Here is a 59126-nt window from a genome sequence, read left to right on the forward strand (position 1 = left end):
ACACAAATACTTCTACTGAATACTGTCAATCAGTGGAACCTCATCAAACACTTGAGTTCATATATATATATATATATATGTATATGGATGTGTATATATATATATGTGCTCAAAAGCCTTCCCCAGCAAAGAGCCTGACTGCTCTGTAAATCTGCTGCCAAACATAGTACCTGCTTTGTCTATAAACTGATTACATGCTCCTTATGTCCCCAATCAGTAATCTAGCTGGGAAAAAGCTGGCGGAGATTCGGTACGTTTACTGATGCCAATAAGCGGTTCACGATGCTGGCAGCCAAGGCAAATGTTTCAGGGTAAAACTGGAACTGCGAGCTTATTTCTGCCATCCAGAGAACAACTTTCTTCTAACACGACAGAGAGATGTCTGTGCCCTGAGGGGAAGAAAAAGTTAGAAGGAAAATCCAGTTAGTGCTTTGATGATTTTGTTAACATATCTCCAAAGCAATACACAGATCATTCTAAAAGTGCTCTAATTAACATTTCAGATGTCTGGAGGCTTGAAAGGAAGAAAGTTGTTGGCTGTGTCTACAGAGCAAGGGCAAATTGTGGAGCAGTTTAAAGTACTCGTCTGTGTTGCCCACCCTGTCAGGCTCTAGCTGTGCTTACAAGGGCCTGGTACGGGAATTTACTGGAGCTTTGACTGGGGTAGCATCCATCTGCACAGTGTGTGTGAACCACGGAACCCAGCTCTTACAAACGAGGTGCTGAGGGCGCTCATGATTTCCCCTCCTGAGAAGACTGAGGCCTCCGGTGCAAACTGTGTTCGCCGAACACCTTGAACTCGAGCGTCCTGACTCACCTGGTGACACTCAGCTGGGGGAACAGCCCTGTCCTGTCGTTACTGGTGTGTTCCCAGCCTGCGATACACTGGTGGTGAGATCAGAAATGCTTCTGGAAACCCCAGGTCAACCCTGTCCACATTCCTGCTCCAGCTTACAACCTTCTAGCAGAAATACAGAGTGATTGCCTGCTGCAGCCCTCAGCTTGTTTCTGTGCTTGATGTTCCCTGCTGCTTATTCCTGACCTTGCTCTGGCATCCCAGGCCTCAGGGTCCAGGCAAAGGCAGCGTGGGGAGGAGCAGAACTGGAACAACGCCCCGTGACCTGCCGCTGAAGGACCTGGGTGTGCAGAAATACCTGGGAAGGGAGCGGAAGACAGAGCAGGGACGGGAAAAAGATTAAATGGATTTCCTGCCACAGGCTGGGGCTGCAGCCCTGTCAGACCCACTGAGCCCTGTCAGACCCACTGAGCCCTGTCAGAACCCCCAGAGCTCCCTGTTAGCCCCACGGAGCCTCGCCAGGGCTAGAACCGGAGTCCCCCCGGAGCTCCGTAAACCCACTCCGGAGCGCAGTCGCGGAGCCCCGGAACCCCCGGGCGGCGCCATCGAGCCGCAGTGACACCGGACGGGAGCCGCTGCACCGCCCGCCGTTCCCATGGCAACGCCCCGTCGTCCGCCCCTGACATTGGCTGGGGCCTGGAACCTATGGCTGCGAGGGGCAGACCGGGCTCCTCCCTTCCCCGTCAGCCATTGGGTCCTCGGCCTCCGCAGAGCGCGGCGATTGGCTGCGGCCCGGGGCGGCTCGGGGCGGGCGCAGGCGCGGTGCTGTTATTGTTCCGTTGTGCCGCCCGGCGGGTGTCTTGCGCCCGGTGTTGCTCTCGCCCGCGCCGCCGCCATGCCGGTGAGCTTCGCCGCGCCGGGTCCGCGTCCGCCGCGGGGGTGGCGGCTGCCGCCGGGCTCGGGGAGCGCGGTGTGAGCAGCCGAGGAGGCGGCGGCCCGGCCCTGGTGCCGCCCGGTTCCTGCGTTCTTTGGCCCGTCGCTGACAGGAGCCGCGGCGCCCGGCGTGGGGGGGTTCGCCAGCTCGGAGGCCCCGCGGCCTCTGTTCCCGTTCTTGTCTCGGCGTGAGAGCCGCCTACGCCGGGGGATGGGGAATGGCGGGTGGTGTGTGCCGTCCTGTCAGGCTGAGCGGAGCTGCGGGTGGGGCAGGACGGAGGTTGGCCCGGCCTCCCGGGGGGTCCGCGCTGCTCACGGGCCTCCTCGGGCTGGTCCGCCGGCACAGGGCCCTGGCCGGGGAGCTGGGGGCTCAGGGCCGAGGTCTGGCCCGGGCAGTGGTTCGGCCGGTGCGTTCCCCGGGAGGCCGTGGGTGCCACGGGCGTGTGGCTCCTGGTGACTCACTGGTTCTGTAGCTGATCTCGGGAACTCCCGTACCTGCGGTGGTAGAACTGGCCTGTAGGATCTGTCCTCCACCAAGATGAGGCTCGTGAGCTCTGTAGTTTCTCCAGAGCATCCACCAAGGCCTGATGGGAATCTGGGCAGAGGGCAGCGGGTGGGAGAGGCTCTTGGAACCCGGGTTTGTTTCTCGCTGACATCCCAAAAAGCTGCTTTAGGAGCAGACAAATGCTGGGCCACAGCCCTTCCCACCAAGGGTGGTGCCTTAAACCTCACTAGATAAGCGTGGTTTAGATTTATTTAGTCAGGAGAAGCATGCAACATCAATCAGTGGTGCTTCCAAATTTGTATTTAACTACTTTGTGGAATAAAAGGTCTGGGAGGTTTTATGATACGGCGTTTGAATTCTCTAAATTATTAAATTTAAAACTCGGCCATTATAGTAACTGAAATGAATTCCCGTCAGCCAGTGCTCACTGGCATCTGCTCGTGTCATCTGTAAGGTCTGAGACTTGTGTGCACCCGTGGGAGAGCGTGGTCAGTGTCAGTGGAAAGGAACAGCACAAATCCTTCCTCCAGCAAACTACAGGAAACTGTTTCTTGAGGACATTAGTAGATCAGATTGAATATGAACTTCTCAAGAAGTTTTACTCAGTTTCCATGCTAGCAAACAGAAGATCGCATTGATTGAAGAAGCACATGTTATTTTCTCAGCTTTTTATTATAAAACAGTTCCGGCTTAAAGTCCGCAAGTTCATGATCCTGTGGAGATGTATGCATCTATTTTAATTGATTCAACAGCATTTGTGTATAAACACATGGGAACGTTACACAGGTTGTAAGACTGCTGGTTTTTTTGTTTTTGCTTTTTGAATAATTATAGATCAACAAGGCTGAGAAGCCGGACAAGCCAGAGAGCTGTGACAATGTCAAGGTTGTCGTTCGGTGCCGGCCTCTTAATGAACGAGAGAAAGCTACGGGCTACAAAATGGCAGTCAACGTGGATGAAATGAGAGGAACTATAACTGTGCATAAAACAGACTCATCCAATGAGCCCCCCAAGACGTTTACATTTGACACAGTGTTTGGACCAGAGAGTAAACAGCTGGATGTCTATAATTTAACTGCAAGACCTATTATCGATTCTGTCCTGGAAGGATACAATGGTAAATCCCTTGTTATTTTAATTCAAGGATCACCTCTCCTATTTTTTGCATTGTCAGAGTTCCTGCTGATCATATTTAAGGGAGTTTCACCTCTGGGGGCTATAGCCCTGTGTTGTTCCTGTTGTGGCCTCTAGCTTAAAGTAGCCTGAAGGAACTTGCTGTTCGGAGTGCTGGGTAGTTGTACCTACCACAACATTAACAGTGGGGGATTGGTGATGACCCAGCCAAGGTCAGTTGCTTGTATGGTTTTATTCTGTTTGCAAAAGACACACGCTTTATCTCATTATCAGAATTCTCAGCATCTCTTCACTATACAATTGCAGTAACCAAGCAGCTGCCCCGGTCCTACAGTGACTAGGTACGCATACCAGACTTGTGCATATAACTGCTGCATTTTCTCCTCTAAACTTTGCTGTTTTAAACTAAGATGACTAGTTAAACACATCTGCCCTGCCCCACAGATAATCTGCTGCTTCCTACAGCTGGGGAGAATGTTACTGTGATTTGTGCGTGTGTCTGTTATGCATGTAAATGTATTATGTAAAGGCAAGCAGATGCTATTAAGGGAACAAATTACTGCTTTCCATAACAGTATGCTGTAAACAACAGATTAGAAAGTTTTTAAAGGTTTGTAAAATGCCTCATTACACTCTTGTGCTAACACACCCAGGTTTCAGCTGATTATAATTCAGCTTTTTCTAAACTGTAATGTCAGTGGCTTGACAACCAAATCTTGGGTTTTCAGCAGTGCTAGGCTATACTTCAGAACTAATACGCTTCTGGAGTAGCAGAGTCTGGGATCTCAGTGAAGTTTCTGGATCTCTTCCTGTGCAGACTGATTTTCTAGTCCAAATTGTAGCTGCCTCTGCAGGTTCAGAACTGGGCTTGTGCTGTGGCCTGGGTTGTAGAAGCCTCACACTGTTTCTGTTTCTGGCAATAGTTGGTTTGGCAGTTGGTATATAATGATCTTCCTCTAATTGACTGTGTTATTAATTGGGCTTGCCTTAATTATTTGTGTGTGAGACCTTGGTATACTAGCATTCCATACTTTAATCACTCTGCACAGTATAAACAAGCTTTTTCTTGGATATCATGCAGGCTTGGTGGAACAGTGGCTCAGCCCTGTTCGCTGTGGTTGTCCAGCATTTCTGTTGCTCCCAGCCTAGAGTGGATGGAAAAATTAAACCCCATGACAAATAGAGCTGTTTATTGCTATCAGGCTAAGAAGGGATGAAGTAAAACTGCAGTTAGCAACTTCTGAGAGCTGGCTCATATATCTTCTTATCCTTTAGGTACTATTTTTGCATATGGGCAGACTGGAACAGGCAAAACCTTCACTATGGAAGGGGTCCGAGCAGTTCCTGAGCTTAGAGGCATCATTCCCAATTCCTTTGCCCATATATTTGGTCACATTGCCAAAGCAGAGGGGGATACAAGGTAAACAGCTTCTCTTCACTGCTTCTGTCCTTTGTGTGTCTGTCTGTAATGGGAGCCTGACCTGGACCATGGCAACTGAAATGGTACCTCTGGCCCCAGCTCAAAGGCTCCTGCTTAGGCAGTTCCTGATGGAGTAACAGGATCGTGTTGGTCTATCACTGCTTTTTCTTTGCACTCTGTGGTTGTGTTTGTTGGACTTCAACAAACATCTTGCTAAGAAAGCTACTCAACTCTTGGTCTTCAGGTTTTTAGTTCGTGTGTCTTACCTGGAAATTTACAATGAAGAAGTGCGGGACCTGCTAGGAAAAGACCAGACACAGCGATTAGAGGTGAGCCTGCTGTTCTGAGCGGGATGTTTGCTTGGAGTTGGTGAGCAGTATTGTATGCAGTTCTACCCTGAAGGCCCTCAGCAGCCTTCCTAGGAATTGTAGACTGAGCTTTGCAGTCACTGTTGGCCACCAGGGAAAGCAGTGGAATATTGCCCTACATGAGTATTTATTCCTTAGCTGTTCCGATTCTGAGTATTGGAGTGTTTTACGTGCAGCCCAAAACCTTGGAGGAGTAAATCACTGTACTACTAGAGTACTGCTGAAATTTGCTATCGGGGTCTCCTAAGGATGCTCAGTCTGAACTGTTTCTCTCTTAGGTTAAAGAGAGACCTGACGTGGGAGTTTATATCAAAGACCTTTCAGCTTATGTTGTGAACAATGCAGACGATATGGACAGAATCATGACTCTGGGCCACAAGAACCGTACGTAGCCTTGCTATGGGCAGGTTTATAGCTCAGACAGAGCAAAGGTCTGGTTGTGAGGCCACAGTAGGAGATCCTAGTCCTGCTGCTGGGAAGGTTGTTCAGCTGAGCAGAACAAAAAGCGTAACTCCTCCCAAAGCCCGTTTGCTGGGGCAGGTAGAGGAGGCCGTGCCTCCCACATCGGCCAGTAGGGGAAACTCTGAAGGGGAAGATGTGAAGAAGGCAGCCAGCATTGTCAGGACTACTAGTGTGTGTCTTGGTCTTCTTCCCTCTTCCGTTCCGACCACAGCAATTAGCCTTGTGCTGTGGGTGTGAGGTGGTGAGTGTTTTCTGGAAGACTTCTTAGTTAAGATCAGATCCTTTTATGACCTGAAGTTCAGACTATGGTTGGTCTTGGCATGGATCGCTGTGTTCTTATTTCTCAAAATGCAGCTGCTTTCAAGGGTCAGCTGTGAATGAGGCTACTGATCTTTGTAGCCCTAAAGAAACAGGTGAGAACTGCTGTTTGCGGGATGGGAGTCTGTGGTTGGCTTAGAGCTATAACAGGCTGTAACCCGTCTAGTCTGGATTGGAGATGTGCTGCAATCTCCCTGTCCAAGAATGCAACTTGCTGCTGAGTCTGAACATCCTCCTTCCATCTTCTGAAAAACAGGCTTGGGTAAAGAGCTGGCAATAAGTCTCCTTTGGGAGCAGGAAGGGCGTTACAAGAGCATGCAATTCCTTCTGAAGTCAACATTGCTTTTTCTCTCTACTAAAAGGTTCTGTTGGTGCCACAAACATGAACGAGCACAGCTCTCGTTCGCACGCCATCTTCACTATCACCATTGAGTGCAGCGAGAAGGGGGTGGATGGAAACATGCACGTGCGCATGGGCAAGCTGCACCTTGTGGATCTTGCTGTAAGTAGGACCAGGCGGGTCTGCCGTAGCATGTGGTGGGTGTCGCTGCTCATGTGTGCCCGGATGAAGGTACAGTGAGGGAGTATCCTAATTCACAGCTAGAGCCCAGGCTTCTGTTGGACATTTGATTTCTGTGAAGTATTACCCTGGGGCTTTAAAGCACAGTTGTACCAGAAAGAGCCTTTAGTGTGGCTAGAGCCTGTCCCAGTAAAAGGGCTCTCTTGCTTCTATTAATTAATCATTAAATGCATAAAGTGCATTGGAAAGAGCCTTCTGGACAGCAGAACTGGGCCTTTGCAAGAGGTTTGTGGTTTTTGGGTTTTTTTTAGATGGTTGTGACCAGGTGGTTCATGACTTGCAGGTTCCCTCCCTCTGTCACTCACTTTGAACTGATAAAATTGTGCTGCTAAAACATGTCTTTAGCCCCAATTTTACACTGGAGTATCTTTCCCTGAAGAAGATGCAGGAAAAGGAAGACAGAAGGCATTCAATGTCTGTATGTAAACTTTATTTACATGATGTATGTTCAGTTTGCTTTATGAAACTCTAGTTGCTGTGTTGCTTTTTTCCTTTCACCTGCTGATAGGAGAGGCTGGAGATGCTGCTCGGCAGCTCTAGCTGAGGTGCCTCCTACCTGCTGACTGGCTTCTCGTGAAATTTTTGTTCATGGGGACAAAAGCTCCATTTTCCCATCTGCATTACTTTGAGCACTCCAGAGTTGAAAGCTTCAGTTAAGGCTTGTTTGACTTGTTTCTCACAATGAGGTACTTGACCAGGTTCTCTAACAATGGCTGAGGAGGTTAGTGATGTGGTTGCTAGCAAGACTTTGGGTGTAGTTGATCCTATTTGGAGGAAGGAGATGTATTAGAGGATCTGTTGTAACTCCTGCTTCTGCCTCCTGCTCCCTTTCTAGGGTTCTGAAAGACAAGCGAAAACTGGAGCCACGGGGCAGCGACTAAAGGAAGCCACCAAGATCAACCTCTCTCTTTCCACGCTGGGGAACGTTATCTCTGCGCTGGTGGATGGCAAGAGCACCCATGTGCCCTACCGTAACTCCAAACTGACACGGCTCCTGCAGGATTCTCTGGGGGGCAATTCCAAAACCATGATGGTAAGCTGAGAGATGCTCAAGCTGCGTTTTTGCAGGGCTACCACACTGACTTTGCCAGGAGAACACCCTGGCATTTACCTCTTTATTTCAGGGCTGTTTGCAGCTTAGAGAACTTTTTAGGTGTGTTTTTTTTCCTATATTTTCCCTTTGCCTCTGTGCAAATGAGGTTCAGAACGCTGCAGATGTGCACAAGACCAAATAGAAGGTGTGCTTGGGTAGCCAAAAGCAGCTTTGGTGTAGAAGCAGCAAGAAAGCTTGGGAAGAGGAGCAGTGCGAGGTTGGGAGAGCTGGGGATGGGTCCCTGAAACTACTGACACTGTCCTCCAGTGACTCTGTCTTCTGTGTGTTGCAGTGTGCAAACATTGGACCAGCAGACTACAACTACGATGAGACTATCAGCACCCTCAGGTACGCAAACCGAGCCAAGAACATAAAGAACAAGGCCAGGATTAATGAAGATCCCAAGGATGCTCTGCTCCGCCAGTTTCAAAAAGAGATTGAAGAGCTTAAGAAAAAACTGGAAGAAGGTGAGATTCCCCTTCCTCAGAGTGTTTCTCTCTATGCCAATGCTGCTTCTGTTTGAAGATGTTTGGTTTGCCCTGCTGTGTTCCAGGAGGTGTCCCCTGCAAGGTGACACTTGGCACCAGGGGGAGTGCTGGGCTCTGGGCTGAGCTGGGTTTGTCTGAGCCAGGCTGGAGAGCAGGAGGGCTCTGGGCAGGGCTGAGGAGAGTGGGAATTAAAATGCACAGGAGGGATGCTTCTTTTTTTTGGGGAGGGGAGAAAAATGAACCAAATTTGGGAGCTAGAACTGGGGCTGATTCTAAACTATGTGTAGGAAAACGAGAAACTTCTTTAAGCTGTGTAACTTCAGGGCCTTGTGATACTATTAGTCCATCAAGAGGGAAGGACCCTGCCAGAGGAACGCTCGCTGAAGAGCAACCTTGGCACAATGTGTCTGTCCAGGGAGACTGTCCTGGCACAGAAACAGCTGTAGTAGTAACTCCATCATGGTTTGCTGGTTGAAGTCTGCCCTGTTCAGGAGAAACCAGAAACGATGAGTAACCCTTTCTTCGAGGGTTAGGAGCTGGGAGTAGCTGTTTCACCCCTGCTGGGCTGAGAGCGGCTCCTTAAATTTTAGACTCTAAGCTACAGAACAGCCTTGTGTTTGCTAACATCACTGGGAGGGCTGGATGTTAAGTATTGGATTCTATGGTTTGGTTTCCAAACTCAGCCTGAAACATCTGAGCATTGCGTCCGCAATGACAGCAGCGATAAACATTTGTGAAACTGGACGTGTTTCTCAGCTAGCTGCCATCTAGCTTCATGTATACAGGGGTTTGATTAAGTAGCAAGTCCGCCTGAACTCTGTTCATCTGACCATTTTCAAGGTATGGGGAGATCCCGTTAGGAAAAGTTTGTAGCTTACTGATTCAGCAGTGCAGGGATGCTTTATTTCCCACGAAAAGCACCCACTTGAACTTTAATGTATACACGCACTTGCTTCACAGCATTTAATTGCTTATCTTTATTTTCTGTGAGTTTCCTGAGCCATGGCAAGCTGTGTGTTGGCCCAGCCATTAGTGACTTATGCAGGTGCTCTTAAGCTGGTCTTGGACTCTGCTGGGTTTGGACAAATGCTGCTCTCACAGTTAAAAACTGATATGAGGTGAAGGAAAATGCATCAAAAAGCACTCTTCTCTTCCTAGGGGAAGAGATATCTGGTTCTGAGACCAGCGATTCTGAAGAGGAGGATGAAGACGATGATGGGGAGATTGGAGAGGATGGAGAGAAGCGGAAGAGACGGCGGGGTAAGGCAGTAGAGATCCCTGTCAGTGCCACCAACCTCCTCTTATCCAGCAGCTGGTGTCAGAAACCGTGGCCAGAGCTGGGTGGGGAACAGTGGAGGTGTAGAGCTGCCCTACTGCCGCTGCAATTATCATGCCTCTCCTAGAAACGAAGCTACTTGGTGCTGTCTCCGTAGATGGACGGCTCTGAACCCGTGTAGTATCTGCTTCCACTCGGGTAGCTGTGCTTGTGGTGACATCCTCTTTTGCGGTGGCTCCCCGGGTGCCGCAGGGTGGCTGTGTGTGGCTTGTGACAGGTGGTGTGGAACTTCCCCTGCTCGCAGAGGTGGGAGGAAGAAGGCACCAAAGATCAGTGGTAGGCAGATGTGGTTTTTATAACCATGGGAATGGTTGGAGGGGAATTTTGGCTGTGGTTTAGGCAAAGGATTCATCTGTCTTATGGATGCTCAGTAACTGAGTCTTCTGGTGTCCTATTTTATGTTGATAAAGGAAAAACTTGACCTTTGGGTGTGTTTGTGCTAGCTGAAAAGTTGAATGGGAGCATGGGATGCTGTGGCTTCCAGGGAGCTTGTTATGCCCCTGGAACCTCTGGGATTTCTTCATGGGGAGCAGGGAAGTCAAGCCCAGTGCTACACTTCAACTTCCAGCTTCTCTAGTAAACTAACTGTGACATTCAAACTGCCTTCCTGTCCTGAAGCACCCACATCGGTCTAAAAATTCCTGTTAAAGCATTCTTACTTTAGATGCACTCTTTGTTATCTGTCCAAGTAGAGTGCCTTTGGTGATAGTTTTAACAACTTTTACTTAATTTCTTACCTTTTGGTAATTTCTAGAAGCAAAAAGGTTGACCGCTGTCTCCATCAAGAACTAAGTCCTACCCACCTCTCCTCCCAAGGGGAGACCACCTTCAAAATGCTGCTTGAAAGGGGCAGAGGGTGAATAACTGCCTTACTCAGTTTCCAAACAAGCTACTCTAGTTTAAACTTTCCAAAGTAAGGGTGCAGCTCAGCAGAACACACAGCAACTGTCCCTGCGTAAGCTGATTCCGCCTTCTAGAGGGAAAAGTGCACATTGCTGTGTACATAAGACTGGAAAGGACTCCTGGTCACTGAATCCTCTGCTACTGCAGATATCCACAGCCTTCTCCACTACAATCCGGTTCTCTGTGCTGTTGTCGCTTGAAACAGAAGCTGCCTTGGCATGTGTTTTAAGCTGTAGGCTGGTTAAGATGGGTTTTAACTGAAGTGTCTTTCTGAGCATGCTATTTTGTGCTGGGAAATGGTGGCTTTGCAAGCTGAGTCTGGGAGGGATCCTGGCAAATGCTTCTTGATGGGAACCTGGGCCTTTTTCAACTAGGTTGCTGAGCCTTTTGGGTTTCTTTCCTTTAGAACTAACTTCCCATCTGCATGTTTCTCCGTCTCTGGGTTTTTCTGTGGGACGCATTTCTGTTTTCCAGGCAGTAGCAGCAGCAGTAGTTCAGACTCCACATGCTCTGTCATAGAGAAACCTCTGGATAAGTCCTTCACTAGTGAGTGGGAGCTCTTAAGTCCTTTAAGCTTTGGCCTTTCCATAATTGCACACTCCATTTTGCAATGCCGCACTCTTCCCTGCTGTGTCTGTTGGAAAAATAAACCTGAACTTTAAACTCTGCTACAGCATGCCTTTCCTTTGCTGCTTCCATGCTTGAAACAGTTGTTCAGCGTGCACATTGTTAGCCAGATACGTGAGAGTAAGAAGCAATTTGTTGTGCTGCTTGAACAAGATTGAAAGACAATTGAGAAATAATAGGTTAAAAAAAAGTTTGCAACTTGTGTTAAACTCTCCCTCTAAAATATCTGGGAAAAGTCCAAGCTAACTTTTCACTGGGAGTTGCTACAGTATGAATTTATAACAGGGACAGCTAGACAGGTGAAATGGATTGTGCTATGGCATATTGGACTCTACCCTTTCAAAAACAGTTTTGTAGAAAATGAATGACGCGTTCAGTGATTAAGCAGCACAGGGTTTATACCTGCAAAAAACCCACTTGGTTGATTTGCTTTATTTTTTCAGATAATTAAAAAAAAATCCTAGGTGTTGGTCGGGGTTTAACTGCCCACAACACGGAGTTCTCGGTCAGTGTGGGACTTAGTTCAGAGGAACAGGGGATGTAGGTTTGGCTCTAGCAGTGCGGGCAGCCTGGTCTGCTCTGCGTCAGCCTTCAAAAACCCTCCAGTCAGCTAGTGATGACTGAAGAAACAAATCACATCTCAGGAGATTGCTTGTAGGGACTTCACCCACTGTTGTGGTTATCCTGTATAGATGCAGTCCGCTCCTTCCCGCCTGGAGGGAGGCTGGAAAGTATTGCTATGCAGTTAAGCTTTAATCACATTTGTGCTAGTTATGTTAGTGGAAAGCACCAGCTCAGAGAATGCGTGGAGGCAGGTTAAGAAGGGTGACAACCTAAGGGAGACCTTTGGTGGGTCATGCAATGGTAGGCTTGAAATCTGCTTGCTTCAAACTTGCTCTTTCAAAGCTTGCTTGAAACCTGAGCTCTTGATTTGGATGAGGACAGTTAATAGCAGACCGCTGGCGTGGCGGCGGCCGGGTCGGCCTGTCTGCTGCGCTTTGGAGACAGCTCTGCTGTGGGAGCTGCCCTGGGCTCGGTGCTGACGAGGAGTGTGGCCTGGTGGCCTGGGCTATTAACTGTCCTCGACTGTGGCCCTTTTGCATGTGGTGTCACATTGTCCCTTTCCTGTCCTGCCTTTTTTGCTGCACTTGCTTGAATAACCAAAACTGGCGATATACCTCTATGGAAGCATCAGTTACTGCAAATTAACTTACTAATACCCTGTGTAGTTATAACAAATGGCGAAATCTTTTGCTGAGACTCCCTGTGCGCAACTGTCAGGTATCTTGCAAAGAATTGGCTTGGAAAACTGGTTAAAATTTAGAACAAGCCTTCTGTATGCCAACATTTTACAGGTAACGTAACAGAATTGGCTACCTTGGGGTTGGGGAAAGCATTAAGTCTCTTCTTGAATAAGAAATGTACTGTCTTTAATTGTTTCTTTGGGCATGATCTTTGCGGCAGGCTCATAATGTCACATTTAGATTCTGCATTGCGTTGAGTGGGCAGGAGAAAGTAAGAGTGAGCTGAAGATTATCCTGGATGTGCCAAGCACTGAAGTACAGAAACTTTATCTGCTTTAGCATAAAGTCATGATGCATTAATGTTTGCTCCAATGGAGTGGGTTTTAGTGATGATTATCCTGTGCTTTCTACTCTAGCAACATACATAAAATTAATGCTTGTTCTGATGCTGATGATCTTCGCCCAAAATGATCAAAGCAATAATATATTTTCTTTCCTCCTCTTTTTATGCATATGCTGCCTCTCCGCGATTTACTTTCTACTTCCTCTTAACGCAAGATCAAGCAGGTTGGTGATTGATTTCTACCTCCTTGTAATACAATTGCAGAGCTTGTCAAAGGGTCTTACAGCTTGGTTTAGTCCACCTTTTTCTCTAAACTGAGTATATATAGGGCTGTGTACTGAGAGTAGGAAGCCTTTATCTGGCTTATCTCTTCTTCTATGATGATCTCTGTATAGCACTTTCAGAAAGCTGCTTACTCAAAGACTAAAGAGTTTTTTTTTACCGCAGATCCAGAAATAAGTGCTTATTATCTGATGCCAAAGTTTAGCAAATGGAAACTAAGACATTGTTTGCTGTAGTGCTTACCTTGCACAAAGCTAATTCTCTTGTGTTTGTGACCGTGCATACAGATACACACATGTGTGCATGCAGGCTTACAAATACACTGCACTTTGTCTGCTAGAGGTCATATATATCTGAATGCCATGAAGATTGGAGGGAAGCCTTTTACTGAACAAGTTCTTGAGCACATTCTGATCATGTGTACTGTGTCACTGAAAACAGTCCCTTGACAGTCAGTGGCTTCTGGTAGTTTCTAGGCATCTGGATTCTATTTTTTTTTAATGTCTGGAGAAGGGCAAATCAAGAAGCTGAAGGATTTACTTGCAGTGAATAAAGGGAGAATCAGGACTTGTGGGATGTCTCTGCTCACCCGCCTCAGGCACTCTTGGAATTACAACGAAAGTTGACTCAAGTCTTGCAGACTGACTTCTAAGAACAGCAGCCTTACTTTTTGTTTCAAAGTCACAGGCATTTGGGACTAACCCTTCAGACCGATTGGTTCAGCGAGTTGCTCTGGCCACTTCCTTTGTAACCCTCTGTGAAAGTACCTGCTTTGCTGTAGTAGTTACACTGCGAAGGCACAGTGGATAAGTCACAGCAAACATCAATACTTTCACATCTGTGGGTAGTCACTGCTACGTAGGTTGAATACCATCAAAAAGTTTCCTTGGCTGCCTGTTTTGTGTTTTTTTTTTTCATAGGGCTGTTCTGAATTTCCCTAGTCCCTGTATTTTTATAGCAGTGCATTCTTAAAATACCTGTGTGCTGACTTTGTGATGGGTAAGCCCATAAAGAGGGCAGTGAATGAGGGCTGTGGTGGGGAGGGTGATCTGAAATTTGGATGGATAACTCTCGGTAGTTTAGCTCTTGTAGCTGTAGGTCAAGGCAGTTTTGTTTACCTTCATTTGGCCTGATCTACCAAGTTAGACCATCTGAGTTTACAGCTCAGACCTCTCTTTAGGCAGTGCTCCTTCTCCAAGTGCTCTGTACGTGTGCTCTGTTTTGGGGGCATTATGGCGCAGCGTTGTTGTAGAGCGTTCCTTCTCTAGGAGCTGGAGCCAGCGGGTCAATGTTAAAATGGGATTGGAAGGACTTGAGTTGTGCATAGCTTGGAGCTGACATCTAATTGCATTAATTTTTGTTAAATGCAAGTATTGAATCTGAACTTGGAAAAAATGCTGTGATACACAGGATGTCTTATTGTTCTGTGAATTAATTTGTTTTCACTGTCTCTTCAAAGGCAAAAAGAAAGTTTCCCCTGACAAGATGGTAGAGATGCAAGCAAAGATAGAAGAGGAGAGAAAAGCTCTTGAAACGAAGCTTGATATGGAAGAAGAAGAAAGAAATAAAGCCAGAGCTGAACTGGAGAAGAGAGAAAAAGACTTGCTTAAAGCCCAGTGAGTGCCCTGCTCTGAGCAGTTTGTGTGGTCGTGTGGGTTTTTCCTTCCTTAATTTATAACTCAGGTGTGGATATTGATATCTGGAGAAGCATGGTGAGGTGTGTGTCAAACTATAAACTGAACATCAGCTCTTGCTATTATCAAAGCAAAAGAGGAGCTTAATCTGCTTTCAGAGTTTAGAGGACACGGAAAAGACAAACTTTATCCTTTTGCCACTTGTTTCTCCTATAGCCTAGAAACATAAAGGAATGATCCAAACCGTGGGGACCTGTGAAGAGCAGCAGTACTGCCTGCTCAGTGGGCAGCAGCAGTGCAACAAGCCAGGATTTCCACAGCCTGCTGTCACAGCATGTCACTTTGGGTGTAGGGCTTCTCCACTCTGGAGCTCAAAAGCTGCCGAGGTTGCGCTGGCCGCTGCAGACAGGCCAGTCCTGCTGTCAGACGGCTCCAGCATCAGCCGGCGTCCCTGCTTTGCATCGCAGCCGCCTTGATCTCTGCTCGCTCGCTTCCCTCCTGTTTCTGCAGCTGCCTCTGGGCACCGCTGTGCACCCCGGCCCTGGGCAGCCGTGACACCACTGGTGTCCTCAGCCCCTTGCGGAGGGGTGGTGCAGCAGAGACACTTGTCACAAACAAAACCAGGTCAGCGGGGGAAGCGATGAGAGCTGGAGCTCAGGGAACTCCCTGCAGACACTTGCACTGCCTCACCCCCTCTTAAACCTGTGTCAGCAAGACAAGTTTTTCCAGCCCTGTGAATGCTGTCTGGGCTGTAAAACTGAGCTGGACCTGCTGCCTTGTGAGCACTGTGGGACTGGAAGTTTACACTTACCTGTCTCTCTAGACAAGAGCACCAGTCCCTGTTGGAGAAACTGTCCGCACTGGAGAAGAAAGTGATTGTAGGAGGAGTGGACTTGCTGGCAAAAGCAGAGGAGCAAGAGAAGCTTCTCGAAGAATCAAATATGGAACTGGAAGAAAGAAGGAAGAGAGCAGAACAGCTTCGCAAGGAGCTCGAGGAGAAGGAGGTGGGGTTGTGTGCAGTAGCTGTCTGAAAGCAGCGATGGCAGGACACCCGTGTGTGCCTTGGCACTGCGCATGGGTGGGATGTGGCTCCACTCTGAGGGTGCAGCAGCGGCTCGTGGCTCTGGAGCCACGCGTTGGCACCGCGGGCGCTGTGCGTGTGAGCCAGCCTGGCAAAGCCAGGTCTTCATGCCCTTGGCAAATGCTTTGTTTTGTCCAGGTAGTTTCTCCTCTTGTTAATACTATTGCAGATTTTTTTATATTATATTAATGTGTGGATGTTTGTGCTGAATGCTGCACACAGCAAGAACGCTTGGACATTGAGGAGAAGTACACCAGCCTCCAGGAAGAAGCACAGGGGAAAACCAAGAAGCTGAAGAAAGTTTGGACCATGCTTATGGCTGCAAAATCAGAGGTTAGTGTCTGAAGTTGTCAGCTAGTGGTGCTGTGAGTGGCTGTACCTGCGAAGGGTAAGCAGTTGGCTCTGTAACACTGGGAAAAGTGCCAGGAATGTCTTTCTGTGCTGTTTAGCTCACATTATTCAAAAAGATCTAATTAAGTCTGGTGTCAGAGCTTCACAGAGGTGTGTTGTAGAGCTGTTCTCTAAGCCTGGCTGAGGGGCTTTGTGCGAGACTCTGAGATGTTCAGAACTTCAAGAAAAAACGCTGGTGATTTCTGAAACAGAATAAAAGTTGCTTGCTGGCAGCCCAGTCTCCTGCTTTGCTGCAGCCCAAATGCTCCTCTGCTCTTTGCTGTCTGTCCTTTCTGCCGCTTGCCCTCGTTGTCACTTCCTCAGTCACACTGGATCAATGCATCTCTTGGACGATATTTGAAGTTCCTGTTTCACGAAAATTGCATTTTTGTCTTTGAGATCAGAGATTTTCCTTGAAGTCTGCCAGGGATGTAATTTGTCTGCACCTCTTCCTCTGCTCTTGGCTGGTGCAGAGCTTGGACTGGCAGAGGGCCAGTTTCATTTTTATGAAACTGAGAACTTAATGCTATTGTCAGCCATCTCTGAGCTGGAACGTTTCAAAGGGTTTATACTTCAGAGATAAATATTCTAGTACTTATAACCAGAGTTTAGTTTTGTTTCACAAAAACTTTGTATAGGCAGAAGACACTTAGTCTGTTCCCATGTCGTAAGCTCTGCCTCTCAAATGCCTGCTCTGTCTTCAGATGGCAGATCTGCAACAAGAGCATCAGAGGGAGATTGAGGGACTACTGGAGAATATTCGGCAGCTGAGCAGGGAGCTTCGCCTCCAGATGCTGATCATAGACAACTTCATTCCTCAGGACTACCAGGTACGGACACAGGGCTGCGCTGTGCACACCCAGCTCTCCGCTGGCACTCTGTCCAACAAGCGGAATGAGTTGGCTTCTGTTTGTGGGGTGTTGGCATTGAGCTGACGGACACTTGCCTGCCAGGCTGGAGCCCAAATGAGTCGGCGTGTGTTGCTGTTGCTCAGCTGAGCAGCTGCAGTTCGGTTGCATTCATGTGTTTGTGCCGTTGTCTGGATTGTTAGAAACAGGTGATGCTAAAGCAGGAAAAGTCGCTTTTGTCAGGTGAATTCTTGTAACTTGACAGGCTTGTGCTGGAGTTCAGTTGGAAGAAGTTCAGAGTTAGCGGGTGCGTGTGGCTCCAGAACCAGCCCAGTGATGTGAATGACGAATGCAGAACGGCTTGGTTATGTTTCTACAGGGTTTTGATGACCCTGGCTACAATTCCGTGGTAATGGAATCTGGCTTAGGGAAGCGGTTTATAATGTGTCAGGGGTTATAAGCAGAGGTATAAACTGACCTCAGTTCTCTTGCAGCGTATTTTCCTAATGATTTTTTAAAAAATCATGTTCACCATGTACTTAATTGGTATATTCACTGTGTGCCCATGCTCTGGGTCTGTTCTAAACCTCTTTTTTTCCACTATGTAGTTGTAGTTGCTAGTGTCCGATATATTATTAATACAAAGTAGTAAGACTGAACTTGGAACTCTTGTTTTCTTTGCGACCCCCAATGTTCAGAAAAATCATTATGAGCTTAAATATGACCCAAGCTATTAAATAGAAAACATAAAAGCTATTTCCCTTAATCTTTTTTTTTAGCCTTTAGGGATGTAGGTTCTGGAAACTGCGTCTGGAGCGTAGATTGTGCAAGTCTATAACAATTACTGTTCTGATTTGTTTCTAGGAAATGATTGAAAACTATGTTCACTGGAACGAAGACATTGGCGAATGGCAACTGGTAAGTGGAGCTGACTGGCTTGTGTACGTTACTGTTAGCACCAGCTTCTGAGGAGCTTAATTGACCTCAGAAGTGAGTTGATAAAGCTGTGGTCAGTTTTACTGTGCACAGTAGATTTTACTGACAACCTTTTCTTTCTTTAAGAAATGCGTTGCCTATACGGGAAACAATATGAGGAAACAGACGCCTGTCCTGGATAAAAAAGAAAAAGATGTGAGTGACTCTTTGCAAACGTGTGTTGAGCTGCACGGGTCTGAGTTCTGCGTGTTCCTACCGCTGCTTATTTATAGGGAAACTGTGCTGTTTCAGTTTTCTCTTGAAGAGATGAGTCCCTCTAGTGTTATAAAAGCACCGCTGATCAGTGTATAAAGTGATTCTGATATTTTGTGGTTTTTTCCTGGGTTTTTTAGCCCTTCGAAGTGGACCTTTCCCACGTTTACTTGGCTTACACTGAGGAAAGCTTGAGGCAATCTCTGATGAAGCTGGAGAGGCCGAGGACTTCGAAAGGAAGGTCCAGGCCCAAGACGGGTAGAAGGTGAAGAACTTTGGAGTATCTGTATGTAACGGGGGCTTTATTCAGGGGAAGCCTTAAGTTTGTGCATGCAAACTTACCCCAAGTCTTTTGCTTAATGAGAAAACACTAAAATTTTACATGGTGAAACGTTTACTAGTGCCAAGTGAAATCTCTTTGCTACGGTAAAATCTTGTCCAGAAAGGCTTGTGTGGGCATTTTTCTGCTGCCCTTTTGCTGCGTTCCCCATCTCGCAGCTTCTTGCTTTATTTTGCTGTGTCTGTGGTGGTTTAACATCTGACACGCTGACAGCGCATGTACTGCGTGTGCTGCTGGGGAAGGCCGCTGCGGGGGTTTGCTTGGTTGCTTTTGGAGAGCAACATTGTGTAGTTTTGACTTGAAATGTGGCTGGTCCCTGTCTTTCCTAGACAGCATAATGATGTGTGTGGTGTTATTTTCCCCTTTCCTTTCTGCTCTCCAAACAGAAAACGCTCGGCAAAGCCAGGAGCTGTCATTGACTCTCTGCTGCAGTAGGTGTGACCTGTTCAGAATTGCCGTAAAAATCAGTGAGTGTGTAAGATTTGGCCAGAATGTGGGATTTGGGAGATGACACATAAAATGGCTATAAAATCCATGCCTTGCTGGGATGGATCTTCATTTAAAAAAAAAAAGTATTTTTCCTTAGTTGCCCGTATATTGTATGTTATATTAACATAATATTAAACTGGTATATATGATGGTTGTGAAATTCCACGTGTTAAATGTGTTGTGCAGGGAAGCTATTGTTGGCAATCCTTGTTGAAATGTATAGAAAATAAGGGTTCTAGATGTGTTTAAGCGCTAGGCATGTTAGCTCAAAACGGTTGATGAAACCCTAGAATTTAAGGCTGGTGAATCTGATGTGTGCCCTGCTTTGCACATAACCGGCAGCTTTCACTGTTGTCCTCTGTTGCGCTGATCCGTGCTTGAATGTGGTCACTGCAAACCTCTGAATTAAGAGCATCCAACCCTTTTATTTCACTATTCCTCCCTGTGGCTGCAAACCTGATGGGTTTGTGTGTCAGATCCACAGTCCTTTTCCCTTCCCTCGCTGTCCGGCTGTACCAGGGAAGTACTTGGCTTGGGGAAACGTGAACTGGAAGCACCTGAGTCGGGCGGGAGGGACCGTGCTCTGCGTAAGCGCAACAGAAAACAAGTGTGTCCAGGGAGCGCTTTCATTTGTGTCTGTTGCGTGTGATCTGCTGGCACTGTGCACAGTGAGGCCTTTGATGCAAAGGCGGCTGTGTTGCAGCGTTGCTTTGGCTGCTGCTTATGCTTCTGAGCTGGTATTTTTTTAAATGTATGAGTTGTTTTGTAATCTGAACAGCAGAGATGATTTAAGGGCGATGCTGTAATGACTTGGTGTCACTGTGAGCATTGTGGCTCTGTTTTCTCGTCCCTGCCTACCAGGGCACTGGACCGGTGCTCCAAGCTGAGGATGAACTGGACACTGTATTGAAACAGGTGTGAACTGCCCAGTTTTCCCAGAACAGAAACAACAGTTTCCCCCGAAACAGTCGGTGCTGTTGGTGTTGCTGTGCAGACTCTGTATCTCGGGTCTCTGGCTTATGCTCGGAGAGCAAAAAATTCTGGTCTCTCATAATAACCATTTATTTGTGGTGGCTGCTAGTTTGCTTTGATATTTATGCTGCTAATAGACACATATCACTTTAATATGTTGCTTTTGTGTCACAGAAAATGTCTCCTTTGGATTGCGTGTGCTTTATAACTCGTCAGCTGCAGGCACCTGAACAGCTCCCGTGCCAGGGCCTTGGTAATCGGCTGTAACTCCCGTGTCATCTTCATGTTAACTACAGGTTTACAGTTACTACTGGGAGAAGCGGAGTCCGTAAGCCTGGCGGGACAGACAGCCCCTTCGGTGCCCTCGGTTCTCGCTGGTAGCCATGTTTGCAATTACCACGGTGTTCTTGTGAAGCACTTAGAGTAGTTAGAAGTCGATAACCCTGTCTTACTGTCGTGATGCTGAACTGGACGTACCTTGTGACTCTGACAGGATCTGTAACAGTTAAAACTGGTCTTGTATGGCCACGTTTTCTCTGGAGATACATTCTGTGCTATTTGAAAGGAGCTGTAAGCTTTTCCCTGTGTTTTTAAATGTGTTTTTCAGGATCATGACCTAGAAGAACATACCGCCCTCTATTAGGGTGGGCAGGGAGGCCACACAAGATCTGGCTTTGTCACCTGAGGCCAGAGAAGGCACAGATAGCAACACTCCAGCCCAGCAGTTCAAGGTGTTAGGGAACAAACTTCCCTGCCAAGGGGTGAATACTCAGAATGTTTGTTGTGCGTAGTTGGTTTTACTCTTGCAGAGCCGACCTGACTTGGAATGTGCTTGGATACAGTCGGATTATCTTGTGGTTTGTATTTGTCAAACAAGACAGACCGGAAATGGTTTAAATGCTGTTTTATCTTAGGCCTGCTGTCAGTTCTTGGTCCAAGCAAGGCCTGTCCTAGTTCTCAGACCAGGGATAACTGTTGTTTCCCTTTTGTGTTCTGTTGTGCTGAGATTTGTTGAATGATCTGTTTTTAAGGGAGTTTCTCCTGAACTGTGTTATCAGAAAGACCACTGGGAAATCTTTTACCTGGCAGACAACAGTGGCTCAAAGATCCCACTGTGAGCCATGGCACCGCATTTAAAAGTGATGAAAACTCAGCTGTAAAGGCACATGCTTTATGATTTAATGTTACAGTCCTGTTGCTGAAAACAATAGTACTCTACAAATTTAAGTGAGCCCTGGAGTGGAGGAAACACTGAATTGCCTGCACACCTTTGTGGTTGGCAGGTTGGAGAAACTGGCTGTAACCATCTGTTAGAGGGGCTTGGAGAACAATTCCCTGCTCTTACAAGAGGAGATGGTTTGCAGTGGCACAGTGGTCTCAGCTTGGCTTGCCTTTAAACGCTGTTTTGTCCAAGTTCTGTTTTACAGCCGGGGCTCTGCCTTGCAGGTTCCTTTACTATATGGGCCCTCTCTGTAGCCCTGGACAACACGTCGAATGGGCCCGTAACATGTTTCAGTGAGGAAGAGGGTTGGTTTTGTGGGTTTTTTTAAGAGCTTAATACAGCCATTCTCATCCCAGGTCAGTACGAGCTCTAAAGTATTTATCAAAAATCATATTACTGTACTATAGATCTTGTGTGTGCTCATCTGTGCATCTTGCTACAGGAAGATTCCCCTCATTCCAGAACATGGACCTTAACATTGAGGTTTTTGACACTTTATGTTGTTTAATGTTGTGTAAATGAATTGTTTTATATTTAACTTGTTCCTGATCCTTTCTTTAAGAGGAGGGGAAATGGTCCTTAGTGCCTTTCACTGACTACACTGTCTGCACGTGTCCAGCTTTCACCTTTCTCCACAGTTCTGCTTAGCTGGTCCTGTATATAAGAAACTGCTAGTCTGTCTGTGGTTGGTCTTCCTATTTATTGGTTTTTTAGCTCTGTTTATTTCTGATTAATCTTTGTTTCACGATTAAACTTTATTCATTACACTGTGTATATCAGTATTGTGTCCCTGGAGCATGTTCATACCATGAAATAAAATTCTTGATTCCTAGTTCCACCTCCGTGCATGGTTTTCAGCTTTATACGTAGTGTGTAACTCGGCTGAGTCAGAAGATCATCGGGAAGGGCAGCGAGATGCTGGGGGTCAGTGGGCTGAGGGTGGGGTGCGGATGATGAGCTGCACCCTGAGCAGCTCCCTGTTCAGGCCCAGCCTTGCTGGGCTTGGCCTGAGCGGCCCTTGGGGAGCAGGGCAGCCCAGCTGAGCCAGGGCGCTGCCGCAGCAGCTTCTCATCCTCCAAAATCATCGCTGCTGCTTGTTCTGCCTCTTTTTGCGTCTGAGCGCTGCACCGGTGCCACAGCCGGGGAGAACTCGGCTTCTCACCTTGTTCTGCCCTTCAGCATCCTTGTGCTGTCACACCCCCTGCTCATGCAGATAGGATGAACCTACCTGCAGCAACTGGAAATGTTCAGCTCTGTTTTCTTTGCTGCATGAACCGTATTGGTCTGCAGGGCATTTCTTCCTCTGGAAGACACTTCAGCCTCCGTGCACAACAGGTAACAGGGATTTTTGTTGTCTGTTAGCTTTGCAGCTCCCCTGAGTGCTGTGACTCAGCTGATGCACGAACCAGACCCTGCGCAGTCCTGGGACTTTCCCGAGTGCTCTCCCACGCTGTGCCAAAGCACATGGTCAAAGGGTAGACACTGAAATACCTCCAAGGCTCCAGCCCCCTGTGCTAGAGAGAGATTTTAACCATCACCCAGGTCTCCCGCAGGCTCGAGTCATCCCTCCAGCTGTGTGGTTTTGCTCCCTGTTGCTGTTTCTTTTGCTGCTGGAGCCTCTTTACTCCTGGGCCACAAAGGGCAATGCCAGACTATAGAGTGAGGGGAGGGGACCTGTGCTCCTGGCGTCTCCCTTCTCATCTGCAGCACACACTCTGCAGGTCAGAGCCTTCAGCAGTGCCCCCACTCTGGCTTCTCTTGGGCTTTTTCCTCTGCTTGGACCTGCTTTCCTTGAGTTAGTACCAGCCTTAACCCCATAGCAGGGCAAATTACTTGGGCAACTCTTGCCAGCACCTCCTTTATGCCAGTGGACCATGGGCTCTATTCACTGTAGCTCCATGTTTTTCTTGTAGCTTATATGTCAAAACAGCAAGAATATGTCATGATTTTAAAGCCTCAGCTCCATGTAGGAACCTGTCACTGCTCTGCTCTCTAGAGTCAGCGCTGGGTTTCCAGCCCAGTCACAAACTTGCCCCTTTCTGAGAATGTGGATAGGAAATAGCTCAGAACCACAGACCCCGCTCCTTCCCTCCCTGCCCTGCAGGGTCCCTGGGTGCTTGTCCCCCCCGGGCATCTCAGCTGGTCCTGCGGCCCCGTGTCCCCTGCTCCAGCACCCCGGAGCTCCCACATCTCCTCCTGTGCTCTCCAGTTTCCAGCCAAGCAACTTCTAATGCAATGCCAACAGATTTAGTCCAAAAATACATTTATTTAGAGAATTATTATAAATAATATTTCAAAAAAATACAGTGTCATGGTTTAAAAACAAACAAAGAAAACCCCATGTTTTTTCCCTTGAAGCTCTAGCCTTTTAGTAATCGTTGGAGGACTCTGCGTAAGTTCAGTAGGAAATCATGCAGTGACATAGTGTTGCCTGTGGCCACGGGACATGGGGCCTGTAATGGGAAGAGAATAAATGGCCATGAGGACACTTGTTGGGTGAGCTGGTTCTCCAGCATGGCCTTGGCTGCTGGTGTGGTTGGGAGAGCTTTGGATGAGAGCAAAAACAGCGACCAAGGGAGCAGCTCGGAGGCTCAGGGCTCTACAGCCCATATAGGGGGTCGGGGGGGCTTGCTGTACCTTGAGGGCTGTGCCTTTTATTTGGAGCAGGCTGAGCAGGTTCATGTAAATTCCCTCGAGGTGGTTGTGGCAGCTCTGACCCTCCAAGGCAACTGCAGAGGCTTTGCATAGGATCTCCATGTCATCGTTCTGGAAGAGGACACACGGCTTTTTTAGAGACACTTTAGTACAGTCACAGCTTTGTTAGCAGCAGGTTAAAACAGCATGAATAATACATTTCTGCTCTAAATGGCAGGTGCAAATACAGCTTGAGATGTTAAAGCTTCCCAAACGCTTCTGTGCGCTTGTGGGTCCGTTCCTGTCCCTGGTGAGGAAGGTGCCACCAGCCGTTGGCCAGAGGTCGCAGCAGCGTCTGTGTGCTCAGAGCATCGAGCTCCTGGTGCAGCTGGGGGGGATCCCGTGTTTGGGGAGCTGCTCCCCATGGGGTCCTGTGGGAACAAAGCTGGTTTGGGTGGACAGAAGCTCCGTGGGAACAGCAGCAGCCCCCAGGAAGAGATTTTATCCATCAGGTGCTTTGCGTAAAGTCCCACAGCAGAGACACGTAGAAGATGAGGAGCTAATGAGTGAAGCGCTGGTGGTGTAAGAAAATTATTCAGCTGTCTTCCCTCGCTGCAGGTGCCCCAGAGCTCTCCCTGCTCAGGGTTCCTCGGATTTCACCCATCGGCACCGTCAGGTAAGCAGCGCATCCCCATGGGCACAGCCTGGACTGCGGGCGCCGGGCTGTGCAGCATCCTGGGCAGCTCCTCTTGCTCCCCGTGGTGGGGGGGTGCGGGACCCCCAGAGGGAGGCAGACGTGCCCCTCAGCTGCCACCCATGAGGTGAAGGCACCGGCTTTCTGTGCAAACAGGAACCCTCGCGCTGGGGAGCTTGGCTTAGGCAGCAATTTTCAGAGCAGAAATAGGCTTTATTATCTGCTATTAAATCTCGTGCTGACTCAAGAGCCTTCCCTAGATAAGGGGCTGAAGATGGATAGTGCATCAAACCAGCGCTCGAGGTGCTGGTGAGAGGCGCGTGTGGGTGTCTGTGAGGCGGTGACACACGGCCCCAAGGCAAGGGAAGAAGTTCCTCTTTTCCTTTCTGAAAAGCCTGAAAAACCCTGTTTGCTGCTCAAACACATGCTGCCCGTTCCTGCCCGTCCCTCTGGCCTCCCCCTTACTGGGTGACTGGGAGCAGCTGATGCTGCTGGGGCTGCAGGTGGGAAGGTGAGGGCACTGGGACCAGCTGGGACCAGCCCAGCATCCCTGCATCCCGGCATCCCTGCTCAGGGCTCGCAATGGGCTCCGTGCTCCCATGCGGTGCTGCACTGGGCTTCGTGCCTCCTTCCTGGCTGCCCCTGCTCTCCTCTGGCCCCCAGCATCCTCCCCCATGCCCACCCAGGACCCCATGATTGTTTTCAAACACAGACAAGTTAGGTTTTTTTTCTCCCTTACCTTATCACCTGCAAAAATATTTGTCGCGTTCATCTTGTCACAGGAAACCTTTATCAAGACACAAGGGAGAGGAGCAATCAGGCTCGAGAAACCACTAACACGGGTCCATCCTGACACGTGTGCGCACAGACACACACCCATCCGTCTGTCCGCCCGCTCTTGCTCCCCGGGAGCGCTCTGTCCCAGTGCCGCACGCTCAGCACCTTCCTTTGACTCAGCGCCGCTCTCGCCGAGCCCATCGGAACAACCCGTCCCTCCCGTGGGGGCACGGCCACCAGCCCTACCTGTGCGGCCAGGAGCTCGCTCAGCAGCGTGATGCTCTCCTTCAGCAGCGTGGATGTCTGCGGCACGGCCGCCCCGCGGCCCCGGCACGCTGCCAGCGCCAGCGTGGCCAGCAGGACCCGCACCGCGACGCTCATGGCCTTGCGTGGACCCAACCCCATCAGCTGGCACAGCCTGGATATTTTGGTGATCTATACCCGTGTGTGTGTGCTTTTCTGGAAGAACCATCTCAATTTATGGCTGTAAAATTGCTGAACCTGCAGGAAAAACTTATTTTTCCCTTATCTGCACTTTCCAAAGTTGCTCCTATCCAGTTAGGACAACAGGTCTCTTTTGTAAAAGTCAAGATTTTCTTCTGATCTTGCATTACGTTTCAACATAGGAAATTTCCACCGTAAGATAACAGTGGTAGGAGTCAGGTCACATTGAAAACTGTGTAAACTGCCTGGTTTGGGGATTCCTCATTTCTCCGTATCCTAAGACTTTCTCTTCACCATGTGGTGAAAGTGCCGGAACTGGGGAGACCACAGATCTGACTGCGCTCAAATAATGGAACTTTGCTGCTGGTTTTTTCTTTCCTCTGACTATCCTTCAAGCTCTTCCTTCGCTCAGATGGCGTTTGATTTGAATATCTCCAAATCATGCAAAGCTTCCTTCATCTGCATAACTATTTTCTGTTGTTATCTTAACCTGCGCCCGCCCGGGGAGAAACAGAAAGTGGCAGAGTCCTGCCTGTGGTTCATGGAGAGCTGGGGCTCTCCTGCCCAAACAGGACCCCCGAAACAGTGTGACGCTGCCTGTGACACCCTGCGGGACACAGGCGAGGGACAGGGAGGTGGCTCGGGGTGTCCTGCGCTATCGGTGCCCGGAGCGCTGGTGCTCACAGGGGAAAATGGGGACTTGTGACTCTGTGTCTTGGGGAGCCGGAGGGTCCCCAGCCCCACGCAGGGACCACCCGAGCACAGTTTGGGCCATGGGCTGTTCTGGCAGCTCCTACCAGCGCTGCCGCAGGAAATCGCGCTGAGAAACAAGCTGAGCTGGGAAACTTCGGAGTTTTGTAATAACTAATAGGTATTTTTCTAACTCAAATAGCAACTTGCCATCAGATGCTTGATAAGAGTTTGCGAGTGTGCGATTGATCCAGGAGCAGCCAGACTGAGAGTAATTTTGTTTGTCTAACTAGGAAATGCCCCAGATGAAGTTAGTGCCACTGACTCAGAAAGACCTTTGCGAGGGATTTGCCAGCGGAGAGCTGCGCCGTTTCCTACCTGCGCTGCTGGCGATGGAGGGCAGATAAGCGAGTGCGCGGCGGGACCGCGGCACGGTGGCCTCTGCCCATGGTGGCCCTGGGGATGGGTCCTCGCTGGGATGTCCAGAGCTGCCCCGCTGGTCTGGAATGGGGAGTGGTGGGAGGTTCCTTGCCTAAAAGTGATGCTGGAGAAGGGGATGGAGGTGGTGATCCCGTACAGCATAGTGGTTTCCCTGGTGAGCACGGCTGAAAGTTCTGAAGCTGGAGTTAAATGAACAGAAAATGCTAGATTAACAGAAAAATGTAACCTTTGAGCTACCTGGGCTGAATCACGGTGGAAAACTGCATCACTGTGTGATGGGAAAGTCACCAGTGAAGGAAAAATTCCCACATCCTTTCCCGAGTTGGGGACGTGGCCGGTGGCGGTGACGGCCCCTTTACTCACTGCAGGGACGGCTCTGACCCCCGCGTGTCCCCGTCCCTGCCCGCGCTGGGCAGGAGGGTCGTTCAGAGCCCCGGCAGCGCCTTTGTCTCGGCCACAGTTCAGGGATGAACCTGCTGCCATTTTCACTACCAAAGGATGGTGCTTGGTTCAGAAACATGTCTTCATTTTTTCTCTACTGCTGTTTTCCCCATCGTGCTCTGTGGTATGAAGTGTCTCCCCATCACACGAGGATCCCGCCTGGGCTCCCAGTGCCGGTGTCCCCGCAGGCAGCGAGCCCAGGGCTCCGCCGAACGCCACAGCCAGCAGCTCAGCTTTCCCTTTCTTTCTTTGGCCCAAACCGGACCATCCCGGCACAGCCACCCAGAGAGGGCCACGGGGGTCTCCTGGGCATCACGCGCTGCCCAGGGCAGATTTTTGGCTGGCGGGGCCGGGGATGTGCTGCAGGTTTCATGCATTTCTGTTGCCTCCTGCCTTGTCTGGTGCTGATAATGCCGTGATTTATCCAGAGCAAATCCAAGGCTGCAGTTAATGCCCCATCGCATGCGTTTATAGCAATCATCCAGTCCAACCCCACGCAGGGTCACAGAGCAGATCACACAGGTGGGTCCAGGCGGGTTTGAATGTCTCAGAGCAGGAGACTCCACACCCACTCTGGGCAGCCTGGGCCAGGCTCTGGCACCTCCCAGCAAACAAGTTTCTCCTCATGTTCAGATGGAGCCTCCTGTGTTTCAGTCTGTGCCCGCTGCCCCTCACCCTGGCGTTGGCACCACTGAACAGAGTCTGGTCCATCCTCTGACACCCACCCTGAGATACTGATCCATTGATCAGATCCCTCTCAGCTTCTCTTCTCCAGCTCAACAGCCCCAGCTCAGTCTCCTCAGCACAAAGATGCTCCAGACCCCTCAGCATCTTTGTGCCCCTCCCTGGACTCTCTCCAGTAATTCCTTGTCCTTCTTGAAATGGGAAGCCCAGAACTGGACCCAGTTCTGCAGATATGGCCTCCCCAGGGCAGAGCAGAGTGGGGGAACAACCTCCCTGACCTGCTGCTCACACTGTTCCTGATGCACCCCAGGTGCCGTTGGCCTCTTGGCCACAAGGGCATCTTGGTGACTTGTGGTCACCCTGTTGTCGACCAGAACTCCCAGGTCCTTCTCTGCAGAGCTGCTTCCCAGCAGGTCACGCCAACCTGTGCTGGTGCCGGGGGTTGTTCCTCTCCAGGTACAGGACCCCAGACTTGCCCTTGTTGAACTTCATCAGATTTGCTCTGTCCTGTCCAGGTCCCTGGTGTGTCAGCCCGTCCTCCCAGTTTGGTGTCATCAGCAAACGGGCTGAGGCTGCGCTCAGTCTCCTCACCCAGACCACTGATGAGCAGGTGGAACAGGACCGGACCCAGTACTGACCCCGGGAACCCCGTAACCACAGGGCTGGATCAACCGCTGCAGGTAAGAGGGGAATCGACAGCACAAACCAGGGGCACCAAGAGCTCCTTGTTCAGTAGTTTATTGCTTAAGCCCTGAGACACTTTTATAACATCAGTGCAAAGTTGAAATGAAAAAACAAAAAAAAATTAAGACATCCAAATACATGGTAATTTGAATATATTAACTTTGTCATATTGCAAACACTTAAATAGAGGGAAGAACAATAAATTACCAATCAGCACACATTCATTTGTTGTCATGGAAAGGCAATTAGGCAATAATAGTTCCCTAAGAATGAGGTAGCATTATTTTAAATATGACTCTGTTCCACAGGACTACTCTTATATAAGTTAAAAATAAGACACCTATTCTGAATACTGGCTTTTCCTTTTTGTTCTGAGTCCCAAGTGAAGGGAAGGTTTCAACAGCCAGGACTTTCTGATCTTGAATCTTTAGATTATGCACTATAAAAATAAGTTATTTAAATAAAATATAATAATAAATAAACTCTAGAAGGATTATGCCAATGAGCACCCATTAGAGCTGAAGTTATCCTACAGACTCTCCTGGTTTTTGGTATTAATAACTTAAAAGCCCACGTACAATATAAAAGACACGTTAAAGGGTTCGTTACCAACCCCTCCCGCCCCGGTTTCGCTCTCGGACGCTGCGTTTCCCCAGCTCTGCTCCCACCCGAGCTGCTGGAGCCACTTGTTAGCAACAAATGCATCATTTCAGCCTAGATTTTGATCTCTTTAGGAAGAGAAGGCGATTAAGAAGAAGCCTCCCTTCACTAAGAGGAACAGGAAGCAGATAAGTTGGTTTTGGTTTTGGTAGGCGCTGCAGGAGATGAACGAGTTAAAGCTCGGCATCCTCAGCCGCCCGGTCCCGGCGCGATGCTCTGCGCCTCCCCGGCGATGGGCTCACATCCCTCCGGACGCGTCACATCCATCCCAAGGGAGGCATCCATCCCATGTCTAACACATGGCACTTGGACAGAAAACTGGGGAGACGCCGGGCACCCGCCAGGAAGGGGACACGTCCCATCGCAGCGGGGCCACCCGGGTGCCCGGGGTACCCGCAGGGACTCGCTGTTGGGGTTGCGCAGGGCGCAGTGGGGTTGGGGCAGAGCTGGGGAGGTGCGTGCAACGAGGAGCAAAGCAAACTCTGCAAAACCGAAGTGAGTTGCTGCCGGCAGGAAGGTGGCGGCGCCCTGGCCGGAGCGGTGCCCGCGTCACTGCGCGGCCGTGGCCAGGCGCCTGTACAGCCCCTGCGTGAAGTTCCCCAGCTCCGGCAAGAAGTTGCGCAGGTAGATCTCGTTTTCATTGCTCAGGGAGCAGCTCTGGGGAAGGAAAAGTGGCAATACGTTAGAGCTGACAGCAGGATTCAGCAGCTCAGACTGCGGGTAGCCAGGCTACCAGCCCAAGCAGCTGCTTTGTTTCCATTGCCTCTGTCTCCCACATAAATAATTCAGCAAATAATTCAGTTAAGAGTTGCGAGGATGCTGCCCCAGGAGGTTGGGAATTTGTCCTTTGCTCAGGACAAGCACCCGTCCCCTGTGCTCAGCGGGGTGACCCCATGGCCACCGGCCTGGGGTGCTCGGGGTGCTCAGCCTCTTCCCACAGAGGCAAATTACCCTGCAGCACCACATGGGTCTGCAAAGCCCGGGTCTGGCCCCACGCAAGGTGACAGACCCCAGAGTGATGGGTCCTGCTGGTGCATCTGGGGAGCTGGCACCGAAATGGGGCCGGCGGGGGTGCACGGGGGGCGGGAGCTCAGCTCCTCCTTACCCTGCTGCCGTGCAGGCTCTGCAGGTTGATGATGAATGGCTCATAGTCTTTCTTGCACTTGGTGACTTTGGTGAGCGCGGTGGCAGCCTGGCACAGCAGCTCCTGCTCCGACAGCTGGTGAACACAGGGGAGGAGATATTATTAGAGACACAGAGTTGATTTCAGTTCATGCAACTTGTCCAGGGCTGGTTGGAGATGACTTCCTACATTACTTTCAGTTTACAGCTGCAAATGCAGCCCCATGTGGTGACTCAGCCCCTGGGCTGTCCCCAGAGATCAGGGGAGCTGGGGACAGAGGGGGCGGCTGGAGGCAGGTCCCCGGGCACAGCAGCGTCGAGCCAGCCGCTGGCACTTGAGCAGCTTCTGCTCCTTGACTAATGAAGCTGCCTCTGCTACGTGGGCTGTGCACCACGGCGGGGAGGCTGCTGGCTACGGCTGTGTTTATTATCAATGTGTTTTCCATCTATCTCTCCATCATCTTTTACCTTTCGATCCGTGAAGGCGACCTGAGCCACTCGGGTGTCATTGCAGGGAACCTGGAGAAGCGACACAAGGGAGAGTCATCATTAGGAGACCTTCATTACGAGACTGTCCCCAAGGAGCCACCAGCTGTGCCCTCCCCCAGGATGGGACACCATGTCCCCATCCCTCTCCGGTGGGACACGGCGCAGATGCAACCAAGTGCTGCCACCGCTGAGATCCATCTTTGAGCAAGCTGTTTCAAACCGGAGTCCTGGGCAGATGGTTTGCACAGGTTTGCACAGCACTGGCAGGGTGTTTGGGAAGGGGCAGAAGGGTCACTGGATGCTCAGTGGGTGCTATGGACCAGCACAGAGCAGGGACCCCTGCAGCTGGCACAGAGCTGGGCCACCACGTCCCTGTCACCACGCTGCCCCAGTCACCGCGACATGGCTGTGTGGCAGGGAGGACTGGGGGAGGTTGTCTCATTCATCAGCATTTTTTTTCTGCAGTGTGCCCAATGTCAGGTGGAAAACTTCACCTGAGCAGCCTCTTGTACCACCAAGTCAAGCCCTGAGCACCTGAAGTCTAGGATGAAATGGGCTGGGGTGCCCAAAGCACCAAGGAACATCATCATCATCACCATCAATAATGTCCCCCTGGTTTGTGAGCAAAGTGAAGCCGGGAGGCGTAGCGGCATTTACCTGCGCTCCGGAGTTGAGCTGCTGGATGCGGTGGGTGATCTCCGACAGCTTTAGGTGGGGAGACGTGGTCATCAGTGGCCGGGAGGAGCCGAGCTGGAGCAGGGAGAGGAGAGCGAGAGCAGCCTTGAGCGGGGGCAGCATCCTGGCCCGCGGTCCCGAGCGGCTGGGCTGGCTGGCCGGGGCCTCTCTGCCCGGCTGCTCGGCTGCTCCCCGCTTTTATATCCCCGGGGGCTGCCAAATATAGGTGTCTTCCTGTGCTGAGCAGGCGAGACGGTGGGAAGTGCCATTCGCCCCAAAGAAGGGCATTATGTAATGACGGTGAAGACTTTTGGCCTTTAACCAACGTTATCAGTTATTCAGCTACCATGCAGATTTTAATCACCTAATTGATAGATGAAGAGATACTGGGATGACAAGTTGAGAATTTCTCTTTAATGTTTGAGGATCTATTTACTATGGAGCATGTTTGTATTGTTCTGCATGTGGAAAACCATGAATGTGTGAGTGACTTAGGTCAAGCCATGATCTTGTGTGCATAGGAAGAGCTGCCGAAGCTTTTCTTGTCTCCACCATGCAGAAGAGAAACAGTTTTGCAGAATGACCGGCTCTGGGATCGTGTGGCTGGATCCCGGCTCCTGCGCGGGGTGTCCCTGTCTCACAGGGGTGACAGGACCCCAGCAAGACTCTGGTTGAATTTGGAGGCATCTCCCTGCTGTGCAATGGGAGCCGGAGGTGGCCCTGCCATCCAGGTGGGTTTGTGCCCAGGTGCTGCATCCCAATCATTTGCTCTTGTATTTTCCCTCTTACATGGAGGACCTGTCCTCCCACACAGCCCATTCCCCCAGTGGTGGCCCTGGGGACATGCTGGGACCGTGGTGCCCTGCACCACAACCCAGCCCTTGCTGGTGGAAAAGGGTATCACAGGTGATGGCCATAATGACAGCAGCTGCTGCAAGCTCAAGTAGCCAAAGTCAGATTCGAAAGAAAAGAAAAACCTCAAATCTTTTATCAAGATGTTAAACATCTGCAAAGAAACAAAAAAAATGCTCTTGCATGTAAAGGAAGAGGGGGTTTTCTGCTGTGTGGGTGTTTGGGTTTTAACTAGGACTTGCTCAGCTCGGTAGCACGTATCCCTTCCTGCAATGACAGCTCCTGCAGCGCCCGGCTCGGCTCTGCGTCTCTCAGCTGGTGCTGTGCCCACGGGCCGTGACGTCCCATGCCATCCCACGCTATCCCCTGCCGTCCCACGCCACCCCATGGCATCTCCCGCTGTCCCATACCACCTGTACCACCCCACGCTGTCCCACACCATCCCACACCACCCCATGGTGTCCCCCGCTGTCCCATACCATCTGTACCATCCCGCACCACCCCATCGCATCCCCCGCTGTCCCATACCATCTGTACCACCCCACGCTGTCCCATGCCATCCCCCACCATCCCGCACCAGCCCATGGCGTCCCCCGCTGTCCCATACCATCTGTACCACCCCACGCTGTCCCACGCCACCCCGTACCGTCCCATGGGGTCCCACACCACCCCGTACCGTCCCATGGGGTCCCACGCCATCCCATACCGTCCCATGGGGTCCCACACCACCCCGTACCGTCCCATGGGGTCCCACGCCATCCCATACCGTCCCATGGGGTCCCACACTACCCAAGAGAACATCAGAGAATCAGCAGTAACTCTGGTGCAAACCGCCATGTCCTTGAGCAGAAAACCAGACACTGACCCACGGTTATTTCCCACCATGGCTGACCAGTGGTGCCGGTGGGAATTCTAGGGGGAGAAACTTGGCTTGCAAAAATGGGTCATTTTTTCCCCAGATACTTAAATGCCTTTTTCCAGGTGCTGCCGCGAGCGCGGGTGAAGCGGCTGGTGCCGGCAGCAGCTCCTGCTCTGCTCCAACACCCCAGTGGGGACAAACCCCATCCCGGGGAGCCCCAGACTTCTCCTGCTGCCTGCTCAGAGGTGCGTCAACACTAACAAGTTGTTCAATTAATTTATAAAATGTAGAAACAAGTTTAAACCTTGGTTTTTTTTCCACGCTTTTCAGCGCAGTCAGGGTTGTGCGTGGCCTGAGGAAGGGCTGAACCCGACATTTCAAACAAACTCCTTCCCATTTCACTGCGTTCTTTTTCTACGGGGAGATCAAGGGCTGCAGTGGCAGGACCGGGCTGCAGTGCTCCCGTTTAGTTGGTTTTATTAGCCTGGAAAAGATTGCCTTTCTTGGAAAAAGAGATGGTGATGATTCCCAATCATCGAATTTCCTGCAAAATCAAAAGGATGGGCCAGAGCCGGACGGGAGCCGGGAGGTTTCCCATCGCGCACAGTGGGATGGAGGAGCAGGGGCTGGTGAGTGTCCAGGGCAGCACAGATCAGTGTGTGTGTCCGTCTGTCCCAAGGCTGGTGTCCCCGCATCCCTTGAGCCGCATTGCCACAGGGGGACACACCGTGTCCCCGGGGGTGACACCTGCGGTCCCATCCCCTGCACCCTGGTGGTCCCGGGGACTGTGGGAGCCCCTGGGCTGAGCTCACCCCATTCTGCAAACCCGGCGTGGAGAGCATCACCTCCCCCAAAGACAGATACAATCATTCCCCCAAACTATTGATACGGTACGGTGAACCCGATGATGGGAAAAGCTGATATGTATCAATTTGGCTCATGTGGGTGGAAGAAGATAGCTAGAAAGAGGAGACCAGTTCTGAGAAACTGAGTTGAGCCGGGGGCTCGGGCGGGAGGCGGCGCGGGACGGGGGATCACAGCCCTTCGGGAGCATCACTGACCCCAAGGGAGCCGAACTCGCTCGTTCAGAGCGTCTTTGGCTGCTCTGGGCATTAAACTGAGCCGTAATTGTGAAATAAGGGAAATTTCTGCCTGCGCATCAGCCCCGGCGCTGCTGGCCCAGCTGCCCTTGCCCAAGGGAGGGGACACGTGCAGCCGGGACTCCATGTCCCTGAGCTGCTGGGTGAACACAGGGCCCCAAGTGTGGGAATTGGGGCTGAACTGGGTCTCCTCGTCACAGAAGAGCTGGTTGTGCCTCCAGCTGTGGCCAGATGCAGGACACAGGTGGGTCCTGGGGGTCCAGCAGCTGGGGGAGAGCTGCTCCTGACCCCACTCACACCCCTTGTTCCTCATGGGCCATTTAAACCACTCCAAGTCAGTCCCCAACCAATTCAGAAAAGCGCTGAAGTGGTTCATTTGGGTGCTGCAATTTTCCCCATCAGGCTCCTTTTGCTGGGGGGCGTGGGCACACAGTGGGCTGGCGCTGGTCGGACCATTCTGCAGCTGCAGCTCCGGTTGGTGCCAGCAGAAAACTGAGGAACCAGCCACAGAGACCCTCAGTGCGGCTGAAACCAGGATTTGGGGTTGTTCTGTGTCCAAAGCCATGGCTTTGTTCTCTTTCTTCCTTTCCCATGCCTGAAGCCAAGGTTGGTCGCCCACAACCATCACACCGAAGAGTCGCTGCACAGGCTGGGGCTGTGGCCACCGCCAGCACGGGACGGCACCGGTGGCCACGATGGACTCGATGGAGAGACACAGGTACGGCCGGTGGTCAGTGGGGTTTGCGGGTGCTACAGCTCCCTGTGCAGCGTCCCCTCCGCTCTGCGGGGAACGGCAGAGCTGTGGTCCCCAGTGCCACGTGGGCTGAATTTGTGCCTTTCCAGGTCAGGCAGCAGCAGCTCCGTCTTTGTTTTGTGGTCCCCACGGCCAACCCAGCTGTGCCGAGTTGGGGGTTTTGTGTGGGGACAAGAGGGGATCATGCAATTAAGAAACAATGTCAGGACTCATCAGGTCCAACGGTGCTTGAATTGAGATGATAGAAACAACTTCAGGTCTCTTCTGTCATTTTTGAGGGCTGTGCCCTGTAGGTAATCCTCATTGAGAAGCCACAACACCTTTTCCAGGCCGTTTGCTCATTTGTGCTGTTCCTTACTTTCAGAAGATGGTGAAGAAATTAAATGAAACATTTTATGACAGGAAAACCCCCCTAAATGTGGGTCACCATGTAATGTCTAGCATCAGCACATGTAATAATCTCTTAAATCAGCGGTCGAGTTTACAAACTGTGAGCGTTTCAGGCGCTGCTGGGACGCCAACCAACCCGCTCCCTCCAGCCCGTGGGGGGAAAGGTGGGCAACATACAGCAATTCTGCTTTTCTGCATAAATCAAATTACACGGAATAGTGGGATGAAGGAGAATTTTTCAAATTGCTTCATATTTCCCGAAGGTGCAATCTTGCAAAGCACAGAATAAGCGCTGGCGGTTTGCCCCGGGGGGGGGGCAGCAAACAAACTGTCATACTGAAATAGATTAGAAATGATATTTAGTGTGACATTTAAATGCTGTCATCAGAGTTACAAGGAGACATTAAAGGATTAAGCTTTTTGAAAGCATTGTGTATATTTATTGCTCTGGTTTGTGGTGTTTATTTGTAGCTAATTAATAGCTTTTTCTTCTTTTTCAATTTTTAGTGCATGCAAAGGGTTTTTGCCCCAAACGCAGCGTGCAGGGGAAAGCGGGACCTCCGCGTGAGGAAGATGAAGGAGCGGCTGCTCCTGGGAGTGACACGTTACATGTTCTGTAAGTCACTTTCTCACTTCAGAAGGTCAAAAAGCAGTTTGGGTTGAAAAAAATAATTAAAATAAACAATCTTCCGTGATGTTTTAAACACTCGGGGTGCTTTGGGCCAAGCGGCTGTCGCTGTAGCAGTGTCAGCAGTGTCAGCAGCCAGCACGGTTTGCTACGGGGTCAACGAGAGCGAACGGAGCATCAGAACTTTGATGCATTTCCCCCCCCAACTATTAATGCAAACTCCACTTTGAAACAAGATTGGTCACACAGGGATGTCCGTAAGGCCGTTATTGTGTCTCGTGGAAGGAGCTGCCGCCTTGCTTGCTAGAAGTGCAGATAAACTGAAAATAAGGGATGTTGCTGAAGAAATCAGTGCTGTGGCACAGGAGGAGGCCGGTGACCGCGGGAGCCCTCGCTGCTGCAGTCACATACACTGATTGTCACGGGAATGTGTCTAAAGTTATTTCTAATTGTCTTTTTTGGTTCTTGAAGCACAGCATGTCTGAACCTGTCTGGTGAGGGGGTGCGGGGCCGGGTGCTGCGGAGCCGCTCTCCTGCGCTGGAAATTGCCCCCTGCGCCAACCAGGACAGCAAGAGAAGAACCAGGTTCTTCACCGCTGTGTCACCTGCAATAGATCTGCCTGAAAACACCTCCGGTGCTGCGCCACACACGGCCTGGAACTTCAGCATCACGTAGGGTGACAACCCCGACAACCCCTTCAACACCTCAGGGCTGGCGGAGTCTCGTGTCCCACTGTTGGCTACAGAGGAGCCTGTGGATTATTCAAGTGAAAGGTATGAAAAAAAATACATGGATTATTTTTTGCAATTTTAATACTATTTGGCATAGGAGAGGCCAGTTTCCCACCACATTTTCTGTATTTTTTTCCCCAAGTTTCATCCCCAAAGTGCGTGTGTGTGTGAGGATAAGCTCCACAGCTGATGAACAAAGGGCTGATGGACGCAAAAATGTGCCCGAACTATAGAGGAATTGCAAACCATGGCTTTAACTCGGGGGAAAACCAAAACCCCACAGAATTCACGAAGGTTGGAGGGTTGCTACTGAAGATCATGTAACTCTTCACGAGCTGGGACGTATGCATCATGCTAAAAGGAGCGGGCAGGGCAGGAAAATCTGAAAATTCAGAGTCATTTTTTTTTCTGGTGATGATATCGTTAAGAAAATTCCCCTTCAGGAAGTCGAACTAGAGTCGGCGAAGCTTCTTGTTTAAAACTGCAAACGTAATGCATGTTAGCAGCATTTTCCTTTGAGTTCTCGTCCCGCCTGCCCCTGGGTGGTGTTAATTGCTTTTTCAGGGGATTGCTGCGAGAGCGTACGTAATTGCTAGGAAGTGCCATTCATTCGCTTATCTGTGAGCGGTTTCCCGCTGACTGGGGCCGCCCTGACTCTGGTGACTTGCGGGTTCAGAAAATTCAGGTGGAAATCATCCTCGGTTCAATGGCCCAGCTTCCCGCACTGCTGCCCGGCCCCGCTCACAGCAGCTCTTCACTCCTGCGTCTAACAGGATCCCCGCGCTGGAGCGGCAGCAACGCAGAGTGCGGTGTTCTCAGCCTCCTTTCTGTGCTTGCCCAAGACAAAATTTCCTGATGTTACTGAAATTAACGTGGTTTTTTTTTTAGTTTTGTTTTCATGGTGGTTTAAAGAGTCTTTAAAATTGAGCTTGAGTCATACACTGTGTTATGGAGGTTCAGCCACGGTTGCCTGCAAGGATTTAAAGCATCCAAGTGCAGCTTCTGCTTGTGGACTCGTAGCCAGGGCTCAGGGTAGAAGAGGAGCCCCCTTGGTTCTGAGGAACCAGACACCCAGAAATCACGTCCCCTATGGCTTCAGAGCCAGCAAGACGTGCTGCTGGGGAACCCTTGTCTGAAATGCCAGACCTGTGACGGTCACGTTGCAGCGCCCCCAGGTCCCCACAGCGTCCCCGTGGGTGTCCTGATGTCATCCGCAGCGGCGGGTTCCCCTGGGCCCGTGTCCTGCAGGGCCGCGGGATGCGGCTGCACCGAGAAGAGCTTCAGGAAGAATGCGGAGCAGGTGAAGTTCCGCATCCACCTGAATTAGCTAAAGCAGTTTTGTATTGTTTTTAGAGAACTTGATTGTACCTCATGGAGAATCAGAATATGACATAACTCTCAGAAATGCCATCATCTTCAAGCAGCAGAGAGGCAAGTGACACCAAGAAAAGAGAGTATGGTTAAAATGTGCTTCTGTCATCTACTCTCCTCTAGTCAGAGATGGGACTGCCCTTTGTTCTAAAGAAAGCTGTTATACTTTGTGATGATTCTGTCTTTGACAGGCAGCAATGTCACCTTGTAAAGAAAGCAGTCAAATTCTCTTTGAATCCGGGGACTTTTGCGCAGAGTCGATGGGTAGTGATGAACACACCTCGACTAGAGACACAAATGAATCTCGAACGTGGGGAGGGAGAGCGAGCCCTGATCTATTGAGAGAGCTGCAGCTGCATCTGGATCTAACTGCCACGATATGCAAAGAACATCACAACTTTATTTGCACTTTTAAAGCGTAAAATACATCTCAAAGTTAACTGCATTGTATTCATTTAAATTTTTCCAAATCACGGTGTTCTTAAAGCCAGCCACAGAAATATTCAGGAAGACATGAAGTTTAAAAAGCTAATAGTTTCAGACTCTGATGAAAATTGTTACAAATCTTCAGTAGTACATGATATGAAGGAACTGTATTTTCAGATGCCTTCATTTGAGCTCTATCAAGTCAGGCAGCTAAGCCCGTCTGTAATAGGTAATTACTTGGAATTCTAATGAACGTATGAGCCTAAGGAGCTGACACTGCACTTCATGATCTCAGAGCACTGGTAAATGTTCTTCTTTATCCTGTAGAACGTTTCCACGTATTCGGAACGGCCCAGAAGTTCAACAAAATCTTCGTCGTGAGTTATCACCAGAAGCTGAAAGTTACGCTGCTGCGAGCGACTTTTGATTATCCTACAAAGAGATACTGGTTAGTGTATGTTTATCTAAGTCACATTCTAGTTTTACAGAACTTGAAATACATAGTACAAAACTACTTAACTATTGATAACAAATGACATGAACTGCCAAGAAATCTAATGCAGATTAGCAAGTCTATTTAAGAAATATTTTTCCTTCTCCAGATAAAGGAGGGGGAATCTAAAACTACTGCTTTGCATGTAGATTTGCAGATGCCAAAGATACGCCAGCTTAAAATGTAATTAACTTCTGCCAACTGCTATTAACATTTGAAAACTCTCCATCTTTACAGCTCACAAAGAGATCACTTACTCCACCAGCGCGTGTGCAAGAGACTCGATGTTTTCTCGATCCAGATTGGTGGTGGGCTCATCTAGCGCCAATATGCCGCAGTTGAGACAGAAGGTTTCTGCTAGAGCGAGACGGATGATGAGAGAAGCAAGCACCTAAGGAAAAAGAAACAACAAAATCTCACTCGTCAAAGCGTTTCGAGGGGAACTACATGGAAAATGCTGCTTTTAATGCCATTACAAACCACCAGTGAAGTTTATGTAACGATGTGCTGATGGTTCACAAGACGACAATAACTGATCAGTTACTGAAAATCTACATTAAAACTTCAAGTCTGAATTGAAAGGTCCATCCTACAAAGTACTTTTGGGAAAATAGCAGAGAAGTCCAAGTCAAATACTCAAAATTCAGGAGGTACTGGAAGTAAGGATTCCAATCCAAGGTGAAGATGCTCCGATGTTGCCGTGTGCATTACCCTACGCTCTGTTCACGCCCCAGCCCAGCGCAGCGGGACGGTGCAAATCCATATGGGTATCACCGAGTACGAGTTACTGAGCTCCCAGCCACTTACTAAAACGGAAGACAGTAGGATTCACCACCTTACATGTTAGTTTTGTATTACCATGCCTAATTGTATTATTATTAGATCCTCTGAACTACTGAAAATGCCGGAACACTCGATGGAAACTGCTGCCAAAAACACTTTCCAATTATCATGACTGCTGGCATCACCGTTCATGATCAAAGGAGACTTCTCAGAATATAAGCTAAGAAACCGTGAATAAGTTTCACTCTCATTTACATAGGACTCTAACGTAACATCCTAGACTGCTTTAGGATAGGACACATTTTTTTGCCTATACTGCTGTTTTCTAAGATTTGGATTTCCCCCCAGATCAGCATGGAATTTTCAAAACCAAGTACAGATCTACGCGCAGGTGGGAATTAATCTGAAAGCATTTTTCATATTCAAGCAACAATACAGTATTCATCTTCTCACAAAATATCCTTTCATGATTCTATTGCTGTATGCGCTCAATAATATTGTGTATCATTTTGTTCCATTCCTTAATTTCATTTTCTACTACTGCCTGTACCATCTGGCCACGCAAACGACCCGGCTGCCAACAGAACCCTGCTGGAGGGAACAGCGCAGGGGGAAGCGCTGCTCTGGAGGGATGGAAGTAGGTTTGTTGATCCAGATAATGGCAATTCTTCCTCAACATCAAGATCTGTTGCCATCACGGCTCTTTCAGCTGCTGCAGAGGAACAGGAGGCAGAAAGCTCCAGCTCCCACTGCAGAAGAGCAAGGAGAATGTGTCTCCCTCATGCAATTCCAATGTCCGGGGCTGGTGTCACCAGCACCCTGCACAGCCAGCCCCAGGGGTCAGGGACAGCCCTCCAGGTCTTTCCAGCAGGGAAGACATCACAGCAGCCCTGGCGGCATTTTTGTCCCTTTCTACTGTATCTCTGCATTTAGGAGGATCGCTTGTTCTGGTCGAAACAGTTCATCTAAGGACGCAGCAGTTTCCTGCAGGGAGCTTTGGCTGTCCAAGCTGCATAACCAATATGCCAGTGTCAAATGGCTACATGTATTACGGGTCTTCTTCCATACCTCAGCTCTTGTTCTTAAAAAAACAAAAGTACAGATGGTGATTTTGGAGGCAGATGAATAAGGCTGGTTCTTTTCTCTTGCTTAGGAATATTTTACTTGCTCTGTTGTAACATAAGAGACCGAGACAGCTGCACGGCTGAAGCAGAGCTGGCGGGTGACACAGGACAGAGCGGGATGAAACGCCTGGAAGTCTGGTACAGTGTGTATGTGCTGACACGGACTGAGAGGTGACGTTCGGCAGGAAAGGAGAGTAGCACAACTGTGAGAAAAAGAGATCTCCCTGTACTTAGAGGCAAGAAGACCAAGGACAAAATCCAGATACAGTGAAGGGAAATCGTACAGAATTGTAAACTGGAGTTGCAGCCAACTGTTTCCCAGCATCACTTCAGAATCCATTACTCTCTTGCATTCACCTGAGTTAGTTTTTAGAATTCTCTTTAGCAAGCACTACAAACACAAAGGTATCACCTTTTGCCCGGCACTACATCTTCCTCGCATATCCAGTGCTGTATCTCCCTTGATCATCACTACTCTGTAATTGTAACTTCTTCTTTTGTCAGAGGCTGAGACATTCTCATCCGCATCAGAACGGATTTCTATATATTCAATATCTAAAAATGGGAAGGAGAGAGCTTTTACATTATCAGAAATCTTTAAAAATATCACAGGATTAACAGTTGAGAGGTATAATACACTAACAAAAAAATTCTATTAAGAACTCCCATTAATACTCATATATTTGAAATTCATTTTTCCAAAGGAATTGACTCATGCAGTTCCCCTCTCCCAGGAAACTTTACCTTTGGAAAACACTGAAACGGGAAAATTAATTCTGTTTGTCCTGTGACTTACTACATAATGTGTGATAAAAAAATTATAGTGTGAAAAACAACTATTTAATATCCTGGATTTTCAGTGTTTTGAACAAACACTTTTCCGTATGCTGTGCTCAGAATCAAGTGGATACATACGGGCAAAGCTACAACAAAAATGCATACCTTGTCCTCTGTAGGTGCTTCGCCAAAGGTCACGAATTATTTTGTTGATTTCTTCCATCTTCATGCTGTGAAATGTCATTATTGCTCTAAAGAAGAACAATAAAAAAACGTAAACTGTTAGGGTGCAACCATGGACTGCTATGGACTACAGGAGCTTCAGGGAAGGCAGCAGCTCCCTTGCCTTTTACTAAAAATATCATAAATACCAGTTCATTTTGAACGCAGAAGTATCTAAAGACCAACCACACTCTATTGCATAAATAATCCTGGTCTCGCAACCAAATTCTGGTCTCAGTCTCAGGAAGCAGAAGAGTAATGAAGACAAAAAGATTCGCAGTCAGTCACCCAATGGACAGCAAGTTTATCTGACTTTTAAGAGGTTTGTAATTGATGGGTGAGGTCTGTTTTCAGACTGACACCACGAGGACAGATTTGATGTAGTGTTACTCACTGGCACGGTCCCCCAACAATGCAAATAATGGGGGCTTGGTAGGAAGTGAGAGCTGGTAAAGTCTCCTCAGAGCAGAGAATTCTGTACTGAGAATATAACTTACAATGACTCAAACAGATGTTATGACCGGAGCTGCCTTTCTCTTCAGCAGCACAAGTGACACAGATGTCATTAATAATTTTCAATTGAATTTCCCTGGTTAATATATCAACATGACTGTAGTTCAACAATAGATGATTCCTTCTGAAAGCATTCAAGAAAGGACAAGATGCTACATTTCTAACTTGGCTTTTGAGGGAAAAAGCGTTCTGTAATGAAATAAATGCTTGCTCTATTGATGCCAACGTCTTCTTTCAAAAAAATACGGTAGAAACAAAATATATTTCTGAAATGGACTTTTACACATACTTTTCCCACCTCCCCTCTTATGGAATTATTTCCATCTGCTCTGGGGAAACCTGAAGGATCCACTCGAATAGGATTTTTAAAGTATGAAGAAAGAAGAAAGTGCTTTCAACTATTCATTAAACCCAAGAATGTATTATTTCTCAATATTATTAAGTCAATAGCGATTATCTGACAGCACAGAACACCCAAAATGTTGGTGTTCCCAGCTACAGATACAGCTTTCAACCTCTGGCCATTAGAGTTAACATTTTGTCTCACTGATTTTTCAGATGATTACCAATAAGTGATGCTTATCTATTTTTCTTGAAACTACAAGACTGGTTTCCTGTTTTGCCTTAAATAGAAACAATAGATTGTTTGATATCATACAAAAAGATTCTGACTTCTAAAAGGGAAATTCTTGGAGTGCATTTCCATTTAAGCTGAAAGGGAAGAATTATACACGCCCTGACAATTTAATTCTCAAATAATTATATCAATTTACTATTTCTAAGTTACCCTTGGCAGTCTGAAATGGAAAGCTGCTTTTGCATCAAGGTTATCGATAGTAAAAAAGTGTAAACCATTTCAGAATCACCCACAGAGGACAATACTTACTTATCAAGAGCCTTGTAATAAAGGTCCAGGTCTTTGTTCACGAGCTCTGTTGTTCTCATAACGATCATCATCTCCCTGTATTTTTCGTCTGCGTCTCTGAACTGTGACTCTCGAAGTTCCTTTTTAAACCGAACGATCTCTTCCTCAAATCCACGTTGTCGGCCAAGTGCAACATCGTGGTTTCTTTTCAGAGATTCTATTTTCTCTTCTAAACGTTTTTGTTCACTGTGAAACCATAATTGGTATATGAGCCTTTTGTATCTAGCGTTGCATGATCTTTTAATCAGGTTCTAATTCTATGTCAGACAGTAGCTCATTCTACTGTAACTATAACTTCTGTAACAGTTAAAATTCTAGTACAAACATCACTGAAATTAAGACATCATTGCAATAAAAATATTGTTAAGTTTAAGAACATAGTCAAATGGCTATTCTGAGTGGGAGAAGCAAGTTATCAAGTTTGAATGCCAAAGTGCTACAAGTAGAAATGTGGACCAGGAAACACACTAAAGCCCAGGGAATATGAATTCAGATATTCAGCGAATTCTTGTGTAAAAACCGCTGAAGTGCCTGAAGACACTTACTTTTTCATTTGTGGGACTTTCATTTCTCCCATCTCCTTCACAAGCTGTTTTATATTGTCTTCAACTTCTTTCAGGTCTTCATTCCGCTTCCTCAAAGTCAGATTATCCTCCAGCCACCTCTCCTGTATCTATCACCACAGAAAGCAAGAAGGTATATAATATGTCAGTATATTGATTCGCAATTTCAAAGTATGAGCTCCGCACAACTTTCAAACTTGCTGCAAACATAAACTACTTGGCAACGCCGAAAATTCTCTCAGTGAGATCTTGTGCTAGAAAGAGGCTATAACGGAAATCAGCAGTATTATTTCATATTTCACTCTGAAATATTACTTGCAGCATTCCTTGTCACAGGCGAACACAAGAGTGATCCTGTGTGCAAGTATCGATCAATGTTTCAAACAGGGCAAGGAATTTAGGATGAGATTTAACGAAGTCCCCATCTCAGTTCTACAAGTTAGACAGTAAGTGGTGCGGTAGAACGGGGAAAGGCATCTTTCCTATAAAGAATATAAACAGTATTTCAAATGTACATACAAGGATTTAAAGTACATGATAAAATCTGGAGTAACTAGTGACTTTTGGCACCTGCAATCAGAAACACCGTACCGCAGTCTTACTCCAGAAAACATGTATTTTCTGCACAAAGATCCTTCTGAAAAGGCCTGATACTACCCCAACAAAGCAAGAAAGGAAAGTTTTCTAAATGCATCTACTTTTCCATATACAAACCTCAAGACTTTTTTCAGCCTAATGCTGAGGGAGAAGACAAACCTTGCACCACGACAGACCCAGGCAGACCCACACCAGAACCAGAAGTCACTTCAACTATGCAAAATATATCTCCCTGCAAATCAATACATCTACCTTTTGAGTGTCAATGTCTTGGCGAATTGTTTCCATCTCTTTACTTATCTTTTCCTTCTGTTTCTCACAGGCAGCCAACTGAGACTTTACTTCTTCAAGCTCAGCCTCCTTTTGCTAAAGAAATAAAATTGTACATGATTTAGACACGGAAGTGCTTTTAATGTCAAATTTTTCTTGATTGTTTTTTAGGTTACCTTTTTATAGTCGTCTTTTCTTTGTTGAATATAGTTTTCAATTTCTTTCACGTACTTGTTTATGTCTTTAACTTTCTCTTTTATGACACTGATCTACGGGGAAAAGATTTCCAATGAAATGCAGTCTTGTATCCCAGAAACAATACGCTCTGTAGCAAAGATTAGATACTGGAAAACAGTGTGGTCAAAGTACAATTCCTTATTATAACTCCCTTTCATTTATAATAAAGCCTTCAGCTTTTGAAATCCAGATGCTCCTTATTACCATGAAAATGTTTTCCAGAACAAATGGTAAATCACTCATTTGTTCTTACACAGAGGGCCACTTCACCTGAGAAAACCAAGTTTGTCTTGGCAAGGACAAGTTACAGGCACCCCGGCTCTTCCTCTCCCATCTATTAGGAGGGGCTTTTTAATACCTTCAGTCACTAATTATTGCCAAATGTTCCTAGAAGCCTTGTGGCAAGACTGACAAAGGTTCACTACAACTGAGCTCATCTCCTGATTTGGTTGTGTTTCGTTTCTTCCCTGAAAGTTCCACCACTCTAAAGCATTTGCCGAAGTCACTGCTGTTTCCTAAAAGCAAACTCATTACCATGGCTTCCTTCCACGCCTGAACACCGACACATAAGCCCATCCCCAGCTATGCCAAAAGCAAACCAACCTTCTCTTGTGCTTCTTTATTACTTGTAGTCCTTTTATTCATCAGATCCTCCTTCTCCTGCTGCAGTTTTTCTAAAGTGGCATCCAAAGGAAACGCCTGTTCTTGTGCTTCCTGAAAAGCAGTTGGAGAAAGTCCTTTTTATTTTCTCGTTCTGTTAAAGATCAACAATTTTTCAAGTTGTAAAAACCATTATGTGCTTTTTTTTTTTAATGTGTGTTGAATAAAATGATGCGAAAATGTATTAATAAAGTTCTGGAAATTCCCAAAGATCTGCAACAGCAGCACAGAACAAACATTTTAAAATACATCTTATTTGCCAGCACTACAGACAACGTTAAATATAACAAGATTTGTTTTTCCCCCAGGACAACATATCTAATAGTTCATAATTCAGAGTATTTCCTACCTTGATCTCCCTGCAAAGGGACTGAACCTCAGTGGTTAACTCCACCGTTTGCTCCTCCAGCTGCCGCCGACGCTGCATGCTGCTGGAGATCTGGAGTCTCTCTGCTTTCAGCTCATTGACTGCACTCTTGAGCTGCTGAATCTGAGCCTGCTGGTCCTGCTTGAGTTTTTGATTTAACTCAATTTTACCAGTAACTGTGGTTGAAAACAGAGTGAAACAGTCCATCTGTTATTACAAACATTTATTCTCTTATGAAAATTTAACTCTAAATTAAACTCATATAATCCCCAAAAAAACCCCAAAACAACAAAGTATTAGAATACAGTTATTTCAGAATGTAAAATGAGTAAACTGCAATTTTAATGGCAGAAAGTTTGGAACATTATTTTCAACACAAAAATGAAGTATTCATTTTGTATGACCTACCTGTATCCCACAAGTGCTTTTTCTCTTGTTTTTCTTGACTTACTTGTAGAACAGACCTACTTAGATCGACTCCTAGCAGCTTAGCCTCCTGCTGAGCAATTTTTCGTTCACAATCCCTAATATCAGCCTGAAACCATAAGGAAAAGGGCTATTATTATTGTATTAGTGTTTAACAATAGATTTTTTTATCTCTGACACACAACAAGCCGGGGGCTTGAGGCACACATGAGACCTTCACATTTATCTCCTCTGCTGGAGCAATGGCACATCACTCAGGGTAAGGTTACATCAGCTAGAAACTGGAACTCGGAGCGTGCGAGGAAGCCTGTCAGCAGGGATGGACGGGCGCTGCACATCCCCAGCACGCCTCGCAACAGGTACATGTGCTGCCTGTCTCTGACAACAGGACTGTCGGAGCCTCAGGAGCTGCTGCCGTCTCCCACCCGTGAATGCTCTTCAGTCGTCTGTCTGGCACCAGGTTCTCTGTATAATTGTCCCTCTCGTGGTTCTCAGTCAAGCAAAGATTGTGTGTTGGTAATAGAGGCATGACGACTGTTCCAAACAATCTCCTGCGTCAGAATAAGTGTAGGATATCCGTTCGCCTTTACCATATATTCAGATGGCATGGAAACACGTGTGACAAGATTTCAGAAGAACACAGAGGAGATGCTGAGCATACCCTGAACCAGAATGACTACGAGGAACGAAAACCACTTTGCTGTACTTGTGTTTGCGCTCAGGTTGTGGATTACACTTCTTTTCCTCGTTACTATAGCCCAGAACTGAATCAGAACTCAAGGGACTCTGCGGTCCTCAAATGCAACAATCATTCCATAAAACCTCTAAGTTTTATTAGTACCAAGACCACCTATGTTATGCTGTCTTTTAAAATATTTTTATTTGCTTGAAAAGTCTTAAGATCTCACAGTTTTGACACATGATTGAATATCTACATATTTAGATGCTAGTGAGTATGGCTTTATATATTACAAGACGCAACCAAAGCATACCTGGTACCTCTCCATCAGTGTTATATCCTGCAAGCACGCCTTGGCACCTTCCTCCTCAGACAAAGCCGCCTGCAGCTGCGACTCCTGTTCTTCGATCTCACCCTTCAGGCTCACCAGATCCCTGTTTGCATTCTGGATCTTGTTCCTCAAACCTGGTATGTCTGTATTTTGGAGTTCAACTACCGTTTGCCTGAAATAAAATACACCTCCATTAAAATTTCCTTTATCAAAAACAGTAGCATAAATGCAAGATATTCAAGACCACAAAATCTATGGTATGATTTAATGGCGGAAGATTTAACTTAGGCAAAATAGTATTCCCTTAACCTTGCCCATGTTAGATTAAGCCTATGTTATATATCCTGCTAAGGTAATACATCCCTTATTTTAGACAGGTGAGATGAAACAAACAAGCAAACAAAATCATCTGGTTTTCAACTGCAGCAAGTGCTGAGGAGGGGGTCCAAATCCACTGTACAAGAGTGCCCTCTTGTGAAGGAAACGCCTACCCTGAACGAATATTCTCCAAATTCTCTCAAAACAACAATCTGCAAATTTCTTGAGACTTGAGTCTCTTCACCTGCTGGCAGGAAACCTACATGCTCTTCTTTTAAATGCTGTTGATACGTTAAACCAACCAACCAACCCCAAAACAAAAATCCCAACCAAAAAACACCCCGAAACACAGGTCTCTGACAAAGACTCTTTAGGGCTGGTGGTACCGGTTTGTGTTTTGGAAGGAGGCAACAGGAAAAGGGAGGCAACAACAGAACAGCCTGTCCAATATTTTCATAGCTTTAAAAACCCAGACAAATTCAGCCTGGAAATTGGAAAATACTGTAGGTACTTTTTCCGAATTTGTTAGTATTACCTACCGTCTGTATTACCTTGCGAGTGCAAAAACAATTACAACACAAAAAGATGTGTTAAATAACTGAAATAAGGGAATGAATTCAGTCCAATATAATATGGGTTATTAGTATCAAAGATACATTCCCAAATGATGGAATTGCACGTGACTGAACCTCAAGGAAAGATAAATGGAATTGGGAATTCACTAGAAAAATCCAGAGATGACTTCTGAGAACATCGTAATTCATATGAAACTGCCAGCAAGAAAAAGTACTGTTAAAGGAAATATAAATCAAGATCTTATTAAAGGGTGTTTGATACAGATCGAGTTCCCATTCTGCCTACGCAACTTCCATCTCAGCATTTTTAAGAAACATATTGCAGGTGACGTGGTATGAAAACATTTCAGTAACAACAAAACCAGCCTGTTCATTTTAAATTACAATGAGAAGAGACAAGGAGCAGAACTGTGACTGCAGAGTGTAAATAACTGGTGGAAAAGCAACTATATAACCATTTTTTCTACCTCAATCTCACAAGAAGACCCAAAGGACCAGAAATATCAAAAATATAAAATACTTTAAAAGTCTGAATGGGCAGAGAACAAATGCTAGAAAATATTTATCTCAATTATGAGATTTTTGAATGAATTAACTAGCCCTAAAATAAAACAGCCTTCATGTCTGCACGAGTTATAATAATCCAGCCCCAAGCATTTGAAAGAAAACAGCTTGCAGCAATATGGCTCAAGTACTTTACCGAAGTGGTTTGAGACTCATCATTTCATCGCGTTTTAGCTCTTTTCTTTTAAGCTCAGACTCGGTTGACTTCAGTTTGTCCGGCGCCAGCCGCAGCTTGGACTGCAGGTCACTGATGACGTCCTGCAGCTCGGCCTCCGTTTGAAAAACTCGCTGACAAACTGGACAACACGACTGGTTTTCCTCCGTCAGTTGAGTAATGAACTGGGAATAAACGGCGGTGGCTCCGGCAAGCACCGCTGGTTTAATAAGAAACAAAAGACTTCGTGTAAAAACATAACCAGTGTGTAATCAGATCTAAACTAGTTATCTATTTGTCATAAACGAGACAAAATTAGCACCCACAAAATAACAAAGGCAGGAAACCAAAGCAGCCCTGGGTGACCTGGTCGGAATTGTATATAAATATAGAAGTTTACCTCGCTGTTTTGAGCTTTTTTCAATTTCATCCTGGAGTTTGTTCAGATCGCTGTCGAAATCTTGGCTGCCGCAGACATCGAAAATCTGCGCTTCGTGAAGGGACAACTGCTCTTCTTTCCTTCTGAGCTCACTACTGGCATGAGATTTGTCATATTCTACCGATGCCAGTCGTTTGCTGAAACATCAATGCATAAACTCTCTTATTACACATAAATCATACAGATTTCAGACTGTTTAAGCAAAAACGAAACTGCAGTTAATCTGAAATTGATATTGCAGAACTGTCATCAGTTCTGCAATAATTTTTCATGAAATCTATACCGTCAACTTTTTATTAATCCAAATATAGTATAAAGTGTTTAATTTTCATTCCCCTTTGTTTTCTAGACCCCCTAATGATGAGAAACTAATTTATAATGACAAAGCCATACAAAACTTTCTAGAATAAGCCAATATCAAGTTTTTTCTCCTACTGCAATTATTGCCTATGAGATATTATTGAACCTCAAAAAATGTTACCATCCTTCTACTCCTGTTCCACAGTTTTGAATTGTGCAATATGCTTATACTCTTTGTCTTTCTTTCTTTTGTGGAAGTTTAAGGCGCGTCACTGCAGAGTGTGCTGGTGTTATCTATTCTTTCTGACAAATAGTTTTATATAGTCCAATTAAATTAGGAACAGATAATCACACATGAATTTGTGATCTAGTCACTAACAATTCTGGGACTTAGAAAGTCAGGAGACCAGCAATTTCCACTCCCCAAGCACCGCAGTTCATCTTGGATTAGCACAAACAATTAAGGCTGTTCCAGAACAATAGTTTGCTGTCTGCTTTTACTGCTGCCCTTGACCTGCTGCAAGTGTTGTAGTCTGTGCTAGCGAGTAAAATTACATCAGCTATATATTACAAACACTCTGCAGGACGCTTGCTTTGATTTTGGAGATGCATAAATAAACAATAAAGAATTAAAGTAGGAAGTATGTTAAGCATACTAAACTTTCCAACATTTAAGTTCATCACTACATAAACACTTATGGAGACATAATCAATTAAATTAATACGTACTTAAGTTTACCAAGATTATCTCTTGTCTGATTAATCTTTTTATTTTTACTATGAAGCCAGTCTTCAAGCTGGTTTTTGTTCGGAAAGTATCCCAACAGTGACGTCAGTTCATCAGAATGTCTTGATTTTATTTTTCTAATCTGCTCTTCTTTGTCTGCCTGGGGAAATGAAGCATTTTGTATTAATTTTTTCATATCTTCAAGTTTATGTCACTCAATACATTCACGGAGTTAATGGCTCTATGAAGTCAGGCAGAAGCTTTACATACGATTGCTGATAAACACCCGCAAAAGACACAAATCTTGAAGGGACTGTATTAATTTTGTGTCCCTCTCTTATGAGATGATGATACAAGAATTACTTTGTCTTTCTTCAGGATCTCCATTTGGGTAATTGTTGCGGTATGCAGATTCAACTGTTCCATCTCCTGATCCAGTTTCCGAAGAGTTTTGTCCAGGTTTATCTTCTCATTTTGCAGAGTTCGTACTTCTAGTTCAAGCTTTTCTACGTTGCTGTTCCTCTCAGCTTTCTCCAGCTCATGTTCCTGAACAAAAACACAAGCTCAGAAGACTTAAATAATTACACAAATGAATAAAGTTCTATCTAAAGGAAAGAGAAGAAAGCTCTGAGGGTGCCCAGCAGCTGTACCATTAGCTGTTACAGGAATTGTTATAAGATCTGTAAAGAATACATGAAATAATTTCAGACTGACTAATGCCACGATGTCACCACCTCTGGCAATTACCCTGTTTCTAACTCAGCGAACAGAAGTGGTATATTCATTCTATGCATGCCCCAAATAGATGGGGAATTCAAATGGCAAAAATGAAACAGAAATGGAGTAAACATTAACAATTTTTTGTTTGTTTGCTTGTAATGATAAAGCCAAAAGTTTTTACTTCAAACTTCTATAGATTTTCAATTACTTTAACTTACCGTCTTGACAATCTCCTGATCCAACTCCAGAATTCTGTCTGAAAACCCTTCCAACTGCTGCAATTCATATTTTACATTCTTCAGCTCAACTTGCTTCTTATTTTGAATGTCTGATTTCAGGTCAATGGTTCTTTCTAATCCAGTTTTCTTGTCTCTTATTTCATCTATCTGTTTTTGTTTCATTGCTTCTTTTCGTGCAAATTCTCTCTGAAAGAAGCCAGCAATACTATACTCATTATTTTTTCATAGGAAAACAACATTTTAAAACGCTTTTTCACACTAGCTTGCAAATAGTCACCACTGTAATACAAGGCATTGAAACAGAACTTGACAAAAAATTCCTGCTGCGATGTTGCAATAGGAAGAAGCAGATGCACCGCACTGGTAGAGCTCTGGGGGAGCAACTGCATTTCGGAGATGACTTCAAAAATGTGCTTATTCTTAAACCAGTTGCCCACTGTAATTCTTCCTCAGGATTCTTAGCTTGTCAGTGACCCCGCCGCATGAGAAGACTGCTGAGAAAAACCCGTCTGAAGAACCGCCTGCTCGATAGATTTGGCAGTACAGACCACGCTTAATTCCAAAACTAATAACCACTGAAAGATTCAGGCAACCCATAATAAGGAATTCTGGAAGAAAAACCAAAGGCTTCTGTTTTCCCTCCCCAACATTCTTCCTCCCAGCACCATGAAGACACATAGGGACCAGTAACACACTAATAACCAAAACTACACTACTAAACCAACCAAATTCTCACCATCAAATGATTTGCAGCTTCTGCATCTCTCTCCTGTCTCTCCTTCAACAACACGTGAAAATTGGCGACGTGCCGTTCATTCAAGGGCGCTCGCTCAAAACCATCCAATTCCAGCTCTGCTGCCAAAGACTGAATTAACGAGTCCCTCGTTGTGATGTGCTCTTGGTGCCGATCCGCTTGCAGTTGAAGACGACCTTCACAAAAAGAAAACGTGGCATAAACGCTCAAAAACTGAGGCAGAAGACACACTTAGGATTCAAAGACAATTGCAACCATTTTCTTGAAATCTTTGAAACACAAGTATTTTTAAACAACACAAGAAGCTCAAGAGTGAAGACAAGCTGTAGTTTGAGGGGTTGCTATTACAGGTAACTGATTTTTTATTAGTTAAATAAATCAAGAATTTAAAAGAAGGCCTCTTAAAACACTAAATATATTATTCTGATAAATATAAACAAAGCCCAAACAGATTTTATATATGTGTATATAACACAGCTTTACTGAAATTCCCACAGTCCACCTGAAAGAGAACAGATGACATATGAAAGAATATTATCCTAATGCCCCTGACTGGTGCCCAGCCCCACCTGAGACACTGAGTACACCACGCATTCAACTTCCACGTTTTTCTCAGTTAAAACACACATATAAAATCACATCTGGTCAGTGGCGTCTTCATCACCTCAAGAAAGTACAAGCTCAGACAATGAAAACAACTGGATTGCAAACTGCTAGGCCGACGCTGATCTGTGCCACCATAAATTATCTATTTGGAATATTTTTATAAAGAATGGTCCATTTAAGAACAAAGGTACCACATGGTGTAACCACAGCTCAAAACAAGCGCACATTAGAAACTCGGACCTGTCCGGTGGCGAGAGTCTCACAGCACGCTGTGCAGCTGAGCACAAGCTCAGACACCTTTATGGGTTTTGTCCAGTTCAAATCCCTTCAATTCTCATCACTAGTTCCAGTTCAGATCTTAATTACATTAAAAATAAATACAAGGTACAGATGAAGGTTAAAATACCTCGTTCAATAAGGAGTTCCGATTTCTCGCTGTTAAATCTCTGGCATTCTTTAGTGGCTCTATCTAATTCACGCTTACAGTCCGATAATCTCTTCTCCTTCTCGTTCACTGTTCTCTGGTGGTTCTGGTACCTGTCCCTGAGCTGTTCGTCTGTTCCTTGAAAAACCTGTGCACCAAACACAGCATAAAGCTGGCTTTCGGACTAAATTCATAAGCCAACTAATGATGTTTTAAAAAGTATAGTTTTCACCATAACAGCATTCTAGAAATTAGACATCAACACCTCCTACACAGAATTTCTACATTAAGACATATATTAAGAAAAAGTAAACATGCTACAAGCATAACTTGAAGAAGAAAACCCCTTTTTCTTAGGCTAAATGAATCTAAATTTTTACCACTAAGGAATTTATTTGTTTTTCAAAACAGTGTTAAGTGCCTTGTCACAATCACAACAGAAGACTGGCAATTATTTCTTATTTTAAGAGAAAGAAATAAGAAATCTTAATATTAACACCAGGACTCATCACATCCTGGTCAGAACAAGTGCTGGCTGTCATCCACATGCACTGAGAGGCAGATATTTTCAAGTTACACACTGCAGGGCACTGTTACCAGTAATCACCACTTTTACAAAAGCTTTTGTCAGTATTTGCCTTCCTGGCAAGCTAATCTATGGTAGAGGGAAAAGCTACAGAAAGCAATTCAACCCAAATTACGCAGAAACTAATACGGCTTTATTGAGCCGTATTTGCAATAGCTGATAATATCAAGCAAGCCTCATGCGCTTCGACGTTCTTCACCAATATCTGATGCATAATGAAATATAGACTTGGTTCACTGCAAAAGACAGAGTGATCCTTCAGCACAGAATGTAAAAGGCAACCTTTTTCATCTTCTGTTGCAAATCTTCGTTATCTTTCTCCATCTGCCTCCTCCTGCTCTCCAGGGCTTTCACGTCATTGTCCAACCTCATTGCTTTCACGAGATTCTGTTCAACCGCTGCCAGAGAGCTCTGCAAAGGAAAGGATGCTGCAAGTAAAACATCCCACCAGCTTATGCATCCCATAATCAACTGTTCCATGCAACATAGTCAGCCTAAGCGTAAAACCTTCACCTTTATTAGGTATTTTTTAAAAATAGCCGGGTTTAAGTTTTAGTTTAGTTTTTGTTTTAGTTGCAGTTTGTGACAGTTTTAGTTACCCGCTACATTTGAGAGAGATTTTAAATTACGCTACAAAAACCCAATGCCGCTACCAGAATTTCACAAACTATGTTCTTAAACCTCCACTGACGGTTGACGGACTAAAGCAGCGTCGGCCAGGTTTGTTGAGGTATGCTTGATTCTGCTTCAGAGCAAAGGATCAGATAAAACATACAAGTGTAAGATTTTAATGAGGAAATTCATGCAGCTTTCACATTCTTCTGTGTTCTTTAGTTCTTATGGACTGTTTTGTATTAAAGTCTTAACGTAATCATCACACAAATTACCTTTAGCGGTTCAAGCTGACTCTCAATAGATTTCACATTGTCCTTCGAAGCAGCCAGCTGAGCCTCTCTATTGCTAAGATGATTCTGGATTTCCTGTGCTTTTTCTTTATTCTGTTTTAGGTATTTCAGTTCTGTCTGACACTCTTTTACTTTCAAGCTTTGTTTCAGTCGTACCTGACGGAGAGTGTCGAGGGCTTTAATGTACCTTTAAAAAAACCCCAAACAACAACATTTCAGATCCTGCTGGCAACACAGCAATACTGACGTATGAAACAACGCCTTAAAGATTTTCATTTACACCTGCGTTATTAGAAAAGACATTTCTTAGCTTTTATTGAAGTGCAGTAAAAAGAAAAACCTTGTTGCTGAAAAGATCTCATCAAATTTTTGTTTCAGGGCCTTCCCTTCACTTAATGGCCAGTTGGATTCTTCTTGGTGGCAGAAAATGACATTGTTAAGCACCGATTTGGAAACACCAAGGGCGCTGATCATCTCCCGATCGATTTCTGCACACTTGGAACTCAGACTAGCCTTCTCGCCATGCCTGTGGAGCACAGATAGAGAAAATCCCCAAACAGGTTACTGGCAAATTCTTTTAAAAGTAAATAGCATTTTTAATATATAATCTCATTGTAACAGAGCAACTGAAGAACTTAACAAGTAACGAGTTTTAAGCATATAATGACCATGTTCAACACACGCATTTAAGACTATCAGTATTTGTAGTCAGGACTATTACGCATTTTAAAACTAAGCAGAACCACCAGAGGGAGCAAAAATGATCTTGAATGAAGTTAAGTGAATATAGTTTTTCAATAGTGGAGATCAAGAGTTAAACTCGGGCCAAGAGTGACCTGAAACTGAAAATGGTGCTAAGGGAAGCAAAGCCTATATGCTGCACACAATGCTACCTTCAAACTGTATCATTAGTAATACAATTTCCAAATCAGTGCAAGTAAATGCATGTCAGTAGTTCATAAATTGGTGACAATCAAATGTAGGATTTTGGACTTAACTAATTGATTAAGTGATGAAACTAAACAGCTTTAATCTAAGAGCGCGGGTAAGTGCTTCAAGGAATGCACTATGCAGTTTTCCCTTGTCTTATACACCAAAAAAAACGACCTTCATGCCAAAGTAATAAAAAAAACTTGATGACTTACTTTGTTCTAGTAATGACACCTTCAAGTGTTTTAAATTCTGTTTTCTTGCCTTTCTGGGTACAGACCATGGACCGCTGGACAGCTACAAGCTCCCCGTTTACATCTCGAAACTGTAATCGAATCTGAGCTCTAACATCTGTCTCATTGGCAACCTTCAGCAGAAACAAAAATCCTGAGTAAGGGACATTCTTCTCAACATCCAAACGAATAAGTGACTTCCCAGCCGTGGGAAGTCTCATCTTCCTGAAGCAAGACAGGCAGCTCACGTCTGCCTAGAACCTGAGATCCCCGCTTTCATCCCAACCTGAGAGCAGTTCAGTATTTTACTTAGGAGTAAAAACACATTAAATCCAGTCACTGTGGCTTTTACCTTTGGATCGTGAACAAATGAGCTCCCTTTGGTGCCAGGAGGAAAATCACCAGTGCATATATATTTAAGACATTCGATGATAGTCTAAGAAAACAGAAATAAGTATATAGTTATAATGGCATCTTAGAGTAAACACGATAGAATACAGGCAAAAAACACAGTTAACAGCCCAAATATTTACGAATGAGCTAAATATGCAAGGCAAGAGGACTGTTTTTTTGAGTGTCCGAATATAGTACTTTCCAAAACCAGTTTTAATCAGGATCGCGATCAGTTTCCTATGAAAAATATCAACAAGTGCTCTGCAAAATCCAGATCTCTGGTAATGCTAAACACCACAATATTAACAGTGAACAGCAATATTTTTGCCATATTACTAAAGCCTTTCTCTGGAGATCATTATTCATATTTTGAGGCCTTTCAGAGCTATTTACCAGTGCAAAACCAAACATCCAGTAAATCATACCGTTTTTCCTGCACCATTTGGTCCCACCAGGATAGTTAATGGACTAAAGAAAGTGATAATTTGTTTGTCTTTATCCTCTACACCAAAACTCCTCACTCCGAGGATACTCATTTTCTCAATCTTCGACATTTCTGCTGATTTTCTTCTCTTCCAAAGTCACAAGTGTAAATGTTGTAAACCCCGTGACACAAAAACCTCATGAAAAATCTAGAAGGCAGAAATCTCAGCGCATCACTGAAAGCTGACGATCTGTATAAACACAAAATATTATGAACATCTTTAAACACACAGCTGAAGTTTTCCAGTCACTGCTCGAGGTACAGAACACAGGCTGAGAAGCTCATCAACCGCAAATGAAGAGAACTGCCGTTCTATTTGTTATCAGATCAAACACAATGGCCAAAACCAACCCCTGAAGCGTGTAAGAAACGTGCTTTATTCCACATCACAAACGCACACACACACTTTCCGAACGCTGCAAACACAAGAGGCATTGATATTTTTTCCCTTCAAAAATCCACCGTTGTACTGCAACACTCAGCATCCCTACTGCCTGTCCCTCACAGGGCCACGTTCAGATTTGCCTGGGCCATCCAGCATTATTTTTATCCCGACATAAGGAGGAATTAAAACACGCAGGTCCCACGGGCTGCACACGGGGCAGGTGGGGGAACTGATGGAGGCAACTCCGACCCTAAGGCCGGTTACCGAGCCATGGAACACATGTCTATTTCATGTGTATTTCACGTGGAGTGTTTCGGTTTCACTCGGCCGGAAAAGCTGCTCAGAGCGCTCCCCGGGCAGGCTCCAACCCGGCCCCTCAGGGCAGGCCCGGCGCGCTCGGCCAGCGCTGCGGGCGGCGGCAGCGGCGGGGGGCCCGGGCGGGAACGGGCATTTCCCGGAGAAACCCCGCCGCCGGGGCAGAGGTGGGCAGCGGGAGTTTCCCGCCCGGAGCCCCGCGCTGCAGCGGGGGAAGACATTTTCCAGGGAGAGCCGGCGGCCCCGCCGCAGCGGAGGCGGCCGTTCCCCTGCCCGCCGGCACCGCCGACCCCCCGCCCCGGTACCTCCGCTCGCCGCCGCGCTCCCGCGCCTCCCGGCAGCCACCGCGGCCGCCGCCCCGCCCCGGCAATGGCGGCCCCGCCCGGGCCGGGCTCGGTGCCGCCCCCGCTGAGCCGCGGGCAGGGAACGCCCCGCACCTGGGACCGCCCGCTCGTCTTTGGTTCTGCGTTCGGCCAGAGGCCGCGTGGGGAGAGGGGGAAGGGGGCAGCGGGGAGGAGAGCCCGCTCCTCTCCCTTTCCCTCTCCCCCAGCCCTGTCCCGGGGATCCCCAGTGACACCAGTGATTTCCCATCCTCTCCCCGCTGAGGAGCTGTTGGTGCTTTTATTGAAAACACAAACGTATAATAAGAATTTCAGCGTGTTTTGTTTGGTTGTTTTTTGTTTGTTTGTTTGGGATTTTTTTAATAATGTCTCCAGGCTGCTGCCACGGTTCAGTGCCCCCCGAGGGCTGGTGGTGGAGAGCTCCAGGTGGCCCCAAGCTCCAGCCCTCAGCCCCGGAGCAGACAGGCCACCCGTTGGATGGCAAATCTTCCAGCTGTGTGATGGAATTGTTGAATAGTTCGGGTTGGAGGGACCTTCCCAGCTCCCCCAGTTCCCCCCCTGCCATGAGCAGGGACATCTTCACCAGCTCAGGGTGCTCAGAGCCCCGTCCAGCCTGGCCTGGGATGTCTCCAGGGATGGTTCATCTACCACCTCTCTGGCCAACCTGGGCCAGGCTCTCACTACCCTCAAGGGCAATGATTTCTTCCTCATGTCTAACCTCGACCTCCCCTCTTCTAGTTTAAAACCATCACCCCTTGTCATATCAAAACACGCCCTCCTACAACGTCTGTCCCCATCCTTCTTATAGGCTCATTTTAAGTCCGGAAAGGCCGCGATAAGGTCTCTCCAGAGCTTCTCTTCTCCAGCTGAACAGCCCAGCTCTCTCACCTGTCCCCAGCAGAGCTGTTCCAGCCTCAGATCATTTCTGTGGCTCCTCTGGCCCCTCTCCAGGAGGTCCATGTGTGTCCTGTGCTGAGGACCCAGAGCTGGACCAGCACCGCATGGCGTCTCACCAGAGTGGGGCAGAGGAGCAGGATCCCCCCCAAACCTGCTGCCCATGGGGCTGGGGATGCAGGCCAGGGTACAACTGACCTTCTGGACTGCAGAGCACCTGGGCAATCCCCCTTTTTCTGCCAGTCTGATGAAGTGATCAGCCCTGGGGGTGACGGAGCTGTGGGGAGCGTGAGGCTGTGCTGCTGAACCCTGCTTTCAAGGCAAATCTGC

The 59126-nt window shown here is 47.1% G+C and overlaps 3 protein-coding genes across 9 annotated transcripts; 1 reads left to right on the top strand and 2 right to left on the bottom strand.

Moving 5' to 3' along the window:
• The first annotated feature begins 1564 nt into the window (after window positions 1-1564).
• On the top strand, window positions 1565-21834 carry KIF3A (kinesin family member 3A). Of its 6 annotated transcripts, XM_065029448.1 has the most exons (19): window positions 1565-1697; window positions 3069-3351; window positions 4644-4788; window positions 5033-5117; window positions 5435-5540; window positions 6299-6438; window positions 7352-7549; window positions 7902-8076; window positions 9256-9357; window positions 10811-10882; window positions 12766-12774; window positions 14292-14448; window positions 15290-15470; window positions 15770-15880; window positions 16642-16767; window positions 17650-17703; window positions 17848-17916; window positions 18114-18238; window positions 18700-21834. In XM_065029448.1, exons 1-19 carry the CDS (start codon window positions 1692-1694, stop codon window positions 18746-18748), a joined length of 2193 nt encoding a protein of 730 aa, XP_064885520.1. In that variant the 5' UTR covers window positions 1565-1691; the 3' UTR covers window positions 18749-21834. The 6 variants fall into 6 exon arrangements, with proteins under 6 accessions (XP_064885520.1, XP_064885517.1, XP_064885519.1 ...); XM_065029445.1 differs by lacking the exons at window positions 10811-10882; window positions 12766-12774 and having other exon boundaries at window positions 18700-18748; window positions 19949-21834; XM_065029447.1 differs by lacking the exons at window positions 10811-10882; window positions 12766-12774 and having other exon boundaries at window positions 18700-18748; window positions 20071-21834.
• Window positions 21835-22730: 896 nt separating this feature from the next.
• LOC102094329 (uncharacterized) lies at window positions 22731-25482 on the bottom strand. Its single transcript, XM_065030073.1, is given in 4 exon segments — window positions 22731-23452; window positions 23454-23762; window positions 25064-25111; window positions 25348-25482. Coding segments are annotated over 4 exon segments (588 nt in total). The 3' UTR covers window positions 22731-23356.
• A 13015-nt stretch (window positions 25483-38497) lies between these two features.
• On the bottom strand, window positions 38498-57942 carry RAD50 (RAD50 double strand break repair protein). 2 transcript variants are annotated; one of them, XM_065029461.1, is made up of 26 exons: window positions 57867-57942; window positions 56803-57051; window positions 56337-56420; window positions 55967-56118; window positions 55162-55347; window positions 54804-55008; window positions 54199-54327; window positions 53313-53478; window positions 52283-52476; window positions 51526-51732; window positions 50951-51133; window positions 50590-50747; window positions 49522-49697; window positions 49104-49341; window positions 47493-47682; window positions 46483-46609; window positions 46057-46250; window positions 45651-45761; window positions 44987-45079; window positions 44793-44906; window positions 43926-44053; window positions 43342-43566; window positions 41886-41971; window positions 41356-41498; window positions 39294-39427; window positions 38498-38975 (listed from the first exon to the last, which is right to left on the bottom strand). In XM_065029461.1, the coding sequence occupies exons 2-26, from the start codon at window positions 56929-56931 to the stop codon at window positions 38789-38791; spliced, it is 3939 nt and encodes a 1312-aa protein (XP_064885533.1). In that variant the 5' UTR covers window positions 56932-57051; window positions 57867-57942; the 3' UTR covers window positions 38498-38788. The 2 variants fall into 2 exon arrangements, with proteins under 2 accessions (XP_064885533.1, XP_005512485.2); XM_005512428.3 differs by lacking the exon at window positions 57867-57942 and having other exon boundaries at window positions 56803-57106.
• Between the last annotated feature and the right edge of the window lie 1184 nt (window positions 57943-59126).

This window comes from Columba livia, chromosome 14 (genome assembly GCF_036013475.1).
Source record: "Columba livia isolate bColLiv1 breed racing homer chromosome 14, bColLiv1.pat.W.v2, whole genome shotgun sequence".
Taxonomy (NCBI): Eukaryota; Metazoa; Chordata; class Aves; order Columbiformes; family Columbidae; genus Columba; species Columba livia.

Coding starts and splice junctions, on each gene's coding strand:
- RAD50 (XM_065029461.1), bottom strand. CDS start 56,931: ATGTCGAAGATTGAGAAAATGAGTATCCTCGGAGTGAGGAGTTTTGGT. Junction 54,328..54,803: donor GTCAGCTTGAACCGCTAAAG/GTAATTTGTGTG, acceptor TTTCCTTTGCAG/AGCTCTCTGGCAGCGGTTGA. Junction 45,080..45,650: donor ATAAAGAAGCACAAGAGAAG/GTTGGTTTGCTT, acceptor TTTTCCCCGTAG/ATCAGTGTCATAAAAGAGAA.
- KIF3A (XM_065029448.1), top strand. Junction 5,118..5,434: donor ACCAGACACAGCGATTAGAG/GTGAGCCTGCTG, acceptor TTTCTCTCTTAG/GTTAAAGAGAGACCTGACGT. Junction 14,449..15,289: donor AAAGACTTGCTTAAAGCCCA/GTGAGTGCCCTG, acceptor CTGTCTCTCTAG/ACAAGAGCACCAGTCCCTGT.